Below are 61,988 nucleotides of genomic sequence, written 5' to 3'. Positions count from 1 at the left end.
CTTAAGTTCAAATTCCTTCTTTGTATTTACAAACAGCTTGGAGGTCAAACAGCTCCAGAAATAAGTGAAACAACAGTCTACCTTAGCATTTCGGCACTTTTTCTTTTACGCTGAACAGAAACTTTTCCTTCTTCCTTTCAGTACCGTTGAAGTACTGTCTGCTTTATGGGTGGGTAGCACAGGGGTAGGCGCTTATTCTGCTTGCTGAGAGGCTGGGAGTCAAAAACCACTTCAGCTTTTGCAGAGTAAGGAACTTTTTTTTGCACTGCTTAATGATTACTGTTTTTGGAAGCCAGACTACATGAGAAGTAACTCAGTGCTGCAGAATGAGGAAATAGGCACGGAACCAAACGCTCCAAGGAACGGCTGTGGCCAAGATAGCAGTCTTAGCTCTTGTTTTGATGTTATTTGTTTAACCAAGTGGTCTTAAAGCTACTCTCTCTTCCATAGCTCAGGCCACTCCAGCCAGTGATAGAACTGTCACAAGCTGTTCTAGGCAAGGCATTTACAGGAAAACAGCTTTTATCAAAGGTTTATTTCAGCAGCAGTTCTTTGCAGTGCCCAACAGAATTGCAGCTAAGTTCACTAGGCAGATAAGAGCGTAAGAGAGGAGTTTTTTCCTACATCAAGCCAAAACAACTGTATTTGAGTCTCCCTAATTTTTTAGGGGAAAGGATCAGTAGGAAGCAAGCCCATAAAACCAGCTACTTGTAACTTAGGCTGGGCTGTTAAAAGGGAGGCTCACATACCATTGTGTTCTGGTGACTTGTAACTTCTCTACAGAACTAGCTAACAGTCCTGTGATAGACCATCTGTTATTACACTTAATATGTTAAAAGATGAGCAAACCAACGTACATAGCATATGGTCTACATCTCTTTCTCCAAAGTTTTTTTTAAAGAAAACAAAGGCATATACACTTTCCCTTAACTCTAAGTTCTGTTTTAGTGCTTTTTTTTTGTAGTGTTCCTTCTGTCTTGTGAAAGTGACACAGAACCTCTATCACAGCCATCTGTGAAAGACAACAGGTGACCTTCCTCGAGGAGGTGCAAGCGTTGCAGAACTATTACTGATGGCGTAGCTGAGACGTGGTCTTTAGGGTGCAGGTGCAGTACAAACTCCCTCCCCAAAAAGCAGTGGGGTCTTCCCTCAGATTATTTTAGTGTAAATAAGCTAGGAGAGTTTTGCTAAGCAGAAGAAAGTTTACACCTACCCTGGCTAGCAGCAAAGATGAGGAATTAGAATCTATTTGATTTTGCATTGCTAGTGACATAATTTTGATTCACTTTAGAGTATCATGTTCTCTACACCCATTTTTTCCATCTCTCTTTTGTAGCATCAGCAGATTCTATACTTATCTCTATCCTGATCATTTACTGTGCCCAAGCCACACATACATATGTTCACTTTGACAAATATATCCAGCAGATTTTAAACACTTTATTTAATAAAAGTTAAACATACAAAACTGAAATTAACACACTTTGTATTCATAAAAATCACCTTCTCCCATTATAGGGAAAACTTCTTTCTATGCATGGATTCTAAACTACCAGTTGTAGAGTTTAGCTTGAGTTGTGACTCAGGTAACTGATGGACATCTCCACCAATCAGTGCATCAACAATTGCTGACGTGACCTGATCTAGGTAACAAATTACAAAATGAGCTACATTAACATAATATACAGGGAAATAACGGTCAGGGTTAATGAACAAGGTGCACCCTTTAATCATTTAATGGGGGAAACAGCTGATGTACTCTTGTCCATTAACTCAGCCCTAGATTTTACAAAAATAATATCTACATTGTATACAGGGCTACCCATTAAGTTCTTTAAACACAATACGGATTCAGAGATGGCACCACTACCGTAAGTGGGAGACAAATAACAGAAGAAAGGCAAATCACATAAAATACAAAAAAAGCAAGAGCTTTTACACGTGGTTTCCTGAATAGAACTGAAGGGGCTCAGCAGCACTGTAATACAGCTGAAGTTACAATGAACACTAGGGCCAGTCGGTTATTTACGGACAGAAACTTGAGACTAACCTTCACTCACTCACAACTAAGTGGGATCTAGGCATTCATACCTGCTATGCTTCAGTACTACTTTACTGGATGGAGGCAGCCCAGACACGAGATGTTCTGTCTGTTCAAGGTCTGTGACCATACCATCGAAACTCTAAGTTTGAAAACTACAAGAGGGGAGGTGATGACATTTCCAAAGCATAACCAGCTAGAGTTCTCCCACCTCTAATCCCTGGGGCAAGGGGGCACTGCTTTAAGTACAGTTCCGATCTTTGGAACTGGAGTCTCTTCCTATGTTGTTCTGGTTACAGTTCAATAACTTCCTGTTCAAATTTGATGAGTTATTAAAGAAAAAAAAAGATCTCCTCTACTTAACTTTTAGCACAGGAAATTTAGACTGGAATGGAAGTCAGATTTATTGTTTCTAGCACATGAATCATACTTAGTAATAAAGATCACATCAGCCCTGTTCTGCCCTCATTCACAGCTGTACAAATCTATCTGCAGTGGACTCGTAAGGGAGTAATTTAGAACCTCCCTTGCAATTCCACATGACTTCAAGCTACGATGGAATCTTTCTCCCAGCGCCGCAGCAGCTCTGTAACACTGAGCTTGTCACTGAGACCAGACAGCACTGTGACTACAGAAATGAGGGAGGCTTAAAGGTGCCATTTTTATACCACCACTTTTCTTAAGGAAAAGAAAAGAAAACTTCAGTATCCGTACAAATGGAAGATTCTAGAGATCAAACTTCCAGGTAACTACTGCTCTTAGCAGCAGTTCATGAAAGTATTTACCCGCAGAATGTATTTTAATGCAACTACCAAAAAAAAGATGATGAGGGGAGTCAAATCAATAGTTGGAAATTTAAGGCTCATATCAGCTGAAGCCAAAGTGATGGTGACAAAATGGACTACTTGCTATGTGCCGACAAATAATTTACTTTTAGAAAAATATAATGATAAAAAGATAAGTGAAAAGCCCTGCAGAGATGAAGTTCGACCTTTTTTCCCCTGCTACTGAGGCATCAAATGCCTGACGTTATATTTAGAGGTATCTTGATACTGTGTCATAGGTTTGTCTGCAATTCCACATGTTCCAACTCCAACTTTGCCGGTTACACTCTCTGGGGAAGCAAAAATACTCCGCTTTACCTGCAAATGAAACAAAGTACCACTTATGAATAATGACTGATTGGCTTTTAGAAATGGGCAAACATTACTACTTGAAGCATTTTAAAATCCTCAACTTCCTATGCTACAGGCGAGCAGGCTTTCCAGAGGCTAGCTCACCTCTGACGTTACTAGCAGAAGAGATAGGGCCGTGCTGGCATACGCTGGACGTGATCTTTGCTCTTGCAGCCTCAGGTCAAGCCAATAATGAATACAATTCAGAGATCACCTTATGAGGAAGTGCTCACAAGGGAGAGTTCAGTTTTAGCACAGTGGCCAGCAGCTCTTGGTCAAGCCATGGTATGAATTTATGCAAAGCTTTAAGATGTCCTTGCTAACTTTTCTGCAATGTGCTTACTAGTCCACAGCAATTACTTCCTGCCACATGTGTTGCATCATAAATATAAGAGGACTTTATTGGTTTAGACAGGCCTCAAGATCTTAACTCCAACAAATGCTGCATCACAACTAATAGTGAAGCCAGTTCTCCAAGGTAAGTGCAAGCTCAGTCTCATAAGAACACCCCAAAATCATCCAGTGCAAGACGAGGCCGTGAAAGTGCAAAATACCCAGCTGCTCATTTGAAAAAAGTCACAGGTGATCAAACTACCTTTAAAAACACCTTCTTCCCTCCTCCCAAGTTACTGCATAGAATTCTATGATCTTTAACTATTCACATGTAGACAAAAAGCAAACAAACCTGGCCTTTTTTGTTTTTAGAGTATGCTCTGTTGTTGAACTGTTGCCATTTGACTTTCTGGTCCTCCCGTTCCTGTTCAAGTTCTTTAATTCTCTGAGCTTTTTTCAAAGCTTTCTTCTTTTTATACTCCCGTTGCTGAGCTATCATTTCTTTTCTGGAAGAAAGGGAAAGAGATGCTTTATGGTTTTGTCTCTGTCTTTATGGAGTATCCTGTAAGAAACTAAAACTCCTCTAAGATAGGGGCATATGCACAATAGTTTTTCTTAAGTAAAAAAAACAACAAAAGCTTGTAATGATTTCAAATTCTAGGGGGAAAAAATCCTCTCCATGCTGAAGTGTTACAATGCTCCTTTACGTATTTAGGGCATAATAATAATGACCACTTGATTAAGACCATCTCAAATGCAGCAACCCATGAGATTACAGGCAGTTTATTTCCAAAACTGTAAATATATCTACTGGCACTTCCGCATTTCAGAAGCATCTACTGTTTGGAAAATTTAACTAGCTTATTTGAGTGAAAAGTCCAAACTTTTCAGAAGGACTAAAGCACTCATACTAACCAGGACTGGGCAGGGGTGGAAGGAAAGGAGCACTAGTTATTTCACTGAAGATAAGGAAGTTCAAGTATAAATCTATGCCAAAACAATGTCCGTCAGAAAGACCCCTTAGGGTTCAAATTCTGAAACTGTACTGCCCTTTTTTTCCTTCCCAAAGGCTTTCAAATCTGAAAAATACCTTTAATACTTTTCTTTGTTAGGCACAGTAGGCTACTGAGTAAAGCACATCTTCCCAGTGATGGGATCAACAGAGAGACAGAGGCAGGAGCTTTGCAGTGATAAGAGTTGTGAGCCAGGTGACACACTGGGAGCCCAGTGGATGTGAGCTGTTAGTCTACCCACACACATATTTGGTATCCTGAGACAGAATAATCTGAGTAAAACAAAGTCTTGTGGTATCTTACTGCTGTACATAACATACAGTGCCAGCCACAGCAATCTGCTAAACACTGTATGCGACACTGATTTATGATTCTTTTTAACAAATACGTGAATATATCAGTGAAAACAATGCTAAGATTCTACATCAGCCAATTATCATAGCTGGGGGGAGAGGGGAAGCAAAGTAGTTTTCAGACTTAGGTCTGTATATTACTTACTTGGACATGGGTTTGTTGCCACTGTCCTCTTTTGCTTTTCTTCCCTCTTCCACAGGCTTGAGGTTGAACAGCGGTGTAACTTCAGCATTCCCATATCCAGCAAAAGTGACTGCAGCTGTTCCATTCTCCTCATCTATTTCTTCAATCTCAGCTTCATAACACCTGTAAAGATATCATGGCTGTAAGCATGTGAGTAAAGGTTTAATACTCGGCCCATCAACATCTACACTGTCAGCCAGCTAATGGCATTAAGTAAAAAAAAATTTGCAAATATCAGCCTTCATTTTGAGGGACAACGCAAATCAAACCAAGAGATTGTTCTTAAGGCCAAAAGGACACAAACACAAAGACTAGGTTCTGTTGTATTTGACCTTAAGCATCAAGAAGCAATGGTCTCATCAGTTATCAAGACTAATGATTAATGCTTGGGCAATCTAATCAGAAATCTTGATTTTGTTTCTAATTCTGGCAGGTCACGGGACAGGAAAAATCCCCAACAAAATACAGTATTCAAAGAATACAACTTTCAGGGAATTTAGTGAGAAGTTTTGGAACATGGTAGCTCACGACAACAAAGATTTGGTCCCATTTTCTTCCATATGAAGAAGAGTTGAGAAAACCTCAGGGATTCAAAATACTTATCCTCCAGAACTTACAAAGTTTCAGAAATTAGGAAGTCAGAATAAACTGGTTTGGTTCCCAGAACTTCAAACGCTCATGTAGAGGAGACTAAATCCAAAGAGTTCATTAATTCTACAGCTCCTTTACACAGTCAGTTATTTCATAGCCAAAAAAATAACATTTTCAATTAAAAACTAATTGCCAGTTGTTCACACAAATTGAGATACAGCAAGCATTTTTTCTTGATAGTGATCAATTACAAATAGATGAATATGATGTTATGAATCGTAAAGCCTGAAACCTTTATGAAACACTGCCATAAAATCAATTCATGAAAGTCTGCCATTTATTATATTAATAAATGGTCATTAACCAATGCTACTCTGCTTTTGTAAGGATAGTAACAAACAGGGCGTTTCTAGAAAATGACCCCATGGCTCTTTGCTTTTTATCTACAGTACTGACCTTTATTAAAGGAGGTACCATGAAAGCTAATTTTGTAGTTCTTTCCCAATTTCTTTTTGCTTATTAGTTGTCCTAGGGGTAGTTCAAGCTGAATGAAAGTCTCTTACCATGGAACTATTTCATGTAACTGTTAGAGAAGTTTTCTACACTTACTGTCCATCTTCACTCCATATTGCCATACACCTGTCCCCAACCTTCCAGGAGTGACTGGGAAGAGCAGAAGCAGAACTGTCAGAACTTGCGAGAGTTTCTGAAGGTTGTGTTGAAAGGAGATCTTTGGTTAGTTCGATGACTTCCTATAAAAGACAAAAATAACACAAAGAATCATTTTTCAAATCCCGTCGCCATGCATATTTTTAAAATTCACTCATGGCATACATAGATAAAAGATGTATGGACCTCACTGTATCTCAGTAAAGATCCCTATGCCTTCCATGAAACTTTAAAAAGTCACCTATTATTTTTATAGAATTTCTTTCTAGAGGAATTGTTTATCCATAGGCATAAAGACACAGCTTGACAGCCTCAAGAGAAAGAAATTTAGAAAAAAAAAATCAGTGGTGTGACCTTGTGTACACATGGCTGCTTGTCACTTTGGTTATTGACCAAAAAGCACAGAACAAGTGGCAGAGCAAGAGAGCAGCAGGACAGTGCTCTGAAGGCGACAAAAAGTGAGAGTACATAACTCTTCTGTTTTGTCTAGCCTGCAGTTACTTCCATCCCTTCCACACTGGGACTAGCTGACTGTTCTCTATATAGTAATCTATAACATACACAGCTATAATTGCAGCAAGTCTAATAATTCAACACTTTTCAGTTTATTCAAAAATAGGTGGATTGGCTGAACTGCTGCACTCAAAGCCATTGTGGAAGAGTGCTTTCTAAGATTGCCATTCAGTAAAGCCCTCTCTTTTCTAAAAAGCATTCTGATGCACATTAAAGAAATAGATTTCTTTAAAGTCATTTTAGGTGTTCCTTTTTCTCCAAATTCAAGAGCCTCGAGATTTCAGGTCAGGCCTTCCCTTACTAATCCAGCAAGTTTTTGGTTGGCTGGCTTTAGTTCATGTGCTTAACAAATTTCTCCACTTCATTTAAACATTATTCATTCAGACAGGAGCGTGCAGCCCACCCTCTCCCCACAACTTCCTGCCCATATTATATTCTTATTGCCCAACATCAAGACCACTGATTTTGACTAGAATTAAAAAACACTTAAGAGCCAGCATCTAAAAGAACATTTGAACTTTCTGTGTAAGGCAAGGGAACTCTGCAGTCACAAACAATTCTTCACATTTTAAGAGTATCACAGCATGTAACATTGACACTCTTCCAACTAACAGGAAAGCTATCAGTTAAAGGACACTACAGACATCATCTGAGGGTCAGTGGAGCCTCAACTTTCCTCACAGCTCACTTCAGCTGTGGACTTAAAAAGACTAGCTCAGGAAAAGGTGGTGAAGAAGCTATTCTTCATTCCTCAAGAGCGGAAAGGATCATAAGCAGTTCCCAAATAGCAAGTTAATGCAACATACCCTTACATGCACTTTTATCCAATAACCTATACCACCAGAATGAATGTCCTGTTTGTTTGCTGCAGTTGTTAGTGTCTTAATTTATCAACACCTTTCTAACAGAAGCTCTGTTCTTTAAGGGCCAGCTTGTTTCTAAGTGTAACAGTAATCACAATGGGTAGCAACCATAACCACAAAGACATGCTGACAATTGCTTCTATTTACTTTCATCTCTATCTTCTGTAACATTATAGCTGAGCCAGAACAGACTCTGAAGTTACCTAGTTTGAGAGAGCTCTTCAGAAAATACAGTGTCAGCACAATTGTTCCTTCCAGGTGAGAAATCCCAAACTATCCATCAACATACAGCTAGCTATATTCTGAAAATCAAGAGGTGTGGTTTGAAATGGGTGCCATCTCAGCATGTCAAATACATGTAAATCAGGTACCAGCATTTCAGCTATGCACGCTACCACTGTGACACAGAAGCGTTGACTTGTAATAAGCCACCAACAAATGTGGCAAGAACAGAACTCAAAATGTGAGTAGCTGAGAACTAGTCTACTTAGAATTCTTCCAATGTGATGACGTCATTTAAACATCAAGCAAGAAATAGCGACCTTTTGGTAAAAATCTTCACATGACAGCCACCAATGCAGTGCTAAGCACACAGGATAGAAACATTAATGTTACTGCAACTCATGAGATAGTTCTATAGCAGTCTTTAAGGGAATAGCTTATTCAGTGACAGTTTTTGATCGAGAGAGACTACCACAGCAGCTTAGTACAGCCCACTGAGCTGAACAGCGGCGCTGGCTGCCACGTCCCTGTGGCACAGAAGCGTGACCTGCAGGGAATTCCCGTGAGAGTTGGTCAGGATTTTTCCTCACCAACCGCTCTCTGAAAACTCAGGCAGAACTTTATATTCTAGACTGCAACACCTGCTGCTGTCGTCTCCAAGTACAGAAGATGACAGCTGTCATCAATTCTTCTTCATGCAAAATGCGAAGTTCATCGCTTCGCCATATGGACAATGTCCAAAGAAGGGCTTCAGTGAAACAAAAGGCGAAGAGCTAAGCATTTATAAAAATTTCTTGTGATATTTATTTTAATCCTGTTACTCAGGAATAAGCTCAACATACAAAATGCAGTAGTGCATCTCTATTTAAATATAGAAGGATGTTTCAGCTTCACAGTAACAGTCTTTTTGAACAAAAGGAAAGCTACGCAGTCAGGACACAACTCATCGAACCCATTTTTACAATTGTTTGGTTGACATATTAAGTCTGCAAAACACTGTCTATGTCATTTGCAAGGTGGAACATATGAATAGCAAACCTTTTGGGGACGAAAGTGTAAACATCTTCCCCATTCTGTGCAGAAAGCTTTTATAAAAAAGTTTGCAAGTTGTCCTTTCACATCAATGATCTCTGCATATCAAAGCCGAGGTCGTGTTGGTATCGGAAATATCATCCCATATGGGTTTTGCTGTGCATTTTAAAAATATAAAAATATACACATGCTTTTAACAGTGTACAACAAAGGACATTAAGATGATCTATTAAGTGCCCAGTGGGCACCAAGCTTTTATAATTGAAGAGGAATGCTAAAGACCACTGACTTGAGGTGCTACTCGTATCTTGGTTGATGCACTGTTTTTATTGCTGCTTTTCTATACAGAATAGCGGTTACAAAATTTTGTACTGGCTAGTTTATACATATCTTAAAATTTCATAGCGTTAAAGCAATTCGCAACAGAAAAGAGGCAGCATCTTGCACCCTCACGTGAGATTTGAACAGTACTGCTGTTTTCTTACATGCCAATGTATCTTTACATACATGAGAATCTAAAAGACCGCTTATCAACTTAAAATTAGCTGGTGGTCTTCCTGCCACTTGACAGTACCCGAGGGACAGAAATGGTTCTAGCTTTTTACAACGCGGTATGCTCACACATTTAAAGAAACTGCAGGTGGCAAATCAAGGACATATCTGTCTTCCTTTCTTATATAAGCCTGAACACAATGGAGGATTACAGAGGAATACAGAAGTACCCTCTAAAGTTTATATCATTGCAAATGCTCGTGACAAATACACAAATCTTAGATCAAGGGTTTGACAACTCAAGAACAGGAAGAATGGAATACCATTAAGCCCACCCATTAGGCTTCAGCATGGCAAAAGTAACAGGAAGTGATGACATCCTTTAACCAGTACGTAATTTTCGTTCCCCCCTAAATCAACCCTACCACAATTCCAACAATTTATGAGAAAAGAAAGTAATAAACCTACCAAGCCAGTATTTCAGTTGCCACGCAGACATCTAGGAAAGGTGAAAAAAAAATGCCAAATACCCACGGGCTGCTCCCACCCCCTCACCTGTAAGTCCTTCTTCAGCTTTAGCAAGTCCTCATTGTCGGCGTTCCCAGACAAGGCCGCCTCGACCTGCTGGAGCTGGGCCTTGTAGCTGGCTAACTGCTTGGCGAGGTCTTCCGACATCTGCGGGAAACACACAGCTCAGCACACGCACAACACAACAACACCGGGCGAGCAGCGTCTTAACCTGCAATGAGAACTACTGAAGAGATGTCAGCCTGCGCCGGCCCGCTGCCGGCAGGCTAAAAGCAAGGGCAATCCCTTCTCCCTCCGAGGCCCGGCCGCGCTGTCCCGCCTGCGCCGTACGGGGAGACCGGGCCGGCACGCAGGCCTAGGCCCAGGCCAAGGCCCGAGCGCGGGCTGCCTCCCAGGGGGCAGTGGGAGGCCGCGGAGCGGCAAGAAAGGACCGAGAGGGACCGAGCAGCCGCTTCTCACCTCGGCGGGCGCTGGGGGGCCCGAGGGCCGGGGCGGGAGCGCCGCGCTGGGAGCCGTCGGGCCGCTACCGCCTGATCGCCGGAGCCGCGGGCCGTGCTACGGGGGGAGACCGGAAGTGGGCGGAGCCGAGAGCCAGCGCGCGACGACTCTCGCGAGAGCGACCCTCCGGATCACGTGTTTCCGGAGCACGGCACTGATTGGTGGAGCGCTTCCATCACGTGAAAGGGGGACTCTGATCGCAGCGCAAGGAAATAGGATGGGAGGGTGTAGGCGCGTAGCGGCTCGTGTGGGGGCGATCACGGGCGCACGCGCACAGTTGGGAGTGGTGGCGCGGGGCCGTTGGAGGCGGGCGGGGCTGCGGTCTGTGGGGAGCCGGGTGTTCGCGGCCCGGGGGTTTGCTGAGCCTGCTAGGGCGGGAGCCTAAGTGGGGCTGCGCGCTTTGCTGGGCCGTGCTCGGCTCTTTGCTCCTGGGTTTCTTTCTGAAACTCCACGTCCTCCTTCCCAAACCGTGAGAAACCAGGGTGGTAACAGACGCGATCCTGCTCTCCGGCGCTGGCCTGGCCTGCCTTGCCCTGGCCTGCAGCCGAGGGGCGGCCTGGCAGGGCTGCCTGCAGCTGGAGCAGTGTCCCCAAAATCACCAGTGCCACCCAGGCAGACAGCCCAGGTCCGGCAGGCAGCGCCGTGCTGCTCACCCGTCTCAGCATTTGGCAGCACCAAGCGTGAGTGTCTGCTGGCTGCTCAAGTGCTGGTCTGAGCTAGGCGGTGTTTAGTGCCAAACAACGCAGAGCGGTTTTGGTATTTGGTCCTGCTAATACTCGCTGCTCTCTTGAAATACACATAAAAGCATTTTCTGATAAGACTGTGGTGTTGAAAAGGTCAGCAAACCTGCTGATGTTGAGCAGCCTTAACCACTGCGGGCACACCTGTGAGCTATAACGCATGTTACTGCAATTAGCTACAGCTCTGCATCTTGAAACAAGAAATCCAGTCTGTGTCTGCAGCAACAAAGCAACAGAGGATGCATGTGGTGACCACACCTCTCCAAAGGCAACGCTGGGAATAATTTTGCTCAAATAGGCTTGCTCAGTTATGTTTATCCCAAAAAGAGACAGAGGAGAGTCTTTAGCTTTCTTTACTCTAATAAAGTGAGAGTCTGCTGGGGGCATTTCCCCGTAGGGTGTCTCAAATTATCGGAGGGCGCAGCGTCCTTTTCATCCCCATCTCCTGGCTGTATGGTCCCTCTTATGTTCCTCATTGGCTGAACTCCTCGGAGGTTGCAGACTTCCCAATCCATCTAATACATGTTTCCCATATATGTAACCCCCCTTCGTATCATGCGTTGCGTATGTAATTAAGTCCAAATTTATGCTGCTCAGGGCAGATAACTTAATATTAATTAGACTATTAAGCCTGCACAGTAAAGCCAAAGTTCATAAGTTGTTGATAAACCTTTGTAACTGAAGCCTTATTTGGTGAGGGTTTACAAAGTAAATACAGACATCAAGCGGAGAGGAATGTGCAAGTCTCTGCACAACTTGTCTGCAAGGACACCTTGTTCACAAGCCGCTTTTATCTCTGCAGTGATGTAGCAAAAGAGGAAAATGTTTGTGGTAGCCTAAGCAGGAACAAGACTAGGGAGACTGTTTTACTTCTATAAAACATTTTGTTCATAGCTAATACTGAAATCATATGTACAATTCTAGAATCTGGAGCTCTCTGTGATCTGCAGAGATCTAAAAAGATCAATCAGCATTGTTGAATGGCTGGAGAAAGTGCCTTTCTCTCACTGAAAGGTGAAATACCCAATCTGGTGTCTGTTAAAGGTAGACCGGGAGGGACTTGATTACAATATGTAAATAATTTGACAGGAACACCATATGAAGTACTCAAAACATAAAAGCATCAAGGGGCCCAGCTGATTGACAGCTAAAGGTACACAGAATAATGTTAGAAAATTCAGTAAATAAAGATGATTTACTGGAAACTAACCACAATGGCAAGAAAGAGGGGATATTTTTTTCTCTTGTTTTCTTCAGATCAGGATAATGCCTGTTCAGAAGCTCTTTCACCACATGGTGTCATTTAAGCGCGTGCTTCTACATATAGGAAAACAACCCAGGACTTGAAACCACCAATCTTTAACTCTTATGAATCAGAGATTTCAGTTAATTGTATCCTTAAAATGGACTTGTCTTCACCTTGGACTACAGATATTTTTCTGTGCTTGACAAAGATCCTTTATTTTGTACAGAGGAGAAATGCAATATAATACAGACTTCTTACTATCTTACAGATTGCAGTTCTCAAACAGTATGTTTTACAGTTCATGAAATGGCCAGTGTTTGGAGAGTTATCTATTAGCTCTCTTTAAACCAATGTATATCCAGTTGCCAAGATTTTGTTCTTTCTGTATTTGTTAAGGGATCAAAGGAAGTTCATAAAGGAAGGCATATTTGAGCAGCAGAACTTCTTCTCTTCACAAATCCTTAGGTTTTATGAGCTGTGCATATGCTGCAGTGTGCTGGGAGGTAATGTTGTCGTCCACCAGCTGATGTATGGACGTGCTTTTGGGCTGTCTCTGGCGGTTGTTGTCCAATAGGTGGTGCTGCTGCTGCACAAACACGGCATCACGAGCCCTAGTAACTAGCATCGCAGGAAACTTTTGTCAGACAAAAAATACACCTCTTTTGACATTACTTTTGTACTTGGAACTAATGGCAGTATATAGCTGAACTTATTTTCGAAGATATCCGGGGCTATCCAGTCTTTTGATGTGTGCATGACTTATGTTGTATAAACAGTCTGAAATCAGCACTGTTCTGCATTCCCTAATGTTAAGTCCTGAAGCAGTAAAGAGGCAAATATGAGGTGAGAGCTGAGCCCTCAGCAGCCAGTAACGCAACAGAGACAGTTATACCAAAGGCTTAATGTCCTTGCTGTTCAACTTCATATGGACAGATTGCTGTGCCCAGCACAGGGACCTTGTCACTAGCAAAAACGCGGCTTTTGCAAACAAAACAGCCTGTCTTCATCACAGAAAGTGCAATCCAAATGTAGGCCCAAATAGAGATGCTGGAAGTTCTTACACTTTCCTGGTAGGCTGCCTGGCAGGTATGTCCTGGTTGCAGGGCGCTATGTCCACCTTGAAAGTTGGCGGTCTCTTCCTTGCGATCAAACTGCCGAGTATCTCTTGATGCTTCAATTATGAGCATTGTTTTCCTGAAGATGTTTTTGTTTTCCTTTTAGTTGAACTGTGCCTCTGAGTAAAGCTTGGTTTTTGTTGTTGTTATTGGTTATTCTGTTTTGCTTTTTGTTTGTGTAGCTGTTTGTTACTGTGGGCCGAGCTATCCACTTTGTCCGTAGATGCAGTTATGTGACATTTGCTATTACAGGGCATTGTTTTTGTTGCTCCTGCAAAATTTGGGCTGAATTTTTTTTCTGCTCACTCTTTGGTTCTGGCAAGACTTTTGAAACCTTCAGCAGCTTCAAGTTGCAAAACTAAATTACAGAAAAAAATGCTGGTGGGCTGGGCGTGTGATTACAGGTGAACAGGTATTTCACTGAGACGTTCCAGTCCCTCTTCATTCTAAATGGTGGACTTGAAATTTCATACAGAAATTCTTCTTGTTTTAAGGATGGTTTGGTTCTTGTTGGTTTGTTTGTTTGTTTGTTTTTGCCGTTACACTCTCCTGAAACTTGGCCTAATTATTGGTTTTGGAAATACCTGTTCTTACAGGAGTTTGTGAAGTGAATTAGGTAAACATCCACAGCTCTAAACATAATTAAACTTTCTATAACCCCGGTAGCTGACCTGAGGTATGGTGCTAAGCAGAGAAATTGAGAGTTCTAACATGTTCTGTACTCTGAATGATTACAGTAATTATGCCCCATCAGTGAAAAGGCCCAGTGACTCAAAGTGAGGGGGAGAGGTGAATCAGAATTGAATGAGGATTAAGAGACAGGGCGGAGCATCATGGAGATAAGAAAAGGTCAGAATTAGGGAGAACTGACAGCAAGCCTGCATACATTAGGGCATCATCTGCTCCAGAAGAGTCTGAGGTTCTGGGATTTCTGTTCACCTGCTGTTGACAGTTTTGTGAAAGTCAAAATGGTGGCTCCTGTAGGAAATCACAACCTGCCAGTGTACAGCTGGTCTGTTTGATGGGTCTGCGTCAGGCCTACACAACAGGCAGATTGTCAGGTGGTTTTTCAGCTCAACGTGTGCCTCCAGTATGGAGGAATATGCCAAGTTAAGGTGTGACTTCTCTCTGCGAGGCACTCTACCATCTGCATCGGTGAGCGTGTCAGCGCTGGCTGCCTGGGGACATCAGCAGGCTGCTAGAGATGCTGGTTCTGCAGCTCAGGGTGCTGGGAAGGCTGCGGCCAAGATTACCTCTGTTCACACGAGGTTTGGATGACAGTAAAGCTGAGAAGATGATGGGAGGTTGGAAATAGGGAGCAAGGGCCAGCGCAGTGGGTAGAAGAGCCTGGGAGGATTAGAGGAGCCTGAAGCAGTGAGCCAGCAGCGTGGGAGGGTTGGGAAGCAGGAACTCGAGGTTAACATGGGAACAGCGTAGGGGTACTTTGTGTTTATGTGTGGGGAGAGACCTGGGAAGCATGGAACAAGGAGTGCTGCTGTGATGAATGGAGGGGCTGGTGTGGGGGGAGGAGACAAAAGCCTGGCAGCAGCAGCAGCAGCGCTCTGCCCGCGGGAGCTCCGCTGTGTGCCAGCAGCCACTGCTTTGCGCTGGCATCTGTCACTGGTGCCCCCACAGCTGCTTCTGTGCTGCTGCCCTCAGCCCTGGATACAACCCACCCCTGCTGGTGCCAGCAGTGCAATGGGCTCCTTGGGTGACTGTTTTCATTTTATCACCCGCTTTGCTTTTTGTCTTTTATTGATGCAAGCAAACACGTTATGTTGTGAGAATTAGTATGAAGGCAAGCACCTGAAATCACAGCATGATCTCGCCTACGTGTCCTTAGTTTGACCACTTCTCCTTGTGTGTTAGGCTACGGTCTTTAATTACATTGTCAAATGTCTTCTTCCTCTTTATCTCTGTTCCGTTCAGTACACAGGATTTACAGTAATCAAGGAGGTGTAGATAAAATCATAAAGAATATTGTAGTTTTTAAGTTCTGCTTCTCTTTTTGTTGTATTTTAAAGGAAAGGAAGATGAAAGAAGAGAAAATGAGGTTTGCAAGAGGGCAACAGAGCATCGCTATAGAGATGTGAATTTAGTTTCCTGTGTAGGATTATCTACACTGCGTGAATAATGTGGACTCATGTATAGAAGAAAGAAAGCTTAGAGTGTAAACTTAGAGCAAGTTGCCCTGTGGGACATCGAAAACTTACCGAAGGAGCTCAGATTTGGCTGGAGGTACTTCTGCTGCCAGGGGGGCATGATTGGATTGCCTTTGGGAACTCTGTACCTTCCTGGTTTTGAAGAATCATAACATCTTGACCTGCAACAGTTACCATTCCTAATCAGCATTCCTTAAGCCGTATTGGGTAGCTGTTTTGGGTCGTCAAATATAGAATGAAGTATTTTGAGAAGAGATAATTTATTTGTAAAGAGAGTACTATTTATTTGATGTCTCTTCTAAAGTTTATGAGATCAGAACGTTAATTAGTCCCTCAGACACCTTTGGTTATTTGTATCTCTATTTCTCTGCCCCCCAGTAGAATAAGGGATAATAAAGTTGCATTATGTTATGGAAATTAATATTTAAAGAATGCTGAGATGTAGTACTGATGACTATCAATGAAAGGCAGTAAGAAAAGGAAGAACTCTCTTTAAAATAGAATTTGAGGAGTCCTTGGCAAAGACTTTATCTGAAAGAAGAGGTGGAAATGTTGAAGTTATTCTGGCAAGTTCTGCTGACATTGAAACAGGTTGTGAGCAGAATGAAAGACTATTGAAGTCTACTTTATCATGCCATGTTTTACTTCCATGCTGTGAACCTTGCCCACAGTCAACATTTCTAGTGGTGAACTATGCTAAGGTTATTTTTGCTATTTACTTGGCACATGAACCTCTAAAGAAACATCAGCTATTCTAAAGTAGCTGCAGAATTTGTGTGGACCCACATACTTTCTTCACCAACATAAACATGTATAGTCTGTGTAAAATGCAAAATATGCACATCCCTGTTCCAAACTCTTTCGTCATTCCTTTTACTGACAGACTTTGAGACACGTTCTCCTAAGTGAGAGAATTTCTGAAGTATGCATATAGCGGTGAGATGTGGCAACAACCCATCTTGTTGCAAGAATGAACTTGTTAAATATTCCCTTCCACAAGTAGCGTTAGTCACTACTTGAGCCGCAAGACTGCTTTCATGTGGTTTAACATCCTGTTCTTGGTAATGTTGTCTTGTCTTACACCTGATGCAGTGCTTAGGGAAGCTGAAATTCCTGCAGATGTTTCCTCTGAAAATGAAACTGAAATTTCCCTTACAGTAATTGTTGTGCATGTCACTGCAGCTGTCTCCAAACAAAGTCATTTTGGATTCTTGGCAAGCGAATATCATTATTTAGAGGCTAATAATAAAAGGAGGGTATCTCACTTGAGCAGTTAGAACTCTCTTTGTCAATATTTCCAGTTATACGTCACTTGAAGGGGAAAAGCATGTGGAGCTACTTGTTGATATTTCTTTACATTCTAACTTTCATATTAAAATGTTGCAATATCTATGTTGAAATGACGGGGAAACCAAGAGGGCAGGTTATCGGGAACATACTAAGATATAGCAGCGCTGCAAGCCTACCTAAATGATTCTTGTTTACACAAAGGTATCAACACATCTAGGCACTGGGATAATTGTTATTCATTGTGTATTGAGCAAAAGCATGGGAACTTTTTGTTTGGTTGCTTTTTAAAAATTTTACTTTCAAGGTTTGCTCTCACAGGTGCTATTGACACTCTTTACTTACAAAGGAAAAAATGTGGAATTGATTTGTTATGCAGTTTCATACGCTGTATTTTTTTCACAAAGATTTGGATTCCCTGTGCTATGCTTCCTTTGAGAGAGAACTCAGTTCTCCAGTGTGGTTATAGATCCAAAGTCTTTCCAAAGCTTCAGGGCTGCAGAAGAATTTTCATCTTGGCTTGGTACTTCGTTAATTTAAGAATGGGTGATGGATTCTAAGGAGGTCATCTGCAGTGGGGATGTTTGTCCTCTTCTTGGTCAAGCCTACTGGCATGATTTGGTGAGAGCGTAAAATCCATTGTTTTATGGCAGTGGACCCTGAACTGTTGCCAGCAGAGAGAGCGTAAAATGAAAAGCAGATGTTGTCATTGGGAACAAGATAATAATAATTATGGTCAGTGACCATTACAATGGGCATTATCCCTTGTAATAAATTTTCTTCTTGTATTAATGGGATTTTTTTTCCAAGGAAAATAATTCTTGAATTGACAGAGGAGATGGTTGTATCCAACAGTGGGCAAAGTGCTGTCACAAATTCAAACACGTTGCCAGTGGAGGAAATCTGAGTTTGTTTCTGCAGAAGTTCCCAGCATCTCTGCTACCACCCTTAGCATGCCATGCTAATGGAGTAAGTTTCTCTTGTAAATTTAATTTGTAATGACTGTCTGGTTTGATACTATTGCTGTACCTGTTGAATGAATCAACTTGGTGTTCAATCACACTAATTATTTAGATGCAGCCTGCTTTTCTCACAGTTTTTAGGCTTACACCAGGTCAGTAATGTACTGAACTTTTACAGGACAGGTGCTGGCCAGAGCATGTTTAGATCCAACACTTCTTGTGTTTGTCAGGGTGATCTGATGTGTAGTTTTTAATTGCATAAAGGGAAGATGCAATGTTTCACAGCGTAAGGAAGGATGGACAAGGATGGACAACTAATCAGGTAAAGTGCAGCTGAGAGCTGAGCCTTCTGGGTTTTAAGGCTTGGTGGGTTTTTATGCTTTTTTTTTTTTTTTTTAAGCATCAGTCTCAGAATCTCCTTGGGATTTACCAAGCAGGCAAATAAACGTGAGAAGCTAAATATGGATCCCAGCTGCCTGCGAGCGGTACTGCTCCGTGGCTTTAACACGAGTCACAAAGCTGCTTTATGTCTAACATTTTTTCCTCTTTCTGCCCTCCCTCCCACACCTGATGAAACTATTTAGCTTTGAAATGTCGGGAGGCCACATACCTGAAGCAGCAGTGGGCTTGTTTAAACATCATTTGCCGGTATTATAGATCCAGATATGACTAATAAGGAAATTTCTTCATTTGGTGTCAGTGGATGACCAGTTTGTGCTAGCATGAGGAACAAAGCCAGCACGAGGAGGTTGTGTTGCCCAGGGAGCAGCTCTGTCCCTGGAGTGAGTCACAATGCTGATGTCTTAAGCCACAGGAAGAAAGAGCAGTAACAAAACTCAAATGTCTCTCTCTCTTTTTTTTTTTTTTCTTTTTGCCTTCTGCCTCTTTCTGGAGATAACTCCATGCAGACTGATGTCCCTGACACCCCTACTGTTAACATTTCTAGAATTAGAGCATTCACAATTTCCCTTTTGCTGTAATAAAATGAAGAAAGTAACTACCTGGTAAACCAGAATAGGGAGCATGGAAAATACTTATTTGCATATCCTTAGTTGACTTCTCATAGTAAATTTCTTTTCTAGTCACTTTTGGGATTCAAACGTACATTACCAAAGAGGAGAAGACAGAGACTCATTTTTCTCCCAGTATCTGTGTTTCTTTTGGAGTTAGAGAGCAGGCAAAACATCGTTATCATTACCAAATTACTGCACATTCCGAAATGGTATTGACAACAGTAGTGGGAGACATCCCTGCAGCAGAGCCGCTCTGTGCTTGGAGTGTGGCTGTGTGCTCAGCACTCCCCTGGGTCACTGCTGAGATCGAGAGGGCAGTGTGTTCGCAGCTGACAAATGCTTTTAGTGGCGTCTTCAATTTAGTCAGTAGATCTTTCCTAATTCCATTTCCTGCTGTACTAAAAACTGCCTACCAGTAGATGATGATGCTTTTCAAACCATGAAACCATCTTAAAAATTTAATCTGGCTAATATGTAAAACCAGTAACAGAATCAGAGCTCAATAAAATATAGACATGGTTTCAGACTAATGTAAAGCAAGATCAAATTAGGCTGTGATATAATTTTAAGGCTAACCTTGAGGGAGCTGTTGTCAGGAACCATGGTTTGGAGTGGTTGAAATATTAGATCAGCCATGCTAATCCTTTCTTTTTTATTTATTTAGTGAAACCTCTTGGGAAATACTCCATCTAGATTTCTTTGGAGCTTCTGAACAGATCTGATCAGGGAAACAGTATTGTTTTTGAAACTCTACAAGTCTCTGTGGACTATTACTATCATCAGCTGTATTAATAATACAGGTGATTTTAGCACAGAGTGTTCAGTAGCTATTGATTCACTACTCCTTTGGAGCTAGTCAAGCTTCCAGAGAGTATATTTCCATTTGCATGGTATTAAAACACTCTGTGTGTCTAATAAGACCAATTATTGACATGTCAATATCCTTAAAGTAGAAACAGGAAGAGAGGAAGGAGAATATGAAATAATAGACGGAAGGAAATTAGGGGTGGTTTAACCTTCAGATGAGGGTTAACAATTTGAGTTCTGCTGCAAGAAGAAAGGTAACTTTGAATCAATATATAGTGCATACTGCCTGAACAAACCGAACTAAGTTAAATGCACATTTGCCTCACAAAAAAAAAAAACAAAAAACAAAAAACAAAAAAAACCAGAACAGCCTTGTGGAGTTGTTTGTTTTCATTAGGCAAATCTGCCTCTGCTTGGATTTGTCTTTGAAGCTGTGAAGAGTAGAGCTAAGTGGTATTGCTTGGGCTTAGTTAACTTTGCTTCACTGTGTTTTGCTTTTGTGCATTAAAAAAATTAACAAAGATTGTATTTTTATTTAGAGGCTGTTCTTGTAATAACATGCTCGTTAAATGTATTCTTAAGTAGTTTTAACTGCATGGCTTTCTCTTCTCTTGCTTTGCCATTACGATGGGCTTCCATTTGAGTTAACTTCAACTGTGTTAGAAGTTCACTTGGTTGGAGACAAGGGTCTGAGATGTCCCTTGGGCAGACAGTGAACTGCCCATGGAGAAAGCAGCACACAGGTAGCATGAGGATGTGGGCCCCAGTGGAAGGGGTCTGTGTCTTAGTACCATGTTTGAGGTGTGTGTAAAAGCATGTATGATGCAGAAAAGTCGGGTACCTTAAGGTTTTGAAAGCTTACTACACAATTAAGCCATTTAGGAGTCCCATTTATAGTTTTGTGCTATTGCTTCTATAGTCAGGTTTCATCTTCTGATTCGTGCAAGCATCTGAAAACAAGAGGACATGCAGCTAACTTGTTCGTGCACCCATATTCAGATTTGGTTCTAGCTTGTGAGGGGAGATAGCTAAGATAAGCTCACTGGTGTTCATCTGGTGTTCCGATGTAGGCCGTTACTGACATCTCTCGTGGGAGAGCTGTGTTTTGATAGGGTTTATACAAAGAGGGTAACTTAAAGCATGGGGGCCTGAGGTATTGATAGGGATTTGATTTTGTCACTTTTTTTTTTTGGTCACATCTTACCATTGCTGCACATCTGCAGAGTGGAAATATCACAAGATAGAGGGTGGCAGGCACGTGACTTATGCCATACATTCAGACCCCTCAGCTGGCGCATATAATGACAGGAGGGTTCTTGGTTGCTCAGCTAAGTTATTTATTTTACCCATTGATGCTTAAAATAGTATCGAGGCAGCCTGACGCATGCTCTGCTCTCTTGTGGCCCACATAACATATGTTGATGTGCAAGCTGTGAGCCCTCTGTTCTTCCATACCGCGTCCTTCCTCCCTGCCTGCTGTTGCAGCCTGACCCTCGCATTCCCCTAGTGCTGGTGGATGGAGCGTGTGGCACCAGCATGGGCTGAGCCATGGGCAGGTGACGCAGAAGGTTCTGAAGCACACCACTTCATAAAGCTACAACTCACAGGAAAAAATGAGTGTCTATCAGGTAAATACGCCAATGGAAATGAAACTTTGGGACACTTCTACAGACATGACTAATCCTACGCATGCTGTTACTCAGCTTGCGAAGCGTATTATCAGGAAAGGTCCCAGAGCTCCTAATTATAAGCTAATAAATGAAAACCTCATGTTTTCTGTAATAAACAGAATCATTGAATCTAATTTTGTCGTCTGTTCCTTTCCCCTTCAAAAAATAAACCACTAAATGTTTATAGCCCTGCAAGAGAGGGAGCATCATTCATAGTGAACGTGTGCTTTGCCTGCAGTTCATGTGTTTCCCTCCTGATTCTTGATGTTTCTCATTTCAAAATCTTAAAACTCTGAAAACTGATTGACGCCAAATCAATTTGTAAAAGCATACTTTTGGCTTACTTTGTCATTTATGAGCTGCATGATGACGAAAGCAGTTGTAATTTATCGGGCTTGTATCATCAGTCAGTTGTGTGTGGTGGCTGAGGGTAATTAGAAGGGACTACAAAACAAATGGTCTTTTTGGATGGACATGGTAACAGAACTTCAAATAAGTACATTATTTATGGTTTGGTTATTGCATAATTAAAAATAAAATGCAGAACCTAGGCTGGATCCAAACTTGCCATCTGATTTATTTTAAAATATGGATCAAATCAAGCAGATCCTATCACAAATTTCTGCAAGGATATTAGGTTTATTACACTTTTCCTTCCTTAAATTTTTATTGCAAGTCTTTAATAGGTCTTTGAAAGTTAACGACAAAACAAAAATGAGTTAGTCCGAAAATTTCAGCAGAAATCATGGCTTCAAGTTTTTTCTTGGCTTTCTTGCTGCCAACCCCCAAAATTGCAGATGTGAATTTCCTCCTCCCTCCTTTTGGTCCAGGTTGTGGCATTCACTCGCAGTTAGTGTTTAAGGCTACATCTTCTACTCTGTTTATAAACTTTCTACCACTTTCTACTCAGTTTATAAACTGCCTGAGTCCCAAGATCTATGTATGCAAAACATAGCATCTTCTAATCCAGATGGAATTTACACAAGGATTATTAATTTTTCTTCACGTTAATTCTTTCTCCTTTAAACACAATTAATTTCTTCAGAAAGGAATGTACTCAGCATTGTACCTATCTGTTTTGTTCTCTCCCCTGTCTGTGTGACTTTGAGGAGTCTGTTTAAGAGAACTAGGGGCCAAATATCCCATTTTCCTGCTGATCTGCATCAGGAGTAGACAAACATCAGCTCAGTCCAAGGGTTGGGTTTGGCCTTTGATAGTTGCTTTAAAAAATATTTCCCATGTTCCGTATGATCTTGGTTCTTTATTTATGGATAGTGTGAATGGGTAGAAATTACTTATTTTTATATGGTGATAAGTTTGTCTACTGTGAAAATGTAATTACTTGGAGATTTCTCAGTTGTACTTCTCACTGTAGTTGGAGGCACTGAATTAAGCTTTTGGGTGGAGTGTGAACAGCTAATTTTGATTAGTTGACCCTGGAAAATTAAATGCCTCAGGTTGCCTGTTGATTTTGAAGAAGCAGTTTATCCTTATGTTGTCAGAAGGGTTCCAGCTGATATAGCTGCAAGGTAAAATTTTACAGAGGAAGTTCTTGCTAAACATGAAACAGGTAGGCAGATCTCAGCCTGCTTCATAGAGGACAGGAATCCATGCATAAAAATGGCATCACTTTCAGCAAACCATATTTATGAGCAATAGTTCAAAGGCCAAAGGAAGGGCAGGTTGTGTTATACTGAGGCTGTTCCTGTGTAACTCATGAGTAGAGTAGATCTGTCTGCATTTCATTACATTGTCCGGTCTGCAGTCAGCCAGGCTCTGCCTAGCAGAGCTATTCATGTTCTTAGCTGAGATGGTGCAGGTTTGTTCTTGGTGGAGGTTTGTGTTCTGTCATTTAGATGCCCACATGCTTGGCAGAGGAATGCCCTGGCAAATTAGAAATACGCCAGAAAATATATTTTGAAGAAGCTGAAACATCATGCTGCACAAAGTTGACATATATTCAGTCAGTTTAGCATGTCTAAAAGCCAAAAAAATGTAATTTCAGGTTCCTTCTTCCTTCTGAGAAGTCCCTGCCAAGATGGGGCTCCAGCTGGATCCGTTTTGGAAGACAGTACTTATAAGCCTCAGTGTCCTGCCATGAGTCTGCCTGCCATGATGACATCTTGCTTGTTTATTCTTCTGCCTCTACCTCTCAACAGCAGTTTCTGCATCCACAGTATTCCTCTTTCCAGCCGTGGTTTGTTACAAGACAGGTAAGCTGAAACACATGGCTCAAAGTAGAATTGCTTTGGATAGCGAGGAGATGAGAGGATACATGCAAATTAACACTTTTACTAGCTGAAGAGCAAATGTCTTTTCTGTTTAGAACATCATGTCATTCTTGCAGTTTGCTGTTTGAATAGTGTGTCATGAGAGTGGCATCTGCCAAATACCAAGCAGGCATTTCAGTTCTTTGTGTCGTCATTCTCTATGAAATAAATGGAAGGGGTTTGAACGAAAGGCAGTCTTCATACAGCAGCCTGTCACTTTGCAAAGCAGCTGTGAAATTAGCGGGAGTACAAATGAAAAGCAGCTGATAATTAAGCTGCTGGGTGTTTTAGCATTATTAGTGTTAATTTTAAAGATAAATTAGGTAATCAAGAGAATGCTATTGAGAGGCATATATATATATATATACATATTTATTTATTTTAATATCCTAAGAAGGGTCCAGCTGGGTGATGGGATAAATTACAGCTCCTGGTAGGAATTTGGTATTGGAAAAGATTCAAGGGTCCCACTGAGCTGAAAGGAAGGGGATTGTGATGGTCAATATGGTATTCTGAAGCATGATATTTGTAGTAAATGGACTGCAAAACTTTGTATGAACTTCTTTTGTTGTTGATCTACACATCTGATTTTTGTGTTATTATTCTGGAACCCCTATCTGGGCATGAGGGGGCATGAAAGAGAATGGAGAAGGCACATAGGTACTCCTCAATTTCTGCTATTGTGGGCGTGCTAGATAGAGCATTTATCAGTGATTTTGGCTTAAGGATTGTAACACAACATGACAGAAGGCATGTGGAGCCTGTTCTTTCTATGTGTGAGTAATTGTTTAATTACCATGCCTCTTGTGTGCAATCCAAAGTAGAGGAGATCTCTTGGTATTAATCAGACCATAAGACATACCTGTATCTGAATTAAAAACCCTAAATCTAAGAGAGGATCAGAACACGACAAAACTGGCAACAAAATAGCAGTTCTTTGCATTCTGGAAGGTTTTATATTAGTATGTGAATTTCCTGAAATTCAGAGTTGAATTTGATTTGATTCATGTTTGATTTGCATGCTTGTATTGAATCATGGGACTTGCACACCTCTATGTCAGAAATCAAAGTGAGCTCTCATGAAAACATGGGCTTCTTCAGCTCCAAAATTACCTATTATACTGGGCATGAGAGAAGCTATGAATCTTGATTCTATGGTGATGCTCTCTTGTGTTTGGTGGTAGACTATTGCATGGTGCTAGTTTCTCTCAGTCTCTTCTGTCTGGCTAAGCAGCTTCTGCTCTCTTTCCCTGTGGCTGTTCACTGGCCTGCAGAACCACATGCCAGATAATACTTTGCTTCCCATAACCTCTCTCCAAATCCTGTAGCCTTTTCTACAGTGTTCACAATTAAATGTTAACAACGAGTTGCATGGGAAAATAGTTCTGCGTTACAGCTGAATGTTGTGCCAGGTCAGCAAGTCTGTGAGTGGCTGCCTGTATGTCCTTCCCATGCCAAAACAACAGGCATTCTCTTTCTAGTCTGTGAAATATAGAAGTGGCTGAGTGCACCTACTGCTGTGTTTTTTTGATTAGGGGAAGGAGATAGCAGTTTGCGGCGCAAAACTGAAATTGCCTGAGAGGGAACATGAGCCTTAATGGTAAGAATCTCCTGCCTTTCACACTGTGCTTAGGAGGAACAAGACTTCATTATCTTTGGTGCTTCTTTTGCTTTTTTAGGGTGCAGCAGTAACATCCGAAGTGCCAGATCAGGGGCGCTGCTTTTACAGCTCTGCCTGAGATAAGGGTATGTAAAATGGAGATTAATTCTTTGAGGTATGTCCTGCTTCAGCTGTGAATGTAGCCCGTGCTTCCTAATGATGGATCTGATTTGGCACATGAATGTGGCACTGAGTGACAGCTCTGTACCAAACTGCCCAGATGGTGAGCTCTTGTAAAGCTTTACTCTCTCATTCCCCACAAACCTAGTTATTAGGTTATTTTGTGTGTGAGGATCCTGCACGAGAGCATGTGCTGACTGACAGCGAGGCGAGGGGCAGAAGTTCCATGACTGGAAGAAAAAGACACTGAATCTTACTGTTGTTCTCACATATCTGCCAGAGGTCTCTGTCAAACACAGGATCCCTGTGTAGCTGACCTTGGTCTGTTGTGACTGAAGCAGAGGCGCTGGCATGAAGAAGTACGTCACATCGTGAGAAGGAGAAAGGGAGAGAGGAGCGAGGTGGCAGAGTGCTGAGGATGGGCCATGCGTAAATGATGGTGAGAACTGGGAAAAAAGAAGAGCTGTGAGGAACGCTGATCAAATGACATAAAGCTTAGGAGGAGAACACAGAGACACTGAGGCCATGGAAGTGACAGGTCTTCCTAACAACATAAGAACTACCTGAGGCTACTTCTATCAGCAGTCTGTTATGACTATGTAATACAGAAGTACATCCATTTGATGCCTAATATTGATTGAGTTATTGTTCACATAATCTTCTTTCTGCTACAGTACTGCATATCATGCACATGCAAGGCTAACGAGCAGCTTCAGTCCAAAGCACTGCTCTTCATCTGCCACGACGTAATAGCTGCTGTTGTAAAACCTAGTAGTGTCTATAAGCTGCCAGTCTGTTTCTCCAGTGCTTACCTAATAGCTAAAGTAACCCAGTAGGATCTTCAGGCAAAGCACTCCAGAACTGATATGGAAATGCTGAAGAGTCAGAACCTTACTTCCCTTTATTCATCTTCCAGGCCTCATGCAACCTGGCTCGATGTCATAAGGAAGAATGCTAGTGCTAATGCAAGGATGGAGATCGAGGAGGATGAAACCTTCGCTCCATCACAGATTCTCTTTATCACAGATTCTCTTTGTCAAGTGATAGTGACTTGTTCAACTAGTTGTACAGCAGGATCATGCTCTACTGAAGTGGTTTCCTTTCCATCAGTGGTTAACTGTTATCCCTAAGTGCATAACAAAACCATAACACCTCAGATGTTACTTGCTGGTGGCATGACAGATGCTGTTGCTGTTGTAATCAGCATGACATGCAGGGGTGGTGCTAGCTCACTAAAATTAGAAAGAACTGAAGGCTCACCCTGAAGTACAAACATTGTTATTAAGTGACTTGCTTGTTTTTGTCATTTAGCTAACAATTGTCCCATCAGAACTGGGATAATGCATGGCAGATGAAGAACAGTGATTTTATTGAACTCTCCACACAGGTGACTCATGTTTTGCTCTATTTGCTTTTTTTTTTTTTTTTTTTTTTTTTTCAATTTAATTTATTGTAAAAGACCAACTGCTATCCCAAAAGGCACACCAGGGAAAGAAATGTGAAAGCACACAAAAAGTCACAAAAACCTTTAATTTTGAATTGTTTCAAAATTGTTTCACTCACACACAGATATTTTTGCTGTCTTGGTTTGAAAAGTTAACTTTACCTCCACACCAATTTGCTCTCACCTATGATGGAAGGCATTCAGAGCCTCCATTTTTCTGCTTTCCTATTCTCAGTGAGTAAGTCCAGTGTTTCTTCGGTTAATTAAAGTTTACTGCAGGAGGAGCAGGAGTGGGTTGAGAGCACTGATGAGGAGATGACTAACAAAGTAATCGGCATGTGATTAGAGTGTGGGCTGCCAGGCACAGATTAGCCCTCCCTGGACTCTGCTTTTATCTTAACTCCATGTTTTGAAATAATTCCGTTTTAATAATATATAGGATTTCTATCCCATCTAGCTTATCACGTTAGAGTGAACTAGACAAAATGACTCAATTTCAAAGGCTCTGATTCAGCTCAGGCTGCAGCCACTCACTTGAAATATGAAGTTAGGTGACTGACTCCTCTTTTGTTTCTTACAGATTCTCACCCTGTGGGAAGTCTAAGGGGGAGAGAGTTGGTCAGAGTGCAAAATTAAGGTGACATTATAAAGCCTCCTCATGAAATGCTTCAGTGACAGTCACGTCTCAAAACTCCATGTGAACTGACAGCCACTGGAGGGTGGGGAGTATGTGGAGGTTTGACTTGTGGATAAATCATGAAGAGAAAAATAAAACTTTTCCCAGAGGGAGAGCTGCCACGTATGCTTGCAAAGAAAGTTATTTGCTTGCTCCCTGCAGTGTTTTTTTGTAATCACTTAAAAATGTGGTTTTTTCCAGTTCTTTTTAAGTAAGAAATCTTGTTTGATTACTAACACGTACCTGATGCAAAAGAACAGAAAGGCTTGCTTTAAACATGCCATATTAACATTTCCTGCTGCTACTCATATCCTCTTCCCCCTATGTAACTCTAATATCCCATGAGTCTAATACTGAGGCATTAGCTTAACTGCTGTGCAGTTAACAAAATAGTGACTTGAGGAAAGTACTGACATGCAGAGAGAATAGAGGGATGTTCATTCACTTCTGCTCCAACTCCTACATCTGCTGCTATGACTATGGGGAGGAAACCATATATGATGGGAAGAGAGAGCATAGGAGCTGTAGGTATTTGAGGGCATGGCAGGGAAGGCAAGGAAGAAATCATATGAAGAGCTGATGTCAGTGGTATGCAGATGACATGGATGCTTCTTCAGAGATGACCACCATAAAATGCAGTGCTTGTTCCATTGAAGAGTGGAGACAGCATCATCCAAGTTGCTTGAGTAGCTGTTCTTAAACAATATACTTGAAATTTGAACACTGATAGCTAGGAATAAAAGAGAAAAAAAACCTCTTGACCGTGACATACAGAAGAAAAGGAACTGAAATCACTGAATACGGTACTAATACATTATTTGTGGAATCTTAGAAAAACAGGGCAAAAAAAAAAAGGAGAGAAGGAGGAGGAAACCTTAGTTTCCCAGGGAGTCCAATGAAGTTTCAGTTTGTTGGTTCTCTCTGAGCACAGCTCGCTGTGGCCCTGCACAGCTGGTTCTTGGGAGCTTTCTACCAGAGGGTGCAAAGTCATCATTCCACCTGCTGTGGACATGCAGGAACTGTCAGGGGGCTGCCACTGCATTGCTGTCTTACTTGACAGTAGTGGAAGAACCCGAATAACTTCAGCCAGTAAGTGGATAGCACTTCTGAAAAACTCTTTTGTAATTGCTGCTTAAGGCAGCTGTGACAATCTGCATGTCTCCGAGCACTTTGTTGGATGGTGGTGTATCAAACTAGTCTTAATGAATTGGTAATTGTTTTCTTCTTGAAGGGTAACATTGGTTTACTTCTTTGATTTTAAAATTGTTAAAGGTGTTCCCTTGTAATCCACTTAAAGCTGTCAACTGAATATTTGTTTTAGAAAAACTTACAAGTTAAAATGGTGTCTTAATCAGTTTTCTTGACAAAGCACTTAATGATGCTGTACTTAAAGCCAAAACCAAACCAAACCAAAACTGTGTTCTTTATAATGCAAAGTGAAGAAGAGATTAGAGCCTTCATGCCATACTGAGGGATGGATAAATTTGTACATTAGCTGAATAGTATGTACAATTTATTGTCTCTTCAGATACTTTTCTATACAGAAAAAACAAAGTCAGTTTCAGAAATACCAAATCTGAAAAAGTCATTCTTGAGCTAGAAATGATCTTCCAGGTGCTCTCAGAAGCCAACAACAATTTTGTATGCGTCATGTTCAATTCAGCATGAAGCCCTTGAAATTGGTAATGGCAACGTGAGCTCTTCTGTTTCAATTCTTATTTATCTGAATGTGGGACTTAGGAGGGATGACGAGATAAAGTAGGTGTTGAGCACCATTATACGTTTATTTTTATTTATCTTGATAGGAGTTGGAGCTTGAATGCCCATGGTGAGAAGGTGTTTTTTTTGAGTGGCTCCAAACCCCTTATTCTTGACCATGTGTGGAGAGGGAGCAGCCTTAGGTTTTGGATAACTTAAGGGAAAAGAGATTGCTGTGGGCTGTTGTTTGTAAGTCTGAATTCAGCAGTGAAAAACTGTTAGACTGTCTGAAATGATTTTTTCTTCTCCCTCTCCTGCCCCCCAAACTAATCTGAAGACCATCACTGGTCTCATTTTGACCTGGAAGCCAGATGAGTGTTCAAAAAAAAAAAAAAAATAAAAGACAAAAAAAAAGATGGTAAGGGAGGAGATGCTATCTCACACAGAGTTTAAATTGCAGCTTTCAAAACTAGCTTGAAACAAAAAAAGGAACTTGTTAAAACAGATCATTTGGCTGTGGTTTCGCTTTTTATGGCAATGCTGCTGGAGTCATCTTAACCAGCTTCCATTCCAAGTTCCTCATGCTGCTAGCACAGCAAAAGTTAACCTATTTTTTTTTTTGCGCCTGGATCCGTTATCCATTCTGATTGCCAGTGTGGGTGTCCAGCAGCCGTGTCCAGTAATCATGCCAGCTCCCTGATGGGAATGATGTGGAATGTGGAATGCTACTAAGGAAGTTCTTGGGGAACCACATTCACAGTAGCTTTGAAGCTGTAACTTGCTGCTGTAACGGTCCTGGTTTTGCCCATCCCAATGCCTGACTCACTGGCCTGCTTGGAGCAAGGAAGAGAAGTGGTTCCTGGCACGTGGTTATCAACCGGCAGCTGTGGAGACAGGTGGCACGAGCTCCTTGTTTGTCTACGCTGTGATATCGCCTTGGAGCTCCAGCCACCAAGTACAGCTTGTGTGGCAGGCACTGACCTGCAAATGAAACTGCTCTTCATTCCAGCTGACCTGCCAGGTTTCCACAGTCTCCGGAAGTTGCAACATGATCAGGGGCTTAGCAAGACGCTAGATTCAGTTTCATTTGCTAGACTCCCAACTTAATGCTCTCCTGTGATATTTCATATCCAATTTGGGCTCTGAAATGAATGCTGCTTCGCTTGATGGCAATGAACATGAAACCATCTATTTGTCTATGCAGCTGTCTGCAAAGGTGTCAATTTTGGTTGTCATTTTTAATGTCGGTGTTTGTGCAGTTTTAAAACCTGCTGGTCTCAGTGCATTACATTGCGAGGTAGTAAAATCCCATTGAGGGAAAACTGAAAAGATTACCAATGATATCACCAAAGGAGACAATGAAGCTGCTCATACAGACAAGTGAGAAGAGCTGAAAGTTGTTTTCACGCTTCCCTTTTCCTCATCCTGAGTGGGGTGGGTGATGGCGGAGGACCCGCTATTTGCAGATGGCAGAATGATTCACCGCTTAATGGAACCTTAATGCTGGCAAGGGAAGATGTCATTAGCTGTGCCGAATCTCTGTGTGATCTGCACATTTGGTCCAGAGCATAGCATGCATCTGTGTGCTCACTCCGCCTGCTGCTCGCTGAGTTCCTCTCTCACTCCTCTGCATGCACGTCAGAAGTTGCTTGAGATAAGCTCTAGATTTATGGGCAAGTGACTTTAATGGTAAAGTGCTCTCATCTGCTAGGATGACAAAGAGCAACACTTTGCTTATTAATAGTGACTTAAGAGACAAACGGCTGGTTAATCTGTGGTAAGATACGCCGTTGGGTTTAATTTTTTTTTTTTTGTTTAAAATGTGTGGTGACTCGAGACATCATCATGGCAACTACTGTGGCCAGAACTTCTTGAAAGGTGCCACAAAGTATTGGCTTTGTTAATACCTTCAGTGTTCATTAACCTCTCACAGCTAACCTGCTTTCACTCTTCAGGCGTTCCAGGAATACTTGTGCAATGGGGATTGCTCCTTAATGTTTCCCACTAAAACTGATGTGCACTAACCAGGCACCGTAGTACTTCAGCAGTGGCATTTCCCATGCCCGCTCTTTGTGGGGAGTCTGCTACTTCACTCATGGGAAGTTGCATGGGAAAAGAAGCGTTAAACTTGAGATGAACCAGGCTTTCATGGAAGGTAACATTTGCTTTCAGGCTCCTGCTTAACCAACCATCTTCTTGTCCAAGAAGATAACTGAGGTTCTAAGTTGTAACATTTAGACTGCACTGTTTTAAAGACAATACTATTAAGAGGAGGAATGTGTTTAAAAAAAAAAAACAAGCAAGCAAAACAAGCAAAAAACCACACACACACTCACACACAAAATTAAAAAAGAAAAGAAAAAAGGAAGGCTGCCTGTTTCTGTTGTTCACGTAGGAAAGCTGAAGTTCTTCATCTGGAGAGCTCCGTATGTCTGCGTCAGTCAGCTGAGTGACTCAGTGTTGTGATGCTAATGTAGGTCTGACTGGATTGGAAGCCTAAATATATAGAACAGAGAAAAACTCGGCATAGTTTAGCTTGAGAGAAGTGAGTAATTTTTGTTTCTTAATGCATACCCTAATTTAGACCCTGTTATCTTTCGCCATTGTATTTCCCTCCAGTTTCCTTGCTCTTGCCTGCTTTGGCATGCTACCTCAGAAATACCTGTTCCTCTCTCTTTTTTTTTTTTTTTTTTGTAGCAAATAATTGTGTTTCTTTCTGAAAATCTGAGGATTTATCTGCACAATATTCCTAAATAAATGTAAGGGGTGGCCTTGCTGATTTTAGAAAAATTATACCTCCTTTAGTTTAACTTTTTTTACCAGGAAAGCAAATCTTTGAAGTGGGTAAATCACAGCAGTCATTCCTTTATCCTGGATTAAGTTCAAATACCAACTTGTCCTTAAGACCCACCTGTCTTAATCTAAATAAATTTCCAGTGCTAGGAAGGTGCTGCCTTTCTTCGGCATTGTTTGAAATGATAAGAGCAAGAATGTAACTAATCACCCTCACTGTAGAATTAATCACACAGAGCTACAAATTGCTTCCTTTGGCCAGCTACCCTACCTGCTTGCTGTTTGCCTTGTATCAGAGAAAGATACCGTGATTCATAAATGGGGAGAAAACACAGTGTTAGGAATGATAACAAGTGTATAACAACGCAGATTTGTGCAGTGTTGCATCTCAAAGCCTCATCTAACTCCTCTTTGTCTTCCAGCTGTCTACTACTAGTGATAATGTATCTGCAGACCACATTATGTACCCCATAGGGAAAGTTTGCTGGCAGTGTTTCCCCATAGCGAACTCGTAGATTTGGATATGCCTCTGATTTATTTGCTCTTACACAGTTGTGTGGTGGGCAATATTATGCTGGCAAGGAACACGCGCTACAAAACCTCTGCTGTGTCGCAGCTTGTCATACAGCAGTGCACTGTCAGAAGCAGCCCCTGAGAACATCTTGTCTTGGATGCCACAGCCATCCGCAGCTGCCAGTTGTGCGGCCCCAACAAGGCAAGGAGCTGATTCTGCTAATAATTCAGCCATCTGGGGTAAATACACCTTTAATTCTCTTCTGGAGGGTTTGTACTTGAAAGTGGAGGAGAAGGGAATGTTTGGGCTAAAGTAAAAAAAGAATCTTGTAAATGATCCTCCAGCAAGCACCTCTGTGCCATGCAGGCAGCGAGGCTGGCAGTGATAACGTGGCATGATTCTTCCACTGTGCTTAATAGGGGAGTACCTTATCAGTGCATAATGCTGGAGTGTTTCTTGGATGTCTTTTCCTGGGTTGTAGTCACATGATCACAGAAGTAACTTACCAGCAAATAAGCTTACTTTGTGCAACACTATTTTTTAGTATTTTATTAGCAAGAAAGCTTTGTACAAACACCACCAAATTCTTGCAAAACAGTGGAGATAAAATATCAGTTTAGATACAGTTTAATGGATCCCAGGAGGGACTAATAGGTTTGGGGTAGCTGGAAGTGGGAAGGGTCTTGGCCGTCCTGTGGAATAAGCTGCCTGTACCAATGGTATGTCAGGAATGTACCTGGAATGGCCTCAGCTTGACAGCACAGGCTCTCCCTTGACTCACGTTATCATCTGACAAGAAGTGAAAGGGACCAGAAATTCAAATTCCAGCTTAGCAAATAGGAAGAAGTTAATACATGTCCAGACAAGCTGTCAGCCCAGGATATCGGCTTGGAGGCCTTGTGGGCAGTCAGACATCACTTCTTGTCCTGTCCCAGCTTGGGCTGAGATAACTGGTCTGCAGTCTGGTACCTTCTGGGAGCAGCTGGGCAAGCTGGCCAGATCTTCATTCTGCAGCAAGAGAGTAATCTGATTTGTTTGTTCCTTGCATTCTCAGTCACCTTGCTGAATTGCGTAACTGGAGAGGAGGTAGGGGGGAAAATTGTGGTTTGCTGTAATATATGTTATATGTAACATGTTGCAGTGTAATATATGTGCTGTTATATGCAATGCAATGCAAAAAAAAAAAAAATTAAACTCACCCAATATTGGAATGTGAGCAATTCTCTCCTATTACCCAGAAGCAGTCAGCTCAGGAGCCGGTTATGTGTAATGCACCAGTCATAAAGCAGTGGGAGTATGTTAAAAATCAGGGAATGGAGTGAAAGGGGGGCTGGGGGGTAGTCTTGGAAATGAGTAGTCCTCTCCCACTCAGCAAGGCAGTTCCATTATCTGAATTAGTATAAAAATACCCACCCACTCCAAGGAATGCACTAAGTCGCTCCCTCCATGCCAAATACCTCTGATTGAGAGTAATTACTTGCTTTTGACAGAGCCCAGCATGGATCTGCATGGAGTGTTTGAGTAGGAGGTGAAAAATCAGCAGCTAATGTGATGGCTTCTGTTTTTGTTTTATTTATTCTGAAACTGTTTTCCAAGCCCAAATAGCAGCCTGCCAGGGAAGGTGTGTCTCTGCTTGGGGTTCATTATAGTTGTTATCTAGCAACATGTCTGGCTAATTGCACTTGGTTTGTGAGTGACAGCCTTTGATTGGACAGCATTACTTCCCCCTCCTGGGGAGGGGGATACTTTTCAGGTCACAGATTAAGTCATTGCTAGATAACAATTTCATGGCATGTTATGGCAGCACATGCTTGGACTAAAGACTGCCACCGCTTAACCCTCTCAGCCCTTTTCACACATCTGCTGGAAACATGAGACAGGGCTTAAATCTCGCAGCTGATTATCTGCCATTTTATAGCAGCATGAGGACCTACATTTGCCACTTCAGGCTCAACTCTAATAAGAGCTGAGTATAGCGTTCAGTGACTTCATGCAATGATGTCCAAGTTGTCATTACTAGGAGACCTTCACTCCACTTGGATGCAGAGACAGTGGAGTAGAGAGCTTCAAGATGAGGCATTTTAAAGAGCAACTCCTCTGAGCAGCCTCCAGGTCCTGGGTAAAATCTCAAGAAACTTAAGGGCTCTTACAAAAAATATCTGCTATCAATAATAATCAAAGCATCATCCTTTGTCATGCGGTCTGTTGGACAACATTTCTGACCCTATGCCAATTCTGACACTGAGTATGGAGCATCAAAGTCCAATGTGTTCATTCATTAGCAGCTTTTGTTCTGCAGGTCTTAACTGAGGCCAGCATTTTGGAAACGATTTGAGGAACGTACCATTCCTGTAGTGCTCTGTATTTGCTATTTGAGTTGAGTTGCTTAAGGAACATGCACAGCACTCTGCTGTCTGATGGGTTTTAGTTACCATCTGCAACTCTTAACAAACACAGCGTCTCACTGCTTGCATTTTTCATAGCTCTCATTTTGCACTACCACCAGTGTGGGATTACAACACGGATAGCCTGCTGTCGGTATTACTTTACATTCATGCTGAAAGACTCAGCTCTCCCAGCTATCACAACATTTAACATGAGAGTGTTTTTTATGAATCTGGTTGGAAATGCATCAGCTCTTGTAATGATGTGAAATTCTTGCTTCCATTTCGTTAGAAGAAAGAAAATTAAGACTGGTTAAATATCTGCAAATGATGCATTTCTGAAGAAATGAGAAAATACTGTTTGTTAGAGACAACTACTTTAAAGTTCCTACCTAAAATCATGGTCTCTCAAAGGTAAGGCTCACAGCAGTTGTCAGTGGTGTAATAGCAAATACAGCAGTGATGGGGTTGTTCCTGGTTTCCTCAAATGAAAACAAGAGTGGGACATGAGCCATGATGAGAAATATTAGCAGTTGCTTGAAAAACAGATTTCCCTGAACTGTAGAGAGGAAATGCCTCTACTTTGTTCCTTGGGAACTGTTGAGCTTTTCTAATAGAGGGGAGGCCTTAGGATACCCTGAGGTCAGCTGGGTCTCTGCAGCAGCTCAATCACTCCTAACCTTCCTTTTGTAGTGCTTCATTTGTTAGAGGCGGGGCAGCTGTTCTGAAAAGTCAAAGGGGAGTCAAATCTTTCTTTCTGGAGAGTATGTGAGCTAGGAGGAGGCAAGAGAGCAAGGAAAGCAGGGGAAACAACTTGTCTCTTCATTGCTTTTCTTATTTCTGTTTTCAGTAGAGCTATGAATGTCATTTCCCTCCTAGCGTATCTGGAGAGTGAAGTGTTCCTGCTACTGAAAAGGTTCATGTGACTCCAGCAGTAAGTTTTTGTGTTGTGCTCCCTTCTCTTTTCTCGAAGGAAGCATCTAAGGGCAGGATAGAGAGCTGTGCATATCCTTTCCCTACCACAGAGCCTGATTTTTCAATGCCTCCTGTTGGTTATCTTTGTTTGGGCTTTTATTTTGGTTTAAACATCATCTAAGATCACATAGTGGCCTTTATCAAGGCTGTAATAGGCAGGGTTCTGCCTCATACAAAGTTCTTATCTTTCTTTCTTCCCCAGCCATATCTCCTTAGCTGGTTATTTTAGGGCAGAAAATGAATAAATAAATGAATGAATGGATGCATTCTTTCTTGACTTTCCTGGAAGGTTCCTCAGGTTAACATACTTAGTGTAGGAGGAAAACTGGCTTTGTGTTTGCCCTTGGACTGTTTTGCAAGTAAAACAGGGAATTCAGCTCGTGGGGATGTCAGTTAATTTTGCTTCCTTTCACTTACACAGAATTCACTTTGCTTTCTTTACAGAAGTATTCATGATGCTGTAATTATTTTTTTCTTGTGTAGCTTAAAACGCTCTGTTGAACAGAGCTCTGAATGTAAGGGCTTAAACAGGCTTTGAGGCAAATGATACTACAAATGCTTAGAAAAGCATTTTCAAATCTGCAGAACGCTTTGTGTAGCCATGGCTTTGCTTCCCTTGCACACGTACGTTTGTTGTGTTGTGTAGTATCTCGCTAATAAACTGTTCGGTGGACTGCAGCAGAGCTGTCTCTAAAGGTATGCTACAGAAATAGAACAATTTGCTGGTTCTGTCTGTCAGGACGCTGGCTCATCTTAAGGATTTATCTACCTTTATTTACTGCAGGGCCATCTATGATTTCAACTGCAATATGATAGGTAGCAAAGCTTACCATCAGCTCATGTACTTTTTGTAAACATCATATAAATAGGTATGAGATAGGGAACTGAAACGCGTGCAGGTGATACTGGTAAAAACACAGCTGAGGAAATACACACTTCACAGCCTCTTGCTTCCTGCGGCTGTTGTGGGCATTGTTGTTTATAGACAGGGATGCCCTGTCTGCTAGAATGATATCTGCATTCGATGCTCTCTTAACTCCTGAGCAGCTTCTAAAGTAAAGTCCTGTGTGAGGACCAAATGAGAACTTGGGGTCTAATTTTGGCAGAACAATGCCTGTTCTAATCTATTGTGTGTTTTGACCCTATCTTTGCAACACCGTACCTGAGAGTGAGGAGCGTTTGAAATCTGGTATAAATGTCATGCTTTGAACTTGAATGCACTGGTAATTGTATCTCCAAAGCATGAAGATGTTTTGCACAAAGTGACTTCATTATAAGCTAATGCTCAAGTATGCAAGCAAGCTGATGAATGGATAACTGGCTTTTGTTTCTGACCAGTTAGAGATGGGGAGGAAAAATGCTTCAAAAACATGACTGAAATCTGTCAAGCTGAAGGGATAAAGTTGGGTTTATGAGACTCCCTTGCTCTTTTGCTGAACTGAATTTCTCCCAAGTCAATTAATCTTCCTTATAAATAGGACAATTCCAGACTTTTCTTACCCATTTGTGTTCACATCACACCTGAATACAACCTGTTGTTCCTAGGCAGTTTCTTCCCTTTCATAGTTGACTGCTGAAGACAATGGTGATGTCTCACTTTCTCATCATCATGCAGAGAGGAAGGTATCATCTATGTGAAAGTGACATCAGTCATTAATGCAAATAGGAAATTGTATTGGCCCCTCTGAAATAGATTTCTTTTGACTTCATCAGGTTAGGGTTTTGCAGAGAGCTGGGTTTCAGAGAGGACAACCACACTGATTGAATGAAACTGGCATTCCTAGTGTTCCTCCAAATATGAAGTTGCCATTGCAGATAAATTACATAGTAGACCTAGACACAACACTGTAAGTTTTATGAATTTAATTTGTATGTTTAGAATTTGTCATCTGGTACCCAGGCTGTCTCTGACCAGAAAATTAGGTATTTTGTGAGAGAACTGAATAAAGAGATGCAACAAAGCGTTTAGTGAAACTTGAGGAGAATTTGGGTTCCAGAATGGATTTAGTATCTTCAAGATTTAATGCACATGACTGTAATTTCTAATGGAAAAAAACTTTGTGCAGGTAAGTTTTAAAGGAAATTAAAACTGAGAATAAATTGGTGGGTACGCTGAAAGCATGAGAGAAAATGGAACAGAGTTCAGCTTAACCAGTCTAAGAGTGGCACAGCACCGAGCCTTGGCTTGGTAAGCCTGAGTTCCATGCCCTGCACTGTCCTTGGGGACATTGTCTGGTCACCCAGCAGCTCAGTGTACTCTGTAATGGGAGTGATTTGACTTCCCAGCTCAGCGGTGCTTGTGATGGTAATTATTTCTATAGATTATGAGATGGCAGAACTGGGTAAACGCTGCACAAGAGCTCTGACAAATGGAAATGACTGTACAGTGGTGGTGCAGCAGTGGTTTTTTTTGTTTTTTTTTTTTTGTCTCTCACACTGCTCCAACTCCAGAGCAAGCAGAGGTGGAAAACTGTTTTCAGAAGCACCAACAGAGAGTCAGGAACTGAGCAGCAAGTAGGCAGGCTGGTGGAATGTCAGTCACGTCAACTACAGTCAGTGTAAGTGATCTCATCAAAAGCAGTGTTTCTTTTTGGTTGTTTTCCAAATCATGCTTTCAGTTTTTTAATTGCAGCAGTCAGTGCAAATAAACACGAGTCTATACTATTTCTCTTTTCTTTTTTTCCCCACTTGTATGGGAAAAACCTGAAAATACTGAATTCAATTGAGCTTTTCCCTCTAGTGTATGTCTTCAGAGAGGCAAGATATCAAGCAGCAGTGCAATTTGAATTTGCACTGTGTGGTTCCTGATACTACCTAGGAATTGAATTGAATCTGTAGCCTGTGGAATGACTAACAAGTAGATGGAAATGCCAAGGGAGGGGAGTACAGACATCACTGCTACAGGGATGCTCAAGAGGTTTTAGAACAAGGTCACTGCTATCAGGCTCCCTCAGACAGCATGACCCACACTGCTTAGACAGGTGTAACACTCAGTACAACTTTCCTTATATCTATAGCAGGGATTACTTCAGTATTCTTTCTTTATCTTTGCAGGCTTTCTGATCCTCTCACCATCTTCTTTCTTGTGTTTTAACTGCATATGAAAAATAGACATGTTTAGGAGTAAAATTGTTATGAAAGTCTCAGTGAAATTACTGTAATTTGTGACTGTAAACAGATGATCTGTATGTCTTCAATTACATTTCAGGCAAGCAGTCTCTGAAAATGCAAATATGTGGTTTAGTGCAGCACAGGCTGCAAGGAGGGGGAAGAGATGCGTAGGAGGACCTCTTACTACTGCTTGATCTCGTGCTGCTGATGGTATTTAGCAAAGGAAAGTACAGTTTATTAAAATGTAGGTTGTAGTGAGGAGTGTCGTGCAGGGAGAGAGGCTGGCTGAAGAGAGTTCTACAAAATACAGTCTGTTCAGAGACCCGAGGGCTAGTGCTGCCCTGATGAAGGTGGTCTTCCCAGGCTTCTGTCTTTGAGAATCAGGTTCATACTGTTCTACATATATTTAACTTCTTTCAGCCTCTACATGTTCATCCATTCCAAGTTTTTGTTCTGGATTTTTTTCTACTAAGGATCTTCTCAGAGAGTAGAAGGTGGGAGCTGTTGCCCTACACTTATTATTATATCAGTTAATGTAAGGACTATCTTTAGACTCATTGCTCCAGTAGTTCAGCAAATCCCTTAAACGGGGAAGCAGTCCAACAGTAGTGGGACAAACAGATGGAGAAACAGCATCTATGATATCTACTGTAGCATAGTATTTCTTGCCTCTTCCTCTTGTCTGGGATCTACCATATCGGGTAGATGCAGTCAATAACAGGGTGCTAAAGTCAATGAAATTCAGGTTTAATTCAAAATACAAGAGTTTCCTTGTGCAAGTCTTTTGCTGTTTTTAGGTCTTGCTTCTTTGTTTCATGGGTTTATTTCATCCATCAAAAGAAAAGAACATATAATTCAAGGTGGGTGTGCTAATGAAAATACGTCAGTATCAAATCCAAACAATATTGTAAAGCTCAAACTGAGGCTTCTCCATATGGTACATTGATATTGCCAGCCAAAAACACAACATGCAACTTCCAGAGCTGGGTTCGGTGAACTTTAAAATCTGTACAAAAATAACTGGCAACAGCTTTCCTCAATGCAAAATCCTTTCTACTCTCTCCCAGAAAGAGCTGTTCCCTGCCGTTTTTCAGCACCTCCTCCTCCCCGTCTGCTTGTTCCTTCCTCCCTCTGTTCTGCTTTTTCCCACGTTTGTGTGAATGTCCTCCATCCCCAGCTCTTGTTCTTGTGACAGAGAGAGGATTCATCAGCGCTGTCTGTCCGTCTTACTTTCCAGAGACATTACATCACCTGCTGCTGAGCAAAGCTGATTCCCTGTAGCCTTCCCATTCCGAAACAAGATCTGTCTTGGATCAGTCTCCTTTTCTAGCTGCATCAATCTGTATTCCTGACCTGACTCCACTGGCTGATGTTTCTCTTGCTCCCAGATTTCCAAACCAGCAAGCAGTTCCCCAGGCCTGGAGCAGAGCGCAGAAGTTTGACTGAAACCTTGACTTAGCTCAGACTGACCAACCATGAGCTGTGTGAGACAAGTTACAAACTCTCCCATCTCAGACCAGCTCTAATTGGGTCTGCAGCCATCATCTGTGGCCTGCACATCACCAATTCTTCTCTCTGCTGTCGTCCCTAGCTTTGGGATGTTCCCACCACTGCAGCTCGTAGAAATAACTAAATGATGTTAGTATAGAGTTTATCTCCTCGGAATTGTAGGCCAGAGAGATGTGATAAGGAGTGAGGCCTTTACGCTTGCTTTGTAGGTCACCAATGTTTCTCTGGATTTTTGTCATAAATTCTTCCAATATTATACCCATGGATGTGATATCCAGAACTGTGAAAGTACTCTCCACAAGAGGTGTTAGTGGGAGCAATGTATCTCCTTCCTGAGTCATGATCAGAGCATGAAGTCTGCATTGCAGTGGAGTAAGATATTGGGAAGCAGAGTGCCATAAATTTGTGCCTGGTCTACACGGAGAGCCTGTGCCAATGTAGCTGTATCTGTGTACACGTGGGCATATATTGAATGGTGTAATCTTTCTGATAGCAGATGCAATTGTATGAGGGTAGAGGTCTTTATATCAATAAATTTTAATCTGGAATATGAGCATCTTCTTAAAGCTCTAGGGCAAAAATTTTGTAGAGAAGTTGCTCTATTTTGACCACTAACTAAAGTCTCACAGGTACAAAAATGCATGCAGAAGAGCACGGAGTGGGAATGTAGCAAATTAACCAATGATGATGAAGAAAGTCCAGCTAAAGAAAATATGATGTTTTGGGGGAACAAAGCTAGGTTTTGGTGTATGATTCTGAGAACGTTTCTGCAGTTTTGAGGGACATCTTGGTGGTAGTGCTAAGGAAGATGTTTGTGTTCTGGTTTCTCTCTTTCCTTCTCAAAATTCCTGAATGCTAATGAGACTGTGGAAGACAATTTCAGTTATGACACTAAGGCTGAAAGGACTAACAGTTCTTCAGCAGGAGGCCTACTGCTAAGAAAGCAAGAGGAACTTTAAAAAAAAAATACATACATACATAGCAGCCAGTGTTCTTTGTATCACAGCGTATAAAACTTCCAAGGAGCCAAGAAAGAAATGGATGGTAATGGTGCTGGATAACCTGGGCCAGGGAAAATGGCTGAAAGCTGTGAATAGCAGCAATATTTTCCTTCCAATGCCCCTAAATGTGGATGACTGAGTACAAATGAAGTGATCTTCTTAGGACGTTGTGCTTTAATAGCTGTATTTAAAGTAGAGAGCAGGAGGAAATGAAGAAAGGGGAGGACGCAGCTCTGATTTTGTTTTATGGGGAGAGCAGTGTTGGGATTAATAGAGAGGAAAGAAAATTAAGACTGGAACTGATACAAGCTAATCTGTGAGTCATCTGTGGGGATTCTCCAGTGGGGAGTGGCAGGCCCATGCTGTCAGCACAGGAAAGGCCCTGGCTCCTCTCTGCCCTTCTCCCTCATGTCTGTGGCACTGCTGGAAACTTTCTAAAATAAAGGCCAGCTTTCAAATAAAAGTCTGGGATGCACATGAATTGTTCTCAAGACTCTTTTCGGTTTTAAGCAACAAATTTCTCCATGCCTTCTTCTCGATAAAAAAGAGGAGGGAGGGGAAGCAGTTGGATTGGGATGACTTCTGTCATGAAGTATTTGGTGAAATATTTCTCAAGCTCTTCAATCATGTTGCCTCTCTTCGTGCTGTATTAAACTGTCCGGTTAGTCAGCAGTGTGACAAAAAAGAAAATGTGAAAGGATGCTAAGTAGAGCTGACACATTAGAAATGTGAATCCATTGTTGCATACCCGCTAGCATTATGGCAGACTGAAAATGACTCTCTTTTATGTGTTTGGCATGACCTTTTCTCAGAGCTGAGCTTCAGGTTGTCCTCTTGCGACACAACAGGTGCTGGACAGTTGGTTCAGGGACAGCTGGACTCCAGGCATCCCAAGAGAGCATGTAGAAGAGCCCAGCTTCAGCACCATGGAGACTATTCCACAGGCTGAATTAATTGTCACCTTCATGAGTTGAAGAAATTAGTATTTTTGAATTCACACTGTCATTAAGAATAATTGACTGCTGTCCTTACAGAAAGCCTTACGTTTTATCTAGGGTGGCTGTGTTACAGCTACAGAGTTTAAAGCAATCCACAATTCAGAGAATGGGGCTATCTTTGCAAGCAGATAGAGAAACTTAAATAAAACAAAGTGCCTAATGTTTTTTTCTATTTGCATTCTACAGTCTTGTTCTTCTTATATTGTTATTATTACCTCACTGTGAATGAAGCAACAAGACTTTATTTATGTATACTATTTCATGGGGTGCTATGATTCCTTTTTACATAGGCATTTTCTACAGAAATGATCTTTGCCACTCACTATGATACTCCTCATAAAAGAGTAAGCGATAAGTCAATGCTGAAGCAAGCTATGAAATCTAGAACTCTCCTTATAGTCTCAAGGGATTGCCTCTAGGTCAGGCTTACAAACACAGCAGAAGCTATCACTTGAACCTTTTTCATGTAAAATGCGACTGGGAAGTCTTTCTCAGTAGTGTGGTTTGTTAAGTATGTAGGCAAGTAATTATTGTTGGGTGTCTGTTGTAGATGCAAATCCTCCATGAATCACTAAGAAAACAGAGTTTGGTTGCGTGCCACTTCCAGTCTACCATCTAAGAATGTCTATAGGGAATGTATTTCCTGTGCAATGCGTTGGCCCCTGAACAGCGTGCTGGGCAATTCTGGTGCTGAGCTGGAAATTTCAAATGCTCTTCTTCTATCCTGAGCAACAATGCAGACAGCTGATAAGATAGGATAGGTTTTGTGACAACTCGTGTTGACAAAAGACAATACAAATATGATTTGGAGGATGAAAAACCTGAGAGGAAAACAATGTTGAGGCTCTGAATCTGAGAAGAGAATAATCCAAAAGTCATACTGAGAGAAAGGGAAATCTAGCAAATGGTAATTGCTAAAGAGAGGTAAAAAGGACCAGGAGGTGAATCTGGCAATAGTATGCAAAAACAGAAAGATAATGTCGAACTAGAAAGGACTTGGAAGAGTAATAGATCTGAGTATTGACAGGTAGAAACACTTGAGTTTAGGTCTAGCTACATCGTGGTCACTACCTTTCTTAGCCAGCACCTGAGGCAATCCAGAGGGTCTAATGTGGGCCAAGATTTAGACAGGTCTATGCAAAATGTTACACTGCTTTAATTACCAGTTGTAAGCTGAATCTTAGCAGAATAAACAAGCCTAGTGTATAGGGAGGTAATTAGCTGTGCCCAGACAAGCTACTTTACAGCTAGCTTCAAGAAAAAAAAAAGAAGTGTGAAGACTTTATTCTTATTCCTTTGAAGCTTACTTATTTAAGCAAAAGATGACGGCAGCATATCTTACTGTCATCTGTAGTTATTTTTGAATAGACTGAGCAGTCACTGTTGGTTTTGTCAGAAGCTGTCCGTTAGTCCTCTTGGCTTTTCATTGTCGTCTTTGTGGTTTTTGTTTGCATGTTTGTTTGTTTATTAAGGTGAGGGAGGAATGCAGGTCTCATATTTCCTTCTCCTTTCCACTGCTTCAATGACGTTATGGTTTGATGTGCGGGAAGCAGTTTCCAATTTTGTTCCTACAATCAGCTGTGGTTGCAATGAATGACCTCTGGAGGGAGGTCCAGTGACCTGGTGCTCCCTGCACTTTAGGCAGATGATTAACTGATCTCATTTGTGACTTGTTTCCATATACAGAAGAACATAGCTGCAATGCGGATTTTTGGGCCCCTTGAAAAAATGTGAACCTAACATTGTCAGCATTTATACTGCTTATTCATAAAGTGTATTTGAAGTGAGTCTGAAGTCAGGAATGAAGATTTAAAATTAGCTCATTGGGCCAATTAAATGTGTTGGTCCTTTGCAGGTTGATTAAAATGTGCTCTCCAGGAGGAGAGATGAAATTGCACCTTGCTGGGGACCAGGAAGAAGTGGCCCTGACGTGTTTTTGAAAGGCACAATCAAAAACACAGCTTCATAAAGGATAATGAACAAGGAGCACTTTGTACAATTACCACTACCCCAGCCTCACGCTGGGGACGTAGTGATCACTGTAGAGGCATCCATTTGTTCAGGAGAGGCTCCTTCCACTGCCATGCGCAGCCCCAGTCACCTTCTGATGCCTTGATTTCAGCCGGGTGGATTTCCTGCAGCGCAATGCCCATGCACATGTGCAGCGTGTGGAGTCACTTGACCCCAAACAGAGTGGTTAAAGGAAAAAAAAAAAAAAGCCTCCTGTGTGTGTGTGTGACTCCCTTGTGCACGGTACTGTGTTGTAGGTTTATCCTGGAAATGTCCCTAAATCCTTTAACCATTTAGACAAAGAACCTTTGTGCCAATGCTCACACACTTGTAGTGTGTGTTCTCTTGTCCACCTGGCTAGGCAGATTAGGGCCCAGGCTGCCTTTGAAGCTATGCTCTGACCTGCTGTCATGGTTTTATGATTTTCGGTTATTGGTATTCCACATCATAACATCATGTAGTGAATGTACCTGGTTCTCAGAAGAGAAGGACTACTACAGTCCCCACGGTACTTTTCTCCTCTGTTACCATTTTCCAGCCGGAGGGAAAAGATAAAAGCTCGCAGTATAAAAACTCGCAGATCACGAAACCTCGTCCCTTTTTCCGCCATCTCTCGTCTTGGCAGCACCTCGCTCTCCAGCCGTCTTATCATCGGTAGTAGAGTAAGGCCTACCTTGATTTTGGGACATTCTCTCTCTCTGTATTGGATTTATCAGCTTAAATTGTAATTATATTGTATTATAGTGTGTTGTTTTGCATTCCGATATTTTATTTAGTAGATTAGTTTGTTTCTCCTCAGATTGTTGCCGCTGTTCTTTGCTCTCAGGGCCATCTCCTTACCCTTTTCCCCTTTTCCCTTTTCCCGGGGCGTGGGCCCATGGGTCCCCTGTCCCCTTCATCACGGAACCGGGCTGAACGCCCGTAAACCGTTGACACCTGCCCACTTTGCAGTAAGGATGTCTCTAATGGCAGGGAAATGGAGCTCAGCTTTGGTAATGTTTCAGCACAATTCTACCTGCTACCAAGCACGTGTTTTTTCCTGGGTGTTCCTCTTCCTTCTGAGCATCTTATCTAGCAAGAGTTTGGAGATTTTGAATGTTTGGGATATCTTGTAGTCAGTCTGGAACTGTGGAGCAGGAGAAGGTCGTAGGTTCTCAGTGAACCATCATTACAGCACAAAATAGAACTGGCACCTCAATGGACATATCAGATTATACCCTTCTGTATATGTTAAGAGTTACATGCACACCTCCATGAGACGTTCCAGGTAAGAAAAGAAGTTGTTGGGCCTGAAAGGAGATCTTTCAGCGTGCTTCTGACAGCTGGACCCCTCAGTGAGTCCTGGCTTACCTTCTTCAGGAAACCAGCTTCAAGTCTGCACTTGTATGGTTGCAAAGCTGTGGACACCTGGATCTCCTGGACAACCTCCTGGTAGAGAAATGCCTTCTTGCACCTACAGGGGAAGGGCAAGGCTTCAGAACTGGAACTGGCAACTGCAACACAAGTGATGGTGTTGCTGAAGGCCCTGTTCAGGAGGAGTGGTACTAGGTTCCTGTATGGATGTGCTTCTGAGAGTGCAGCCTGCTCCAGAGATGTTTTCAAACCTCACACAGCCGATGGCACATCCAGTGCTCCCTGTGCTTTTCATGGCCAAGTCTCTTGCACTGACATAAAGCTCCTCCGTCCTCCAAAACTTTTGCAGTATTCAGTCTCAGAGGACAGATGTTCTGGGAATGACTCTAGCAAAAAGGCTGAGAAACAAAGAACAACATTCTTGGAATCTTTTCTGAAGAACGTGAAGAAAATTTTTATCTTTAAAAAAATCACATTCCTGCCCTTTCCTCATTCTTTGTTTGACAAATTGTTTTCTATTTACAGCCAGCTCTTTTTAATGCATTCTCCCTCCCCCAGCCTACTGGGTTCCTATTTTCTCCTTCTGACAATGTTACCATATGGTTCTATTATTCAGAGATTCCTAAACATGTATTACAACAGTCCTGAAAAATAATTAGGTGCTGCTGTGGTGTAAAAGCACATCTGTGATCAATGGCTCCCAGTGGAAATTACGGGATAAAATGTCCCAAGACATTTTCCTATGTTTCTTCTTACTCTCCCTCCGCTCCCATTTTCTTCCCCTCCCCATACACAACAAAAGCATGCAGCAAAGGGGAAAAAATTCTGTGTGAACAGTTATTTTCATTTTCTTTCTTAAAAGCAATGCACGTTATGATTTGTGGTTTTTGGATACAGCTAGGGGAAGAGATCTCCAGGGAGGAAAAGGTATATATTTAGACTCTGTACATTTATAATAGAACTTAATTCTATGTTGATAACCAATGATTTACACCCTTTAATCCAAAAGTCCTCCTGTGCCCTGTGGGGAATTACAACATATGTCCAGCAAATTGGTAACCATATGCTTCAGCGAACGCACGGTCCCTCAGCCCTTCCCCTTCTCTGTTGCCATTAATGGTGCCCTGTTAAAGCAATCTGCTCTCATGATTTACTCTGCCTTTGTTGAAGGCTTTGTCAAGGGAAGGTTATTTTTGGTTTCTTTTAATATTGCACGTTCTGAGTTTTTTGAAAGGCTTCAGGCAGTTTTTGCTGGAGAATTTCACAAGTGAATCGGTGAGTAAAAGTTTTCTCAGCTTCCGATGGAAGGCGTAGGGATATCTCCCACGCAACTTCTTCTCCCAGGGGCATATTGGGAAAACAAACGAAAATCAGAGCTATCAAAACCAAGTTTCACGACCACTTTGCTCCCAGCCCCTGTTTCACCCACCTTGATGCCAGCTGGTTCTGCCGATGGAACCAAACAGTTACAGCACAGGCAACGAAAGCCTTCCTTGGCACATTGTGGAAGGAAGGCACATTGTGGAACAGAAACAAAAAGGGCCTCATTATACTTTTTTCTTCTTTGTGACTGCTTTTTAACAGAAACGTTACACTGCCTTCAGAGCAGTGGCTGGGAGATAAAGCTAGCTCATGCAAAGGGGCACCAAGTGAGCGAGCCTGCTGCTGCCTCCCAGCAGGAAAGATTATCCCAGATAAGCAACAGCAGGGTAACGGTGGACAAATTAGCTTGACTGATGAATGCTGCACTCTTGTCAGTTTTAATGCCTGCTAAGTTAAGCAGGCCCAGGCTTTATTCTGAGTACTTATCCTCAGAGACCAATGCAATTGAATCTATTTTCTATTTTTGTAGGAGGGGCTCTGGGTCTTCTCCAGCGATCCCAACAGGTAGACTCTTTAGCTAACCTGAGCGAGCCGGTGTGCTGACAGTGACTGGAGGTAAGCGGCCTTGCTGGGGCCTGCGGGAGGGCACGGGGTATCCCTGCTAAGTGTCGCATCAGGGCGGTCTCTGCTCTGTGCTCGCAGTGCCCAGGAGCACGGGGCGGCTCAGCACAGGACGGGTGCGTTGAGGCCCTGCTCAGCAGCGCTAATCCAGGCGAGCCCTGGATGGTCTTCATTAATCACTTGACAGTAGGCGGCTGACAGTTCACACGCCTTTTCCACTTTGAGGCACTTGTTGCCTCCCACTGCATATCCTCAGCCCCTCCCAAATTCAGACTTGAAAAACCAGAGCGCTGTCGGTAGCAGTCAGTTCTCTGACAAATAATATAACAATATTCACCCGAACACAGCATTATTAAGGATCACCGGTCTGCTCTTCCTCTCAGCAGCCAAGTGGTCATTTTGTGTAGATTTGCTCAGACAAAGGCAGATTTAAAAAATATCTTCCAGACTATATCATGGCGAGGACCCCGGTACAAAGCAGGACTCGTGGGCTGGAGATGGTGCTGGGGTGTTGGAGGAGCACAGAGCCAGGTGTGCTGCCAGCACTGCTCAGCATCCCGGAACCTGGAGCGACGGGCTCTGGCCCCTGGGGCTGGGAGGCTGCAATCAAGCTTTGCTTTAATGCATTTCAGCGTGCTAAAGAACCATTTCCCTCTGTTAAAATCTTGAACTGATTTACGAAGTGAGGTGTCAGAGCAAATCACACGCTCCTTTGACTCCTCTGCTGAGTTCATCTTTTATCCCTTCACTAACAGGCATTTCTTTAAGCAGTAGAGAGCAGCTGTTCCTAAAAAGGAATAACGCACCTTAAATATTTGCTGATACATATTTGAAAACCATCTGGCATGAATGGATTTATTGGTGTCAGGTGAGAACTCTCCTGGGATGTCAGTGAAGGGCTGGGAAGTGCTGGTGCTCAGGTTTTGTCTCTGGGATCCCAGCAGTTCCAAGGTAAAGGAACAAAGATCAGCCTTTTCTCTGAGCTGCAGCATCTGCTGGAAGGAGACGTAGCGGTATAGTTCCCATAAGGAAGAAAATATTTGTCCTGTCACAATGCCACATTCTCTTCCTCTCCTATTCCCAGTTTGGTCTGGAGTTTGCGTGTCTCCATCCCCAGAGTACTTGCTTAGTTGAAGCTGCCTAAAAGGCAGACTGGCAGACAAGAAATCAGATTTTTATTCTTTCCTCTACCAAAATACTCTTGTGACCTTGGGCAAACAATTTTCCTTGCAAGGAAAATTTAAATAATCTTTTATATAATGCAGGCAGTAGTTACCTATTTCATAGCACTACGGGGAAGTTGATTTTGTTCACATTTATAAGATTCATACCTGAGCTGAATTTGCTTAGACTGGTTAAGGGAATCTGAAGCTGAGATTTGAGTTCAATCTGTTCATTTTCTTCCTGAGATTCTATTGGAGAACTATTCAAACTGAATAGTCTTCCCAGCAGATTGGGGGAAAAAAAAAGATCTGTATTTATTCTGGAGGAGTAACACCAATTTCATATATATATATTCATTCTCCAGAAATGCAAACACTTTGATGAAAATGCTATTTTTGTTGCAGAAAAAGATAGAAAAGGAAATATCCCTGGAAAGAGCTGTGCTGAGTTCACTGGATATTGCTGTGTGTCTTTGCTTCTCATCTGCTGTTCGGAAAGGAGTGCTAAACAAAAGCCTTTTTGTCATGAAAATCACCCACCAACCGCTGCCAGCTGTCAGTCAGAGGGACAATAAGTGTGAGAGCCAAACGTGCCACCCACCAAAATCGTGTATGTGAGCTTGGGTTAAAGGATAAAGAAGGAAATTTGCACTCGTTGTAGTCCAACACAACAGCGCAGAAACTGCTCTGCCAGCACAGCTCCTTCCCCCCCCAGTGAGGCGATGGGACCAGCTGGCTTTCTCTGGGTTCAAGTTTTCAGGGGCGCAGTTCCCATCAACACCACAAAACGGAAGTCATTTGTTCCCAGACCTGATTGCAACACAAGTCGTAATTGAGTCCTTGACTGTTACAGTCTAGATTGGGCCATAGGCTAATTTGGGATGAACCAAGAATATAGATGGGAACAAATAAGAGAGAGGAATGTCATAGCTTGAAACTAAATTCAGCTACAGCTCATAAATGAGAAATGGAAATCACAAATCCCCAGGCAGGGACAAAGGGTTTTGTGAGGCTGTTCTTGTTCACATGATGCAACCTCAAGGTTTGATGCCACCAGAAGGAATGACTTTTCACCACTTCCTTTCCCCTTCCTGGTGCCAGCTGATATGTTTGGGTATTGAAAAGTCCCCAGTGACGCCGCACCCTATTCACATGTCAGCACCACAGCCCCAAACATGGGAGCTGATGTGATGGCAAGCGCGTTGGGTTGTGCCAAAGGTGCAGCTGAAAGGACCTGACCAAGAAAGCAGCCGATTGCTTACGGTATAACCTGGAATAGTATAATTTGATACTGATACTGTAGTTACTGGAGACAGATTTCAGGCTATTCAAATCAGTCATCTGCTCAATAAGCCCAAAATTACACTGCCATATGCTTGGTTTGCCTGAATGGATCAGCAAAGGGAGTTACCACCTTTAGATACAGTGACAGTTACCCCATTAGAGCAGGTTTAACAAGGAAGAATGTCAACAGGGGCAGCTCAAGAGAGCTTTCAGCACTCACTGGAACAGTGGCCGTTTTAAAGTTAAAAAATAATAATAATAATTCACAGTAGAAGAGCCTCCTTTTTCCCTCTAGGTAAATATGCAACCCATAAATAATACTGCAGGTATGATGCAATGCTGGGGTATTTTTGTCTCTGGCATACAGCGAGATCAGGTTTCCTGCTATCCAGTAATTTCCAAATACTTTGGCATGTCAAGTCACAGGCACTCCCACAAGGTGCTCGCCTGACCGATATACACCTGGTGTATTGTTCTAAGTGGGGGAAATGTCAGGTGGGGAGTGTGGTACCAGTGTAACTACACTGGTAGCGTTGTGTTTTTAACCAGGGGGGCTGTAATACTGTAAAGCTTCCTGCAATTCTGCTGCTGTTTTGCATAGCACAATACTTATTCCCACTCAACTCTGCAAACTGTGCCTCTGTGCTGGGTATGGGTGGGACTCTCCAACCTGTACGGGGTGCACTGTGTCTTTTTTCAGATTCTTAGCCATTTGGTCATACTTTTGCCATACATAGCCAGGGAAGAATCAGTGACAAAGGCACTTCCTCAGGGATTGCCTTCAGAAGCCATGCATGCCGGCTGCAGCTTTAACTGCACCATCTTTGTCTTTCTTCCCATTACCCAAAGATATCAGCTATATTCAAATCCTCTTCTATTTTCCAAAAAAAAATATGACCACATCAGTTTTGTGAGGCTGAGCTGTCTATTGCCCAAAAATATTGTATAAGAGCTGTACGGTTACTGACAAAACCAGCAGAGCCCATAGCCAGCTACGGGGCTGTATTTCCTCCCTTTCTCCCTCTGCAACTCCTCTGTCGCTAAAGAAATTTCTCAATTTTCCCTGATGACAGAGCAATAATATACTGCTCCTTACAAAGCCAAAAAGCTGCTCATGTTCGGCTATAGCACAAAAAGCTGCAAGCCAGGCTTTCAAAAGATAATAATGCTCTAGTGCAGCTACATACAAGACAAAAACTGTTTGAGGGAAGCAAGATGCCAGAATTAGAAATTCAATGCTGGAAAACAGCATGCATTTCCTGTCACTGTGATGTTATTATATTGAAAAAGCTGCTGCCAGGCCAATACTTCTGTATCCTTGCTAAATGGAGAGGATCTACCCAAATGTCAGCCTTTCTCTGTGTTTGCTCACCAGTCTTCTTAGTAACTTTCAAATAATTGGCCCTAACAGAGTTGCTCTGACGTAGCTTAATTGTAAATAAGTGCCCTCCTGAGTGAACCTCTACCTGATTCATGGTGTGACACTGAATCCCTTGCTAATTTGCCATGTTGCTACCTCAAGTGGTCTGCTAGGGGCTGGTAACTAGATGAGTGGTCAGCAGAGATCTCCTGGCTCACTTGGAGTTGTGGACCTGATGGAATCAAACCTTCATGTCAGAATCAAGGGTAAAGATCTACTATTTCTCCTCCAATGGCATGGATTTAGACCACTCACAGAAGCAACTCTCTCAATGCTCTTATTACCCCTGCTTATAACATAGAGGTGATCCACAATTGCTGAGACTTCAGACATGCTGGAAATGCTGTGCCCTGTTAGTGGTTTCCTCACCAAGTTCTCTCCTGGAGATAGGCTGGAACTGAAGCCCTGTGCTTTTTGCTTTTCCAGTGTTTGGGAAAGCACAGGTTCTAAACTGCATTAAAATTCTTTTCAAATAAACGTAAGAACCATTTACAAATCAAAAGGCCAATTTCTTAAATGTGCCCTGGGTTATAACCCGAATAGGCAGTGTCACTCCGTTGCTTTCTGCCAGCCCAGCAAGTCATGGAATCATAGAATCATTAAGGTTGGAAAAGGCCTCCAAGATCATCTGGTCCAACCACCAACCCATCACCACCATGCCATTAAACCACATCATCTCTCAAAATCGTCTGCGTGGGGCGAGTTGGACAGGGGTACAAGCTGAACTGTTACCTTGTCTCTCTGGAGAGAGAGCTGGTGAAAGCAGCCTCATCCACATCCCGTAGTTAGGAAACTGTGGCCCTGGGGACAAGCACAGCTGGCCATGCCGAGTCACTCTCTCATGACTTGGCTGTGCCTACTGATATGTGAAATGAGCAAGTGGTCCGCGCAGAGCTCCTTGGGAGCAGCATTTCCACACTGCAAGAAATCAGCTGTGCCCCTTGTGCTGACTGGCATCTGTACTAACAGTCTGAAAGGAAATGCCTGAGTGGCTCATGTCTAAGCTATGTCTCTGCTAGGTGAGACCATCCAGACAGAACTGAATCATTTGCGGAAAGGACAGCCCTATGTTCAACCCTATTGGCAGAGAGCATCAGGCTCAGGGCTCTGAAGCGAGTGCTGGAAGTATGGTTTCAAAAGGCAGAAAGAAGTAGCTGTTTCGTTTACCTTGCAACTTTCCCTTCTAAAGAGGATGAAATGTTCATCTGGGAAGCAAAATATGTCTTGGTTTGATGTGCAGCTTTAGGGTACAATGTTTTGCGCCTGATTTCTGGTGACCAGTGAACTAAGCAGGGCCATTTCTTTTCAGAAGTGTGGAACACTCGTGATAAACTGGCGTCATTCAGACTAGTGCAATATGGTACCACTCCCACATTCTCTAAAATTTGGTGTTTCTAGATCAGTAAACTCAGAAACCCATTTCTGGTGCTTCCCATCAGCTCAGCTCTACAGAACTGCCCACACTGACGCTCACTGTAATGGAAAGGATAAATCTGACATCACTGAGCTTCTTCCACTAACATTTGGTGGCCTTTACTCATGTGAGGTGAGAAGGAGTTGTGCAGTGTATTATGTTCTTCTTATACACCCTTCCACACACATATTTTTATATTTATAATCCCCAAAGAGTTTTTCTCTCAGCCACTTTTTTAAGTAAACCACTCTACCTTGGATTTGTACCATATCAAAGCTGGGAAGCCTTAGCATACACAAAGCAGGCTGGTTTGCAGATGATGAAGAGAACACCTATTTTACCTGGTTTTATTTTTTGATTTGACACAGTGAACTTTGAGTAAAATGGTCAGCATCTAGATGTGTAACTTTACAGGTGGTACTATTATGTTGCTACTGCAGTTCAGTTTCTTGTTTCCTCTATGTAATCTCCTAGTGTTTCACATGAAAGTTCACCTCTGAAGTACGTGTACTCAGTGAGGACACTTGTGTACATACCCCCAGCCACCTGCTGTGAACTAAATGATTTCTGTAGGCTGTGAGGAGTGTGGATTCATGCTTTAGATCTGCACTGCTCCAATAGAAGCAGTCCTGTCCTCCCCTGAGCACCTGGCCGCGTCTTCCTGCCACCTCCCTTCTCAGTGCTGGCACTTGGGCTGGAAAGGATTCACCTGCTGCCTGCCTAAAGACATTTTACTTTCAGGGCTGTTTTTCAACTGGATCGGCAGGCTGGTCTGGCACTGCACCAAACCCCGCGATGACTGGTACCCACACAAGAGAGCTGATGGCAATGTATGGCAGGAAGGAAGCAGACTCAGATTGGTTTAAACTAATCATTAAATCCTTTAATGAAAGCTGCTAGTGTGTGTTAGCATTGATTCGCCTTCCGTGCATGTCATAGCCATCCTATCTTCAGTTGCCCACTGGGTTTCCTGTTCGGACTTGTTTACAAAGTCTCCTCTCCTACCTGCTGCACAGAACCTGCTCTAGCAGGGGGCTGGACTCGATGATCTCTAGAGGTCCCTTCCAGCCCCTACGATTCTGTGCCTTTCTTGCTAAGGTCCAGCCATGGTGTAGCTGACGTCGCACTGCAGAGCTGATGGGAGACTGGTTCTCATCAGGTTGGATCTGTCTGGGGATTTACACTGCACCCCCATCCTACAGTTTCACTTCTTGCTTCTAATTCAGAGGAATTGCAAAGCCTGAAATGAAAGTTGGCTGAAACTGTGACAGGTCCCTCGTTATCGTTTTGCTTTTGGTAACAAAGATGTACAAAAGTCAGTCTGTGAGCAGCGCTGATACGAAGAGGCCAGGCTGGGTCAGGAAGCCTTTAACAAACACCAAACCAAGCTGCTGTCCCACGTCGGGGGCAGAGCTGGCAGCACAGCCTTACCCGTTGTTTTTGGTGACGTCTGTGAGCTTTTAGGGACAACTCCTGCCTGCACGGGACTTGGTGCTCCAGGCGCTGCGGTGAGTTTCAGCGGCAGGTGGCTAGGTGGCGCTGGGTCGTGCTGGTGTCCCTGCAGGAGGGGACCAGCTCGGGATCAAGTCAAGGCATGTTTTAGGGTGAAATGGGAACAGCTTTTCTGTACAGACGTGGCTTTGTGAGTCTCTCATGCGGAGCTGAAGGAGGAGGAATCGTTGCTGTTTCTGCATCTTGCAAGCTGCAACAGCTTGGACAAGGGACTTGGGCAGAGCTCCTGTAGTATTTGTGGTCATGCAGGAATCAGCTCCCTTCTGTTCAGCTGAGAGTGAGTCTGTGAGTGTCTGTACAGGGTGCCCTTACAGGGTCACCTGGTGAGGAATGGCTCTGCTTCTCGTCTCTTCTGTGCAAGAAGTTTCAACAGTGTTGGAACGTGTCTTCAGTGAGACTGCCACTTCCTTTGAAGAGTCAGGGGAATTACTTGACCCTCCCGGCACACAGAGTATCTCATAAGCAAGGTCTGAGTGCTGTGCTGGTCGTGGCCTGACATCAGTGATGGGACTCTCTTCTCCTGCAGTTGCTTTTGTAAAAGCACGTTTAGATTTTTCTCACCACCTGGAGCTATGCAAAGCTGCCATTAGCTTTGTGGAGAAGACTGTCCCCCTCCGTCCTGAGGGATTATATTAAAATGTGTGCGTATTCTGTGTGACTTTAGATTGTCTGATGAAAGCCCATGGCAGCTGAGCACCAGCACAGGTCTCAGCCAGGGGATGAAGCCCAGTGCAGCCTGAGTGCTCCAGGTGGGCTCCTCCCACAGACAACAACACCTGAGGCAACAGGAGGCGTTCTGGATGTCAAGAGCCCTGTAAATTGTAAGAGGGCCTCTAAAAAACGTGTCCTTGCAGAGCATCTTGGTTGCTTTGCTTACATCAGTTATCCCTTCTAGATGCTCTTTCCTGACATAACGTTGGTGCAAACGTGTTGCTTGCTTAGCACTGCAAAATGAAGGAAATCTGCTTCCCTCCTGACAGCTGGGTGATGTCTGCAGCCTGCTGTGAAACCCTCTGGTGACTCACTTCTCTCCTGAAGGGTTTCCACTGATAAATTCACAAAACTATTTGTGAATAGTTTGCAGTATTATTTTGTAGGCCTCTCCCACTCGCTGTGTCCTGCCACGCTCTATTTGCCAGAGCACAAGCAGAAAACTCCCTCTGCCAGAGGCTCTTTCCTATGCCTCCCCAACACCTCCGAGTTCCCGGGGGCAGACACAGCTCTGAGAACAAATTATCCAAAAATCTGAAGAACTCAGAGCAACTTTTCTCTGCTCAGAAGTTAGCTGAGGGAGGAACTGGAGGTCTCGGTGGAGAGGTCACTGAGCAGAACCAATTCTGTCTCTAACCAGGCTGTGACCTCTCTGCTTTGTTTCTAGTGTTCTTTGGCACAAATACGTAGTGGAAAGTCTCTAGGGCCAGAGAGAGCATTTCTGTCCTTGTTCTTAATACTTGTTGGTGGGTTTGGTGCAACATGCCTGGGACTTAAAGCCTACACCTGCCTCTCTTAGGAGCTGTGTGTCTTCAAGGGCTGAGTCACGCAGGAGAATAGCTCCTTGGATGTGACTGAAATAACACAGAGAGCTTAGCAAAGGGAAATGGCATTCCTGGTGGGAAGATCCATGAGGCAGTGTTGCAAAGGAAGTGGTTGAAACCCATGTGTTGTGTCACTGCGGGCCAGGCTGAGCAAGGAGCCGGCAGGAAGATGCTCACAGATGGGCTTTGGGATTACAGTGCCTAAGTCCCCTGGCTGAAGTCGTTCATTTTCAGGGGAAAACTGGCTGAAAAGTCCTGCAGCGGAGCAGCCCAGTGAGATCTCTACCTTTTCAGCAGCCTGAGCAACATTGTCAGCAGGGACGTTCTTCAGAGTGTGCGTAGAGCTGAAGTCTATCAGTAGGTGACCCCTCTTGTCCCGTCAGCAGGAATTTCTGCTGCCTCAGCCCCAGTTCAACTCACTCTCAGGCAGCAGGGTTAGGGTCAATCATTAACCTCTTCCGGCCCTCACTCCTCCAGAGGGCTGAGAGCACAGGCCCCATTGTGCGTGGAATTCTCTCTCTTTGAGGGAAAGGCGCTGCCCGGACCAACCATGCCTGCGTCTCTCCCACCCCCAGTTATCCCACAGCGTCGTTCCCACGTTAGAGCTGCAAAGAGGAAGCAGTGAGCTAGACCAAAGGCATTGCTGTCACTTAGTCACTTTGGCCATAAACCTCCTCCTTGCAGGCTTTTGTGGAAAGGTGAGTTTTCCTGTAAGCTTCAGCTTTTTGTTTCTAAACTGGCAAATAGAGAAGCACGCAGGCTGTGGGACCTGTCCTTGAGGTGGGTGTGCTCCTTCTTTAGACAGTGGGTAAGAGGTGGCTTCTAAAATCAGTGCACACAATGGACCAGACAAACTTTTTTTCCTCAGGGTTTGTCTGCACAGGGAAGTTTACCACTATAATTATACCTTATGTTACACCAGTATTTCCACCCCATATGAATGTTCTTATTTTGAAATAAGTGTGTCCAAACAGAGCTACACTGGTGTTTTTAGCAGTATAATTATGCTAGCAAATTCTAAGTGTAGACCAGACTCTTGACGCCAATGTCATGTTACAGGGTGAAAAGCACTGTTACGGACCACCATTATCTTATGATTGCTAGTAATTCTGTGTTGACTTTTGCTTTTACTTATTTTCACAATCTCATCTTTTTTTAAACTCTTTCAGAGCCATCTTTAATTATTTCAGGACCCAAGATCAACTTTCCCTTCCTCTTCCTCCCATCTGAAATGCACAGTCTGAGTTTGATGATGATCACAAGTGCAGTTGGAAAACCTGGCAGCTCTGAAAAGCAAGTGCAGGACTTCATTACACACAAGCCCCATTGGAAGAAGCTTGTATAACAGGTAGCCCTCTCCAGAAGCCCAGCAGCAGTGTACTTATCAATTTAGGCTCAGCATTATTGTCAATATCTTTTGCAGATGGCAACAGCTTGTTCCATGTGAGAGGAATGGGAAATTTCCCAGCACACTGATGCCCTGATGTACAAGTTTAATTGAGACACCTTTAGAAGGATTCTGTCATTAATTAAGAATCACAGTTCCCCTCAGGATATTGATGCAGGCTGTGCTTGCAATGTGTGCAAAGCCACGGCTCTCAGAAAAGTGTTTGGCAGAGTAAACAAGAGGCACGCGGCATCCTGAAATCCTCCACCTGAGGAAAAATCGATGTTGCTTTCCTTGCAGCGCTTACAAACATCAGCACCCAGCAGACAGGAAATCTTACAAAAGGAAAGAGCAATGATTTAACAGATCATTATCTGTATTCCGTAATGGACATAGGGCCCGTTTGGCTGGGCAGCACGGACATGAATTAGTAACCATGGGCCCCAGTCAAGGGTATGCCTGCGCAGTCACGTTCCCTTGCCAAGGCTTAAATGCTGCCAAGATGGTCCTCGCTAATGCATCTAAATGGCTTCAGGAACCCAGCAGCTCTCCGGCAGGGCTGAGCTGCCATATGACTGTCTGCATCTGACCATCGCTTCCTGCGATAAGGGACAGGTTGTGCTGGCATCTGCCTGCATGCACAGGCTGTGACAACTGCATCCAGAACAGCCAAATGAGGATCTTTTCTGAGAGGCAGAGGCTTGCACATGGTCTCACAGTTGTCTCATTTCCCATTCTTCCCCTCAGCGAATGTGGACACCTGGGCTGGGCCGAGTTCCCAAAGTCGCACCCACGCAATCGTATCATCCTGGGCGTATTTTTAGTGAGATGAGAAGCAGTTCATAAGAAACCTGCAGGGTCAGTTGTCTGCTGCTAAAAATCTTGTGAAATGGAGATCTGAAAAAGAGCTAAAAAGCTTCAGGTATCCAAAGCTTGTCTGCTTTTCTTCTGGCTACATTCCCTGTCCCACAAGAAAATCTTGTTACTTTCATCCAAAGTCTGACTTCCCAAAGGGCAGAGGAAGAGCTCCTGGCCCTAAATAACATTCACTTAAGCCTATGTCAAAGAGCTTAAGAAGCTTTCTAAGGGAGGCAGTGGGAAACACTGAGCAGAATGATTTAAATCTTACCCTGCTGTGTTGCCCACAGAGCCCAATGGGGCTGCTGGGCTTCCTGACCCAAAGTCACCGCTTGCAGGTTGGTGCTGCTGTCCTTTGGGGCTGCTGTCCTTTGGAGCTCTTCTCTGGGATGGGGAGAGCGGAGAACCCTTTTTGAGGGTTTCTAGAGCCCAGCTTCATCAGCCCAAGAGTTGTTCCAACCACAAGACTGGGGTCTGTTTCATGGAAAAAGGCAGTGTGCAAGATGCGCTCCTAATCTGTCTTGTTGAGAGTGTGTCATCCTGATACACCGCTGATCCAGAGACATGTTCCTGCAGCCTGGTGGCTCAGGTGCTTGTATGAGGGATGGTTGCATGTGTCAGTGATGGCATCAGACACTTAAGACTGGGCTGGGAGGAGTAGTGGGCTAGCTGTACCTGAGCTTGTCTGTTCAGGAGGGCTGCTTCTCACTTTAGTTGTGGTTGGGTGGTTGAGTGGATGTTGTGCTGCAAACACGAAAATGCCTGAGTTTTGGCGAGCACAGCCTTTGGTGTAAAACTACTGCTGAGTAATCTAAAGACAGAGCAGCTGTTTCAGAGAGAGAGCAACATCCTTTGTGTGCTATGGTAGGATCCCTTCCATTGCTAAATGTCCATGTGGTCCAAAAGCAGAAGTTAAGCTACTGGCTGAATTTAAGGTAAGTCAAAGGGCCTTTGGTCTCCAGGAGCAGATCGTACTCTGAAGCTTTGGGACTGAGGTAACTAGATGGAGAACAAGGTTTGACTTTAGTACCTTCAAGCCATTTGGGGGGGTAAAATTAATAAAATAGTCTAACTTCATATCTTTGTACTCTGTGATGCAAAGGTCTTTGCACTTTTCCCTGGTGACCAGCAATAGGACCCCAAGGAAGAGTGCAAAAATGTGTCAAGGGAGGGACAGGTTGGGCAGTGGTCATGGTCCCAAGCTGTCAGAGTTCAAGGAGTTTAGACAGTGCTCTCAGACATAGTTTGATTTTTTTGGGACGGTTCTCTGTGCAGCCACGAGTTAGACAATGATGGCCCTTGTGGGTCCCTTCCGAAGTAGGATATTCTATTAAAGAATGCACAAGTACATAATCAGACGAGTTAAATTTGCCAGTTTTTATCTCAATTTGAATTGCTATTTAATACCACACATATTCAGATCTACAGGTGTGGTTTATTCTTCCCTGGTGATTGCTCAATACAGACCAGATTTTAGTCCAGGGCTGTTCTGGGAATCCCAGGGCTCTTGGACTTGGCCTAACTGTATTTCTGATGAGTTAGAGATGAGTTCAACATGAAAGGTAAGAGCAGTTAGGAGGGGAGCCCACCACCTCAGCAGCAGAACTGACAATAAACAATGGTTATTTCTTCCCTCTTACAGGTTTTGCAGGATGTCCTAATTACCTTGACATTATTAGTGCGGAAGTTGTGCTCTATCCACCCACTAAGTACAGGAAGCATGCCCAGTCTGTAATTCTATCCTTCACCTCACATGCCTCTGATGGGATGGAGTCGGAAAGGAAACTAAATAGCCTGGAAAGGTTAACCAGAGACAGAGAAATTAACCCTTTCATTTTCACTCACTGGAAAGTGGATTTGGTGGGTGGTGCCATAGAGAGAGACTGTCTACTTCCAGACTTACAGAATTCTTACAGAATGAAATCTGACTTTTTCAAACAAGCACAAGGGATGCTGTTATGCAGTCTATGTCCCTCAGATATACTCAGAAAGCACATGGAAATTTATTAGTATAAACTGATCATTAATTAACTTCTTTATGTGTTATGAGCATGAATTGTAAAGGGGTATATGATCTGGATGTCATGTTTGAATTTTGGAAAGGGAAGCAATATGAGAAGATATTCATGAAGGCAACAGAGGCCTCAGACACACAGGTTGAGTCGCCTCGTATCCATTTCAAATGCTGCTCTAATTTGTTTCTATAGGACAATGAGGATTAAATGAAGGTAATCCCTTTACAATGGTTTAATCAGTACAGGTGAGTCTGTTAGCATCAGGATTGGATAAGTGTAGAAATAATTGTTTAAGTCAGAGCAAAGGGATGGGGAGAAATACTGGACAGTGGAGCAAAATATGCTCATAGAAATGTTTATTTCCTGTTATAGCCATTCAGTATGAGAGAATGACTGAATGCAAATAATCTTGCACTGTCTTATTTGCACGCCAAGTATGTGCACGTGAGACCCTGCGCAAGAGAAAAAGGATTGGTTGCATTTCTATTAGCAGAGCTCTGCTTTTCACTATTCAGCCATCCTGTATCCTCTGCGAAGGAAGAGGCTGGTTTATGAACTTGGTGCATTAAACTATGCAATACCTTTTTACAAAGCACTGCAGTGTTACAAACCTTTCCCTCTCCGAGGGGTCTGGACGGGCAGGGATGCTTTTTGTGCTCAGCTCTGAGGATTGCCATAGGAGGGACCTGCAATGCAGGAGGTTGGCTTTTGTGCCCACTTGTTCTGCGTGTTTCCCATTCAGACATAAAAATCGTTCTCCTTGAAATTGCCCATCTGGTCTTTGTGACTGAGGACAAAGCCATAAGAGATCAGGATAGGTTCTCCTTCTCTGCCTATTCAATACTGTCAGCATTGAAGGCAGAATTGACTTGCCGTAGCAGGGAAGGAAGCTGGGAGGGGAGGGAAGGGAGAATGTAAATTCCCCAAAGCAGTATGAGTCCTGAGAACTTCAGGCCTGAAAACGTTATAATTGAGTGACTTGTGGGTTAGAGCTTTTCTCAGCAGCAATTTCACAAAACTAGGAATTGGGTTTACATGAAATGCTTACACTGAAACCATGACTTGCATGGCTTGTGGTGTTGTGCTTCGTGGGTGGTTTCCTTGTTTATTGTTTTCTTAAGAAGAAGAAACCAGAATTTTTTCCTCATCCCACTTGATAAGACTCATGTTTGAAAATGCAAACTCGATAGGAACAAAAGTTAACATTTCGGAGCTTCCTGAATTGCCTCTGTGATGTTTCTGTATCTCTGCTGATAGTGCAAGTAAGGATGCTGAGAAAATGAGAAGAAGGGGGCCAGCACGGTTCTATCCCTTTTCTTTTACTTGACTCCAGCTCCTTAAAATCTCAGCCCTCACTATTGTGTTTTAAGAAACTTGCAGACTAAGCACCTCCGGATGATTCAGCTGACAAATTTATTTCTGTTTTCAGAA

The 61,988-nt window shown here is 42.8% G+C and overlaps 1 protein-coding gene and 1 long non-coding RNA gene across 4 annotated transcripts; one reads left to right on the top strand and one right to left on the bottom strand.

Annotated features, from left to right (window-relative positions):
• On the bottom strand, positions 1,421-10,610 carry SMNDC1 (survival motor neuron domain containing 1). 2 transcript variants are annotated; one of them, XM_021397975.1, is made up of 6 exons: positions 10,469-10,610; positions 10,037-10,156; positions 6,300-6,442; positions 5,061-5,222; positions 3,902-4,055; positions 1,421-3,183 (listed from the first exon to the last, which is right to left on the bottom strand). In XM_021397975.1, exons 2-6 carry the CDS (start codon positions 10,154-10,156, stop codon positions 3,046-3,048), a joined length of 717 nt encoding a protein of 238 aa, XP_021253650.1. In that variant the 5' UTR covers positions 10,469-10,610; the 3' UTR covers positions 1,421-3,045. The 2 variants fall into 2 exon arrangements, with proteins under 2 accessions (XP_021253650.1, XP_021253652.1); XM_021397977.1 differs by having other exon boundaries at positions 10,037-10,232; positions 10,469-10,588.
• On the top strand, positions 10,713-28,513 carry LOC110399377. 2 transcript variants are annotated; one of them, XR_002439151.1, is made up of 6 exons: positions 10,713-18,026; positions 23,515-23,722; positions 25,315-25,379; positions 25,459-25,998; positions 26,871-26,946; positions 27,584-28,513. It is a non-coding gene; the product is annotated as an uncharacterized LOC110399377 (long non-coding RNA). The 2 variants fall into 2 exon arrangements; XR_002439152.1 differs by lacking the exon at positions 26,871-26,946.

The sequence above is a fragment of the Numida meleagris genome, chromosome 5 (genome assembly GCF_002078875.1).
Source record: "Numida meleagris isolate 19003 breed g44 Domestic line chromosome 5, NumMel1.0, whole genome shotgun sequence".
Taxonomy (NCBI): Eukaryota; Metazoa; Chordata; class Aves; order Galliformes; family Numididae; genus Numida; species Numida meleagris.
The sequence above is the reverse complement of the archived record's forward strand: the minus strand, read 5'-3'. Positions and strand labels throughout refer to the sequence as shown.

What these genes read in the sequence shown, in the direction of transcription:
- SMNDC1 (XM_021397975.1), bottom strand. Translation starts at nt 10,156, where the DNA reads ATGTCGGAAGACCTCGCCAAGCAGTTAGCCAGCTACAAGGCCCAGCTC. An exon ending in GGCAACAAACCCATGTCCAA is followed by an intron (nt 4,056 to 5,060) that starts GTAAGTAATATA and finishes CCTTTCTTCCAG; the next exon opens with AAAAGAAATGATAGCTCAGC. An exon ending in CTAAAAACAAAAAAGGCCAG is followed by an intron (nt 3,184 to 3,901) that starts GTTTGTTTGCTT and finishes TTTCATTTGCAG; the next exon opens with GTAAAGCGGAGTATTTTTGC.